This window comes from Labrus bergylta, chromosome 19, assembly GCF_963930695.1.
Source record: "Labrus bergylta chromosome 19, fLabBer1.1, whole genome shotgun sequence".
NCBI lineage: Eukaryota > Metazoa > Chordata > Actinopteri > Labriformes > Labridae > Labrus > Labrus bergylta.
Genome location: NC_089213.1, coordinates 14,876,760 through 14,948,848, shown reverse-complemented (window position 1 = coordinate 14,948,848; position 72,089 = coordinate 14,876,760). Strand labels below are relative to the sequence as shown.

At 40.9% G+C, this 72,089-nt stretch overlaps 2 protein-coding genes across 2 annotated transcripts; one reads left to right on the top strand and one right to left on the bottom strand.

Moving 5' to 3' along the window:
• Window positions 1–15,244: 15,244 nt before the first annotated feature.
• On the bottom strand, window positions 15,245–36,631 carry LOC136177093 (CUB and sushi domain-containing protein 2-like). The gene is made up of 2 exons (XM_065948157.1): window positions 35,783–36,631; window positions 15,245–15,993 (listed from the first exon to the last, which is right to left on the bottom strand). Exons 1-2 carry the CDS (start codon window positions 35,955–35,957, stop codon window positions 15,773–15,775), a joined length of 396 nt encoding a protein of 131 aa, XP_065804229.1. The 5' UTR covers window positions 35,958–36,631; the 3' UTR covers window positions 15,245–15,772.
• Window positions 36,632–40,611: 3,980 nt separating this feature from the next.
• Window positions 40,612–69,594, top strand: LOC136177126 (uncharacterized). The gene is made up of 5 exons (XM_065948353.1): window positions 40,612–40,924; window positions 41,093–42,005; window positions 43,470–43,610; window positions 54,554–54,621; window positions 69,462–69,594. The coding sequence occupies exons 1-5, from the start codon at window positions 40,670–40,672 to the stop codon at window positions 69,495–69,497; spliced, it is 1,413 nt and encodes a 470-aa protein (XP_065804425.1). The 5' UTR covers window positions 40,612–40,669; the 3' UTR covers window positions 69,498–69,594.
• Window positions 69,595–72,089: the final 2,495 nt, after the last annotated feature.

The following is a 72,089-nucleotide window of genomic DNA, read 5'->3' as shown; positions in this document are numbered from 1 at the left end:
GGATTAAAAGGATATGTTATTAAATCAAATGCAGCCATTTGCCTCTCAATACAGCACACACTGTCCCTCTTCACCAGCTGAGGCTTCTCCTTGTAAACTGTATCTGTTTCTCTTCCTCTCTGACTCTCAAAAGTATGAAGACACTGCTGCATAGATCACTTCAGTTGCCATTTTTCTTTGCTGGCTAGTAATGTAGAAGGATGATGTTAAGGATCTAAAACCTGCCTACACAGCCCTGATTGATTCTCCATAATGAAGCAGGCATCGATGTGCCCACCAACCAACCCGTTTGAATCACTTAACCAATCTGACATGAGAGAGAGAGTGAGTGGGGGAACATATGCAGCAAAGGGCCGAGGTCGGACTTGAACCAAAGGCCGCTGCGATGAGGACTAAAGCCTCTGCACATGGGGCACGTGACACAAGACTGCCAGGCGACTGGTGGCCCTTAATGCTGTAATCTGACCTGAAAACTGTGAGCCTTAGACTTTCTCTTGGATGCCCAAACTCCCATCTCCACACTCACGGACTCGCAGACCTTGAGACACATTCCCAGTAAGAGTGTTTAGTTCTGTCCTACAGTCAAATCATCCTGTGCAATGAGGCTCTGATGTGGACTCACACCAGATTGTATCTTTACTTTCCATGAGTCTGCATTTTTGGTGATGTGATTTTTGAAGCCCCCCCCCCCAACTAAAAGTAAACAAATGTCCGCATGGAAGTGTTTTATAAAGTTTGGGGGAAAAAAAGTAAACAAAGAAAGCATGGACACGATTGGCAAAGATTCAATTAGGTTAAAGATTATTTGTATGTTGTTACATGAGGTTAATCACATCAGTGTTTATGGTATTTTTGAAGAGTTGTTGATGTTTTTCAGTTAAAGACTCACAAAGGGTGAACATTGGCCTATGTGACTTTTAATAGACTGCTAAAATACAAAAACACTGTAATGGCGTCTCATCGTATTACTTAAAGGCACAACTGTTTAATCTTCACGATTGTGTGTGTCATTTTCTCAGTTGTATTTCTCAGCCCTGACAGACTCCCACACTGCATGCCTGATGCAGTTAAAGTCCATGAGGGTTCGGCGCTTTAGGGTAGAGATTGGGATTTGGCAAGAGAGAGTACAGGACACAAGGTGGTGTTAAAATGCAAGACATACACATGAAGTCAGTCTGAAACAGCAAACATAGCCAATGAGGAATTTGGGTGAAACTTGAAATAGCATAGAAGACCAGGCAGATTCTAAAACTGAAAAATGAAAAACAATAACGAAGCTGAAATCCTTTCACTCTTAATCATGAACAAAGACAATCTGGCAGAAAAAGAAGGTTCATTAGTTACCTGGTTTATACACAAAGCAGTGAATGAACCAGGTAACTAATGGCATAATCAGAGGCAGGTGTGTGTTGAGTTTAAAGTGCTTTTTATCAAGGGAGCAGGAGACCAAAATGACAAGACATTAGATTTCACATTTATGAAAAGCTGAATTCCATCGTGCTGTTCTTAGTATAGGTTTTAATTTTGCTAACAGCAGAGCGGAAAGGACTGACTTCAATAAACCCCCATTTACAAGCCCTTTCTTTTGTTTGGTACTCAAAACAAAATGATGGGGTCTGGACAGATTTGAGCCCTTAATCCAATCAATACATATTTTGAATGACCTGACACACTAGTTAAGAGCCAGGACTCCCTGCAAAACATCAGTGTCTGTCTTTCTCAATGAGCAAATCCCTTGCCTTTCGAGTTACAATATTTTATTTAAAGTCTATCCCAAGAGGTTTAGACTACCACTGCAACATATCCATGCTCATTGTTTTGGAATAACATGTTTCACAATCACATGTGGGTTGGATATCCAGGAGTCCAAACAATTGTTTGCATCTAAAGGCATTGATATATAAAATGATTGCATGGATAAGGAGCCTGTTTGTGAAAAGGAACCACAGGGCCACAGGGCTTTAGGTTTAAGCCTTGGGAGGTTTAGCCTTAATGTCATTGCATGAAGCTTTGAATCTGCATTCAAAATATCTTCTTATTCTGTGATCTCCAGTTCCTCCCTTGCTCCGCAGAGGAATGCCACTAATAAACCCCAAAACAAGGTTGGGCAGAAGATCTGATTATAGCGTGCAGGGCTAACAGGGACACATTGACCGATGGAGAGTCCAACAATGCTTTTCACTCCCCACCCGTAGCTTCTCTTTCATTCCTGTGGCAATGCTGATCAAAGAGCAACAGAAGGGGGGGGGGGGGGGGGAGAGTGGAAGAAGAGGGGATGGTGTAGCAGTGGAGTGCTTTTGTTTAGAATGCTGGTTTAGAATTAGCTACAGCCTCTCACCAACTCATGTTATTTTTCTTACTTTCTTTTTACTGTTGTGGTTTACTCTCCTTTTTCCTCTCTCGGCTGAAAATCTCATTATTAATGCCCTTTCCCTTCTTCGTATGTGTCTTTTTTATGCAAATTCGATTCATCTGTTCTATTTCAGTCCCCAAAATCACTAGGATATTTCCCCATACTGATTGCAAACCTCTATAATTACATCCGTGACAGTGTGTTCACAGCAGAATATGGAGTGTCAACCTTTGCATTTCCAAACAAACAAATAAGCAAAAGTGCAACTGGTCACATGCAACAAGTCCCTTATTACATGCCTGCAAGTTCCTTTTGACACGACACAGCGAATGTGTACGTACACGCACAATATTTGTGCTTTACCCATTATCACATTTCACAAGGTGTTTGGATAACTAATTAGGCTGCTGTGCTCTGTGTCTGCAGGGATGAACGGGAGAAAACAAAGGGAGAGGATGAAATCAAAGAAGAAAAAACGTGACTGCAGCAACACGAAGAGGGGGGGGGAAAAACCAGCAAAATCAACACAGAATGGAAAAAAATATGCCGGGGATTTGCCTAAGACAGGGAACAAATGGTGCACAAGGAGAACGTCTGTGCTTCATCGTCCCATAGGTTGCTGCTAAAGCGACGGGTGATACTTGTGTTTATAGGTGTGTGGTTAAGGGGGGAAATGCTCTGTGCTCTATGCCACCATAGTGTTTTTAATGTTTGTTTTTTTTCTGCAGTGAGAATCAGTGGCTGCTCTAAGAACAAAATGTTTCAGTAAACCGGTTGATTGAGACCAGGTGTAGAAGCTTTAAATGTTTTCACAATCACACATTCGCTGACATGAGTCGATCTTCAGCACAACATAGGACGGCAACATGGACCTGAAGCTTGTAAAAAAATTGTGGTTGAAGAGGTTAAAAAAACAAGGTCAATAGCAAGGGCTTTATTGGCATAAATACAGATGTGTATGTTTTATTTATCCTAGTAGAAATGCAGTGCGAAGCAGGATTCATGTGGGAACCAGCTGTGTTTCAGTTCTGTTAAATAATAATAAATAAATATGCAAATAATTACCATAAGGACTCATTTAATAAATAAAGCACTGTGCTAATATAAATGGTTCTTGTGGTGTTATTTAGGACACAGACTGCAAGTCATTCTTTGTGTACTGGTGTTTGTTATCAGGTCACATACAGAGTGTAGTATTTAATTCATACAGTGCACATTTGTGCAGAAACAAACAGCTCTTTAAGCGAACTGACAGCTCATACAGCTTACGCTTCACATGACGCTACGTAAGGGCAGCTCACGTCCTTAAAACATTTAATCTGCCTCGCTTCATGTCCTTGCATCTCCGTGCATCTCTGGTGGGAGGGGCTAAGTAAGACACAAGGAAAAGATGCATATTGGATGCATGGATGCAACTCCAGTAACATGGGATGGACCCGCTGTCTGCACTGATCAAATGACCCATAAAGCTCAGTGTGTTGATCGGTTTATTGCAGGAGTAGGGGAATAGCTTTAATACTCCTGCAGTTTTTGTTACTAGACTCATGGCATTTATTTTTGCTCTACTTGGACCAATTTGGTGAAGACACAAACAGGAGGTGTGCGGTTCTTCCTGCAATCATGTCTGAAAATTTCTCAGCAGGTGAACCAGTCATCGTTTTAACTTTTGTTCTGTGCTCTGCTTGAGTTTTTGCTTTTCTCCAGGAATCAATGCTTGCAGGCATAGTCATTATTGGAGACAGGCGCTATTTGAACCATTAAAATCACTAAGGTGCCCTACACAAAGTTGTGCGCTAGAACCCATGCAAAGCAACAAATAGGCTGAATGTGTTTCCATGAACACAACACCAGGTATCAGCAGGTTATTTATCAAAGAATACATGACAACGATTGAAGAAATGTCATAAATTGCAATATAAAAGATAACTGGAAATCGTGCATGTCTATATGCTGTGTAAACTGAGTACTGAATCGTTATCACTATCATCTTTCATGGTTAAGGCTGCAGAGATGTTGATGAGTTTTTTGGACGGGGCCTCAGAGCATGCATATGAGATGTGTTTATCACTACTTTTATATGCATGAGAGACAGCATTATGTATAAACAGCAGAGGCATATTGGCCCTGACTTCAGTTTAAAGCTTGCAATATCCATCCCAGAACTATAAATCACTGCAAAAAAAAAGCAGCTAACAAGTCGCCTTTTTATCAGTTAAAGTGATCTCAATGATAAACTGCAGATTATGGGGGCTTCAGCTAAGAGCAATGGTTAAACGACTTTTTGGCATCATTATCTACAGAGAGGGAAGCCACAGATCTAACAAGAATGTGACAAAGAGAGTATAGCTCTGAGGAAAGAAGTGTAATGTGTTTTTTCATGTACTGTTTTCACTAGAGATTGCTCTGACTTCCATGGCATATAAGATTTAATCTGACAATTTCTCCCTAATTGACACAATTTGACAAAACATGTTATTCTTCACCATGTAAAGTCCTGACTTTCTCTTTATTACAGCTTGATTGTTTGAAAATGACTGCAAACAAAGAGAAGTCATGCAGGGAGTGAAAAAATAACCAGCCTGCTCTTCCTCCCCACAATGTTACATCCAGACGTGCCATGCATTTTAAAATGAGCCGCACATGCACGCTGATGATGTTTCTTGAACCTTAGGTAATTGCAAAGTTTGAAGGGACGTGATTTGTAGAAGTTGTGGGGTAAACAAAGAAAATGAGATCAACTGTGTGAGAAAGCCATTACATCTGCCCCCCCACCATACCTTTATTAGTAAATGTTTAGAACTGTATATCATGAAATAATCAGCTTTGTCTTTTCCTCCTGTCATAAAGTCCATCAAATATTTTGCAAACCTGGGAATGCTCAAATTTACCACACAAATATTGCAAATGTGCTCATCAGACAAGGCAGGGCACAACACAACCATTTTAATTATAGCGCATTTCAAACACTAACCAAATGAAAGTGAAAGTGAAAAATCTGCCAACGGAGAGGGTGGGAATACGTCACTTAATATCAATGGGGAATAAAAACCACAATACAATAATCAGCAATATAAAAACAATCAATGCTGTAGATGAAATAATATGGTCCAAAAAGTGTATTAGAAAATATCTACTTAGAAAAATATGAATATTGAATTGCCCGTGGTAAAGAAAAGTGCATTGGGTAAGATAATGAGTAGTGCCAAAAATCACCCTGTTTTAAATGATATATACGAATCACCGAAAGAAAAGAAAAAAAAACAGCATTAAGTTGTCATAGTCTTTATTATAAGAGATCACTAAAACTCTCATTCAAGACATTATGTTAACACCATCCAAAAGAAGGTTTTCACATCAGCATCTTTATCTGCTGCCATAAGCAGAAATGATCAGCCTCTGCTGCTATGACACCAATCGCTAATGACTCCTTTTTTTAAATTACTGAACATCAGTCTTCATTACTCCAAACAACATTACGCTACTTCAGGTTACCCCTTTTGTGGTACGGGACGAATGTGATGAAATAAAGGCTCACATGGGCTGTACAAGGCTGAAGGTTTGACTATGTACTTTATTTCTGAGGAGTCATATTAGCTCAAATGTGAGCAGGAAGCACAACAAGGGCCTAATTAGACCTCTATTTTTAGTGATGATGTTTTCATCCCTGAAGGTTAATAGGACTCAACAGGCTGCCCCCTCCCCCCCATTAAAAGTGGTGCATTCACTCGAATTAGTCTTCGCACAGTAGAAGTTGATATGACACATCTTTTTTCAAAGAGTGCAGTGCACTCACTATTTAGTGCTTTGTTTTGGCAGGAAAACATTTCCAATGTCGCTGCTGAAGTGTCTCTTGTTAAGAACACTGATACAACCGGGGATGGGAGGATGTCAATAGCAATACTCACAATGAGTGATAAACAGAATGTCGGGTATAAATTCACAGCCATCTAGCTGATTATTTCTCTAATCTGGGGTTGCAGGGCCCAATAATTCTGCCTCACAGGTGAACAGGTGTCATAAATCTCCACATCGTTTCACTTTTTCCCCCCACACGAGATGATGAAAAACAAACTATCACTCTTCCTCCTGTTTTGAGCCGACTGTCGTTAAGGCTGGCGTTGATAAGTGGCAGTCTCTCCATTAACAGGCCAGACTCACAGGAATCATAAATCCTCCAATGTGTGTGTGTGTGTGTGTGTGTGTGTGTGTGTTGTGTGTTTGAGACAGTGTCTGCTTGCACATGTCTGAGGGAGTGTATGAGAAAAATCTGACATATCAGACGGTGGATATACGGTGTGTGCGCATGCTGTTGAACAAGATAAAGAATCACGACAAACAAATAAAAGCAATGCAGCCATGAAGCCATATTTTTCTTAGACACACATACACAGTGACACCTGAATCCTTTCATGGGTACGCACTGCTTACATACATTTCCTTATGACGTGCTACCATATCAGCACGCAGCGCTCAGGGTGAACAGACAAATAAGAAACATGTATGCAAACAGACATGGAAAACACGTGCACACAGTGGAGTCATTTCCCAAAGTGTGTGTGGTGAGAGATTGATGGCCGAGGCCTTCACTGAAGAAGAGTTATCGCCGTGGCAAGCGTTCCCCCAGGAAGTGCCATTGTACGTCACCCGCTCTCACCCCGATCGGCAGAAATCGCCTCCACAAGCTCGACTCATTGACTCACACTGCAACTGTTCACACACACAGAATGAGACATGTACACACACACTAGCACATCAAATGCTGGGAGACACAGGGGACTGAATTAACACAAACTTTATTGATTTATGCAAGCAGCCACTGCTGGTTGTGCTGTACAGGAATCTCTGTTCAGTGACCGACACTAACTAAGAGGTGTTGGATTCAGAAAACATAACAGCACTAAAGCTAAATGTAAGTGTAACAGACGACGCAATCGAGCAGCAGTATGAGAAAATCCTGGAATTTTGTTCTAAAAAAAACTGCAGCTCATCAATGAACACTGCATTAAATCGTCTGTGACAAACAAACAATTTTGGTTTACACCAGCAACTAACATAGTCATAAATTGTTGAAACGTAAATGTATTTTGTGAAAAAATAGCTTTACAGTAGTTGTATGTAACCACTGCAAACAAATGATTATTTGTAATTTATAAGGTGTCAACCACTGAATTTCCCACCCAATTACTGACGAAGCTTGTCAAAACAGCTTACAGCTTATGAATTTGATTCTGATTGTTCGGTTCAGTTAAATTACATTTCCCCTTATCCACTGGAGGCAACTTTGTCAAGCATGCTGAAACAATATCGATAGTCATTCTAATGAGAAAAAAAAAAGAAAAAGCAATACAGGGTGAATGTTTGGATCTCTTGGGGAGTAAAAAGACGTTGGTTTTATTTGAGTACAGGTTGTATTAAGACAAAGAAAATTAACTAGCTTCCTGCTCATTGCCTCTCTTGCTCTTTTTCCTAATTGGATTAATCATTACAGGTTGGCTAAGCACGGTGACTCTGCTGCTTGTAGGGAGTCTCAGGCAAGGTGAAAATGTAGTGAATACACAAACAACTTTAAAGGTGACACATTAATGTCATACCCACAGTGTCATACTCATTATTTCAAGATCATAAACATGACCTTTTTAAACTTCCGCAGATGTTTGTTTTGTTTTGAAAGTTTTAAATGTGAAGATTCCAGTAAATGAAATACATTTGGTAGGCACAAACTACGCAACACTACATATGATATTTTACTATTGTGCTAATTCCAGCCCAATTACTCTGGAGTATATGGCTGATAAGTTGATTAATGCGCACCATCCTTAGTCAATATATTCAATAAGTTAATGTAATGAAAAATGTCTGCCAGCCCCAGGTTGACACGAAAAAACAAAACGTTATTGCAGGTTTGAATCAAGTGGCGACCTCTGGTGTTGAGAAATGAAGCTGAAATTGGTCTGATTAGCTCACGTCTCAATCAGCACACAATATACGGGGGTAAAAAAATGTCATAACTCATCTGTTTTGATTTTATGAAGGATAAGTGATATTCACAATAAGGTGTGAAGCTGACCTGATCAACAGGAGGGCGTGGTGTTACGGTTTGTCAAGAGGCTTAACACTTGCCTCAGCTCCAGCTCTATGCCTGTTGTTAGGTTGACTGAAAGTTAGGTTGAGACAGCATGGCAACCGCCAGCTATGGGACTCCAAAGCCCCCTGCAGTAACAGACGGGTTACCTCCCTCAGGCTTTGTTCATTAATATTTACATTCATGCTTTCTTATCTTTCTGAAATGTTTGAACTTTAGAAAGTGAGGTGCAATATCAAAAATGCACACATCAGCCAATGAGCAGAGCAAAGGCCAAAGAAAATACATTTTTTTAACATTTAAAAAGCTGTGACCACTCATTTTCATCAATGGTTGACAATCAAGTAGCTGATGACAATTTTCACTTTACTTCAGTGTCTTGTTATATTATGTGATGAGTCTGATAATATTCCCTATATTTGGTAGTATTTATCTACAGCCTGCTTTTGTGACTTTAGATGGAAGAGTTGAAAGGCTGAAATGAAAACTTAGAACGACGAGCAGCAATCTAAAAACATGTACAAATTATGTTTTTTTTTTCCACTCCCATGCATATACTGTACAAGCACTTACGCTCTCAAGTGCTTGCCAAATAGCAGAAATGTCTGTGAAACATTATGTGTCTGCAAAATTACAGGGCTCACAGTTTTCCAGCCCACTGCCATTTACTTTGTGCTTAAAAGTGTGTGTCAGAATGTGTGTGCGTTTTGTCTGTGTGGTGTTCACTTTATCTGTATTCCAATAAACCTTGATTTTGTTGACACTGAATTAGCTTGCTATGGCAGATTGCACACTCACAGATCCCCCTTGCACAAACACACACACACACACACACACACACACACACACACACACACACACACACACACACACTGAGACATTCCAACCTCAAGGCACCGAGGGCTGACTGTAGTGGCAATGCCACTCCCAGCACCATGCACTAGTGCTCCTTATTTAGGTCCAATCCTGCCCGCCGGCTAAAAATCTGTCCCTTTCACGCCTCCTCCTCCTCCTCCTCCTCCTCCTCCTACTCCTCTCTCCCTCTTCCCCTCCCAAGCTAGACTGCCGGGGCCTTAAGTCCTCCACTACATCACTGAGAGGGAGGCATGTGGAGAGAGAGCGAGAGCGACACCTTCACAAACCCTGATAGCTTTTCCCTGTCCTGAACTGTACTCAGTGTTAGATAGATAGATTGGCAGCTACAAGTTAAAATGTGACACAAAAGCAGAAAGACATGCCTTTTACAAGTAAGAATTGTGGGCTGTTGGACAGAGTGACAGTGAATGAGTTGATAGAGGTTCATTGTTTTGCTTAAGGTTAAGCTAGCTGTTGCTTTTCGGGGTGTGAGAAACTCCCAGACTACTGTTACTACAGCTGCAATGGTGAATATACAGTTCTAACCATGGGTACTTGTATAAAGGAGGGAGTTCCATCACTATAATTTAACTGCAGATAAATGACTTGATAAGCATTCAGCTGGCCAATTTTACTGCATAATTAGAATTCAATCAACTGTTGTTCATTTGGCAACAGCAATAGGAAACTGCGAAGACATGTTGGAGTAAGTTGAGGAGTTTTGCATGTACAATTTGTAATGATATATTTAAAGATGACATAACTGTATTAATTGTTTGTTCTTAATCACTTCTAAGTTGTTCCGAATTGCTTCTGAAGCGTCCGTTCTGTGTTTTGATCCATGCTTGACGGAGCCCAGCTGCCTTTTATTACTGCTAGCTAACGTTTAGTATTGAGGCAGCCACAAAATACATGAATATACGTTTTTCCAAATCAACTCGCAGAAGTCCAGCAGTCCCTCCAGGTTTTCAAATTATTTTCTGTGATTTTTGCAGCTTGTTAAAAATGGTCCAGGGTGACTGTTTAATTTAGTAAAAAAATTAATAAAAATGGGCGTTGATTGGCCAAAATGACAAGATCACCCAGGAAGTGTGAGGACTTGTTGACTTTCCTAAAATTAATTTGTGTGAGAACATCATTGCATGCCACGGGGGGGGGGGGGGGGGGGGGGGGGGGGGTTGCTTGACAGAAGCGATGTAATACAATACAGTTTAACTATACAACATGCCCCTCTTGCCATGTGGTATTGCAGTTCAGCATGCTCTCAATCTCAACATGTCAAATGCTGAGGCTTGGTCAGTTGCCCAGTGCTTTAAGTCATGACTCATACTCAAACCCCTGTTGTGTAATTTTCACAAAGTCACATCGGAAGTCATGCTATGTAAAATGACATGCACAGAAGTCCACCTGGGTTAATGATAGGTCAGACAGGAGTATTGATAGGTAAAAGAAATACACGCTGAGAGAGCCCGTAATTAACTGCCATGTGAAAAGTCTAGTTAATCGTTGATAGTACAGTGGGCAGAGAAGGAAACTGTGAACATAGAGTGGGGAATGACATACTGTAAAGGAGCCGCAGGTCGGAATTGAACCCACGACTGTTAGGCCATCAGCGCCTTGCAAGCCTCACTTGACATTAAGGTCACTACCATGACAACAGAGCCTGCATGTGCCAAACTGGCAGAAGAATGGTACCTTGATCTTCATATTGTGAGGATTAGGACGGCAGACCTAGCTGCTATACTTAATGTGCTTGGAGAGAGAAAAGCTTTTGCAGTTGGACTACTTTGATAAGGGTCTCTTCAACTAGTGCTTTCAAGTGTCCTCTTAAATAACAGAGGAAGTTGCGGATGTCGTAAAGCAAGATATAAAAGGTTCCGTTTGTGTCTTATCACATGACAGCTATGTTACTATAAAATGAAGACAGCCAAATCTGGAAGTATCACATATCTCAACATTCACTTGTTCTAATACATAGAAACAAACTGGTCAGCAGCCCTCTTTAAGGGAACACTTTAGCAAACCATCCTTATGAATAGTAAAATGGACTTGAGCTTGTATTGCACTTTTCTAGTCTACTGACTACTCTAAGAGCTTTTACACTGCAGGTCACACACTGATGGCTGAGGTGTCTAAGTAAAGTGGCCATCAGAAGTAACTAATCCCATTCACACACATTCATATGCCACTGACGAAGCAGTGAGAGTAACTTAGGGTTAAGTGTCTTGCCCAAGGAGCTTGGGGTCGAACCCCCGACCTTCTGGTTGAGAGATGAAGGTTGGGATGTCTGTGGCTCAGTTGGTAGCCTCTCAATCGGAAGGTCGAGGGTTCGATCCCCACCTCCTGCAGCAACATGTACGATGTGTCCTTGCAAGACATTTAACTCCAAATTGCTCCCCCTGCTTCAAATGTGTGTGAATGGATAAGTTACTTCTGATGATCACTTCACATAGCAACCACTGCCATCAGTGTGTCAATGGGTAGGTGTGACCTGCTGTGTAAAAGCGCTTTGAGTAGTCAGAAGACTAGAAAAGCGCTATACAAGCTCAAGTCCATTGACCATTTAACATTTACGACTGACTCTATACCAACTTAGCCACAGCTGCTTTCACACGGACTTGATGAGACCTGGATAGGAAACTCTCATGTTTTTACATAACATAAAAAGAGCTGGAATGGGAATATGTTGTAGCCTGGCTTGGTAGAAAGACTGATAATCTTGGCTCTAAAAAAATGGAACTAAAACAAACATCAATATTTTATATTTTATTTAAGAGTAATCGCCTGTAAAACAGAAAATATTGCTTTAAGTGAGAGACATGAGGTGTAATTGGATGTTAAATTAGGAGTAAGATGTATAGACTATTTGTGTTATGATAAAAAAGTATATTTTTGAAAAAAATATACATTTTTAAATTAAGCAGAAAATGATGTTAACCTGCGAACATTGATGTGAACTACCACAGACAGATATCACCTTGAGGTTAGTTTCCTTCAGTTTAACCTCTGCCTGTGCAATGTAATTGATATCTTCCACAACGTCGAGGTTGCAAGATGGTCTTAACCACTAAATCATTACACCCCCTCTGGAAATTACAGCTCTGCTTAATTACCAGAAATCAAATATCCACAGCGGCGTCTGCCTGCAATTTACCTTATATATATATATATATATGACTGCGTATAGTTCTTTTTCCCCCCCTTTCAAACAATTAAAAGTTCCATCTTTTTTTCCATGTTTTTTTTTGCATTCCCTGACGTTAGCTGGGATCAGCAGTTTAATGAAGTGCTGCAGCAACAGACTGACTCATGAGAGTGACTCATAAAGCAACTCCTGCAGGAGCAGACACACACTCACAAACACAAACCAGGTGCTTATATACTGAGGAACACATGCACTTATATATAGCCAAACTGATCCGTACACCAGCGTCTTCCTGATGACAACAATTTCCTTGGCTTTGCTTGAAGCGAATAAATTAAGGGATAAATAAACAAATCTAACGGAAAGCGACTGCTTTGAAAAATAAATCAAAGGTTATCTTTTGAGCGCCAAGTGAGGCAAAGCATTCATTTTTGATGATGACTTAGGATCAAAGTATTCCCGGCTCCGCATCCTATAGCGTGATGTACATGAAAGATGGATCAAATGCAACGAATGTAGCATGCAGGACACAAAATGGAGAACAGGAAGAAGAGATAAAACATTTTAGAAAAATAGGTGAGGAGGAAATGAGGGGAGGTGGAGGATAAATTGGAGGAAGAGGAGCAAGAGAGATGGAAGGAAAATTACTTTTGACACTTGTGGGAGATGAGAGCAAAAGGAGGGCTGAATTATCAGACGTGCATCTTTGTGTGTGTATGGAAATGTGGCTGTGAATGTGTGTGTGTGTGTGTGTGTGTGGGGGGGGGGGGGTGTAAATATACATGTATGTGCCGGCAGTCTGGTGAGAAATCTTCCAGCCTTTTCTAGCTTTTTAAAGTCTCACTTTCACAAAACGCCTCCTTTGAAAAAGAGGAATTCTGGTCAGAGACAACACAAGAGAAATCCAAGAGAGATCTGTGAGCTCTTGAACGCTGCCACTGCTTCCCACTCTCTTTCATTTGTTCTTTATATTCTCTCTTTTCTCACCCCTCATTTCTTTCTCTTCTTTTTTTTTTTCAAATACATTTTCTTCCCCCTTGCTTATTTTCAAAGCGCTTAGACAGAGCGAGTGGAACGCTTCCCCGTCATCCCGCCGGAGCATCAATATACAACGGCGCCCAGAGGTCCAAACAGGAGAAAAGGCTGAGGCGAAAACGCGCATTGCCAATCCATAATGGATTTTCTTCTCTCTTTTATTCGCTTTCTGCGGGGAGATGCAGCAGACGCAACGCTGGCAGAGAATGAGAGACGCAGGGAGGGAAGAGGAGGGGGCCGGGGGAAAGGTGAGCAAGATTTCGACAGGGGGTAGAAACTGAGAGGCCGACAGGGACTCAAAACGGTATCAGTAACAAAAGCCCTGAAGAATATTCCTCTCATGCGTCTCAAGAGGGCGTGCATGACATATGCTTTAATCTGTTTGCAAGGCCACGCTCAAAGCAGAAGGTGACAGCATCAAAAAGCAGCTTTTTGTGTAGCTTCCACTGATCAGATGCAGCGATTGTCGCTAATTAAGTTAGCCTGTAAGTGAGGGAGTGCCAAGAGGTCTGACAGATATTAGGCGGCAAAAATACATAAATGCATCAGTGGAAAGCTGCTCTGCATCTGATAATTCGAGCTAATACAAATAGAAGTGGAGCTGTTTAGATGGCAATTTCAGCCAAACAATATTTATCTCCCAAATCCAGACTGGTTCAGTTGAACTGTGTAAACTAAATGAGCATGAAAGTCTGCAAACCATGAGAGCCAATATTTCAGTTACAATTTCAGCGATGTTAGCACAAGGCAGCACTTCTTCCAGGCTGTTAAATTGACACTTTTATGAGAGGATGAGACTGTTGATTCAGAAATTGTTTGTTTGAGTCCTCACACCCTGGTGAGTTTTATTCCTTTTTTCTTTTTTTTTCTTTTTTTTTTTCTCTGAGCTGTGAAGCACAAAACGGGCCCAGAATCCCAGTGAATAACCTTGAATGCTGTCACAGTGTCCACAGAGTCCGTCTTGTACTAGTCACCAAAGGATACACTCAAACTGCCTCTGAACGCATCACTGATTGCAGTCTTGATTATACAGAAGTGTTGACTCTTTTCCAGTTTCCAGTCCACTGACTTCATCAATACCTAATGACTCTCCAAAGGACGGTTTAAAGTCTGTTGCGACTGGGGTCTTAAATTGATTGTTTTTATTGGTAATGATTGGTTTTTGTACTTAATAAAGTAATTAATGAGATCTCAGAAAACAAGGGGGGAAAAGGAAGAGACAGGTTGTAAATAAAAGTTTTGATTAGCTGCTGTGTTCGGATAAAACCATCACTGAGTAAATTATTTTTACTTATGAACAAGTTTGGCTAAGCTGTTGGTTTGCATCAGTCTGATTGTCTTAAAGCAATTTTTCAGCCTCTTAGTCGCTAACTTGTCTTAAAGGAATAACGTGCGACTTTTTGATCCAGAAGATGTCGCTGTTTCCTGAGGGCTGCATTATTTTGTTAACAGGCTACTGTTAGCGCTCTTTAGTTAGCTCGGAGCTTCACATTGCATGTCATTTGACCCAGAATGACTGTGATCTACAAACACCTAAGTGACATCCAAATAAGCAGTGGTTAGGCCATTTTTTTTCCCCCTTTCTCTAGTCCTTGGCTTAAACAGCTACACAAGGGGATGAGTCGGCTATCTCATCCATTTAAACACAACATAAATACGGCTCAGAACAACAACACAGGCAGCGGGACTTTCAATTCTCACTCATTGTAGACAGTCATAACTCTGATAGATATTTACACAGAATATAATTGATTTCTGTTATATGTATGTGTTAAATATAGCATGTTCTTCCTTTAAGTACAACTTTCCGTGATTGTCTGTACTGAAAAGAGCTAAATAATTATGTAGACATAATTTATTTGTTTTGATTGTTGGACTCTGTATTCATTGTCAAAAAGAACACAAAGTACATTTTCTTCTAAACCTTCATAGTCATCTTGCAGTTCAACAATGTGATAAATAATTCATGTCCTTTGTTTCAAGTGTTCATTTGTCAAAATGAGTCACGTACCAATTGGGAATAGGGTTTGGATACCTATGAATATATGACCAGGATTGAAATATATAGGGATTATAATGAAAAGTTTAAGAATCGTTTAATATTACCATCCAACAAGAATCTTTTAACTGCACTAAAACCTTTCTGTCAAATTTGAAACTCTTTGCCAGCATGTCTACCCACGTTTATCAAAAATGGTTTCCATGACAACAGTTTGAAAATCTTTTGTCAGTGAAATAAAAACTCTTTGCATGATAATATCCTTCACATTTACAGAGTGCACATCGAATAAGTAGACATCATTTACCGTGTCCGCAGGTTCCCCGGGCTCGGTGGCCCATCATATACAGACAAGATGTCAAAATCCTCCTCCAGGGCGAAGCCTTGAAACACCAGCTGTATCCGGTTGTGCTCCGCCGCCACAATCACCCATGTACAGTTGGCATAGTTAGGATAGCCGTATGGGTAGCCAGGGCTCTCTATTGTCCCATTGGGACTGTGTAGTGTGTAACTGCAGTTCTGAGCTGTGGAAAGAAAAAAAAAGAAAAATCTTAGACATTTTGAAGAATTAAAAGTGTGTGAAAGAAAATAACAGACACTCCTCTTCTTCCAATTATAGAAATCAAATGCACACACACAGTCCAACAGTTTGTATGAAGTGCCGCAACATCCCATTATCACCTACAGCGTGCAGCATGTGTCATTAATATAGCAGTGCTAAATGGTATGCCCTCCCCCCAGCTTTCACCACCTCTACCACCTCCATCATCATACACTTGTTCACTCAAGGGCCCCTTCCCCACATTAGTATTACATTCTCACATTAAAACAGGACACGGCTGGAGGAGAGATACACTTGAGTACCACAGTAATTGCATTCATCTTACATTTTCTTCCACAGCCATTCCCGTTGCCTTCAATCATACGTTTTAATCGTGTGTTTTGTCATCTATCAGTACAGAGCTTGGGGTTGATGTAAGGAGTGGGAGGAACGAGTGAGTGTGTGTGTGTGTGTGTGTGTGTGTGTGTGTGAGTGTGTGTGTATGTGTTTCAAATCTCTTGGTTAAATGACTTATCCTTCACTGATCTATAAGCACAGCTGAGACTTTAATCAATGATAGGGATTTAGCTGTAATTAATCGGTAACGTGGTCTGATGTGTGATTGCGCTTATGTTTTGTGTAGCTCTGCATGTGTGTTGTCAGCAGTTAATAACACACATTTAATCCTCTACACATTAAGATGGTCATGGTTCTTGGCTCAAAGTGGAAGCATGGCTAATAAAGTTATTCATCTTTAATGAAACGTGAGCATTCAGCTATTACTGACAATAAGATGACCTGAACAAAAACCACATGTGTAGCAGCATTTGCGCTAAAACAGCAGGACTGCAACACAGTGAGCATTGATTTTTCTTTTCCAGAAGAAAGCTAACCTAAGCAAAGTTATTGTTCCACAGAAGCAACCTGCATACATAAATAACCTCATGGAGGGACTAAATTAGAATGCCATGCAACAATACATGCTATTTATACAAATGATTCGTATTTTTTTTTCTCTTTATTTGCTGCAGCCACAAACCTGAATCATAATGCAGCCTGATTAAAATGTAATTAGGAAAGCATAATTGGAGGACATCTGTTATCTGGACAACACACATTATTCAACACAAACAACACAACACTTGCAGTGATATGATTCTTGTATTGTTACATATTATTCACTGTTGTGTTTTTTGTGTGTGGGATAAATCAATCCATACTACCTAATTGCACTGAAAAAAACCAAAAAACATTTAAAACAAGCATCATGCAATAACACAATGCAGCTTCAAATTATGTAAAAAAAAAAAGAAGAAAAAAAGACTGCTGGTTTGGTAAATCCCTGCAGTGGGGAATTGGTATTCCTTGTTGAATGCGTGTGAAACACACGGATTCGGTGTTACTTTGTGTGCTGATGATAGAACAATCCCGCAGCTAGAAACCTGTCCAAATTTTCATTCTGAAACGTGCTTCATGATTGGAAAAACCAGCAGGGATTAGCAGGTAATAAGACACCAAGCATGAAGAGAAGCGACGAGAGAGAAAAGAACTGGGGCATTTTTTCCTCCTTTTTTTGAAATGAAAAAAAACAAAACAGTTTTTTAACAGGCTTGTGCAGAGAGAAGAAGAAAAAAATACCAAAAATTAAGCATGGATATGCATAATCCCTGGTTAGCCATACGATTGAACCCTGAATTTCCCTCTGCAGCACTAATCAAGCCTTGTGTTTAAGACTGAAGGTGCTATATGCCACATCACGTCTTTGTGAATTCTGAGATGTCGCATGGAAAAACACCAGATGACACACACACACACACACACACACACAAAACCAATATTAGCTTTTGGCCACAGGTAGCTCAAGCTTTTCTGCAGTGAAGGGGAAAAAAGGGGAGGTAATGTCAGGAGGTAAATATCCCGACAGTCTGGATGGCATCGGCAGCAGCGGGAGGATAATGGCATCTCTAGTCACAATATATCCATCATGCAACTGTTGGCTCCCTGGGGCCTGTCTCTTGGTAAAAAAAAAGAAAAAAAAAGCCTGGCCTTCTCTTTGCGCCTCTTCATATGTGCTTGACCTCTTCAAAAATATGCTCATGTTTTTGTAACTTAACCCTGGCTACTTGAATACACTTTAGTTAAATTTATGATGTTGTGTTGAGTGTCGAGCTCTGTTGAAATCTGCAAGTGTTGCAATGGACTCTTAGAAACGACTGTGCATTGACATCTATAAAATTGTGAACAATGAATTAAGCAGAAACTAGAACTACATACTGTATGGAGTGGAACTATCTGAGAATCACAGTGTGAGGTCCTTTTATCTCTTTGCTGTGTGTTTTTTTCAGTTTTCAATCTTAACTAGCTGCACGAGTATAGAACAAACGGGGCCATCTCCATCAGATTTTTCATTAAAGCCTTTAAATGGGTGCAGCAAGTGAGCATACACCCTTCCAATTACCATCAGGTCAATACTAATATCCAGTGAAAACCTCCAAATCCACCTCTCCAACCTGATTTTTTATACACACAGCCTGGCCAATAATCTCCTAATCAGCTCCCTCATTACCCGGCCTCAATCCGACCAAAGCCAAATCAATGTCTCAAATGGTTGTCTGATGGAAGAGCCTGATAGGGGTCAGAGTGGACGGTGAACCTATGTAGGCAATGAGTCAGGATGTGTAGACTGGGCAGAATTACAAAATAAAACCAGGAAGGTTGAAATGTTACTAATTTGTTTTAAGATTAAATGCTTCACGACATAAATGATTGTGGAGGCTCAACAGACAATTATGTAAAGTGGATTATGCCATTCTAAGGTCTGCTATTTATTTATAACACACCACTAAAGAACAGACAGTTGGTAGGGATGTAGTTCTGATCACAAAGTCTGGATGACTAACTGTTATCTTTTCGACAGCAGAAAGGGAGGACGTCAGTTAGTTTGAAAAAAAAACTTGAACAAAATAATAAAAACAGCAGAGCAACTCTCAAAGCGCTTATAGATACAAAAAGCTTTAAAAAGGCTATGACAGAGAAGTCAACAGAATGAAGGGAAACACTGAGCAGTGAACAGTGTGCAATAGGTTTACAGAATGGTGAATGAAAAAACACAAATGTCAACAGACTTTGACCATCATGAGTCAAAAGGGATGAATCATTGCGACTCATTCATGGTTTTTTCTGTTCGGTTTGTCACACTTCATCATTTGAAATGTCCAGGAACAAGTTCAGTTCTAGGGCTGATTAAAAAAAAGAACAAAAAAAAAAACATTTCATTAAAGCAGCTCTAACTGTAATGACTATGGGACTACTTCTTTAGCTTTCACATCAACATGTTTACGGTGTAATCATAACTCCTTGGCATCAAATGAAAAAGAACATCATTTTGCAAATGCATAAAAGCATTTCATACTTGAGTATATGTTTTATAAGTGGACTGAACATGCCATTTACTGATTTATTTATGACAGATGATTAAGCAGGCAGCAAACTAGGCTCAATGTTTCATGGGTTCAATAAAGCGAAGCAAAAGGAAAAAAAAACAAGACTGAGAATAAGTCCACTATGAGTGCAGCAGCTCCAGCGGAAAAAATATTATTCTGACGTTTGAGCACCTGTGCCAAGTGACCGGCTCTTAAATCGAAAATGAAGCACACAGTCGTGGATAAAAGACTCAGGTAGTGCTTTTAGAGATTTATTTTTTCTTTGGAGGGGGGGGCTGCAGAAAGAAACATTTTGTCCTTTCTGTGAAAGACATGGAAACAATTAAATTAGACAAAAGCAGATACTTCAAAGTTACTCGCTTGAGAATGCACTTTGATGAACATCAAATACAAATATATATGCATTTGTAGCAGTTTCCATTTGTGTTCTTGTTGGACCGTGAAAAACTACACACAAAATAGTTTCTCACCATAGCATGCATGTGTGGTTAGAGTATACTGAACCAGTGTCTACTCTCTGTTCTTCTCCTTTCAAAACCCAGAGCCTTTGATTAAGTAGATTCCTGCACTCCCGGGGCCGGGCTGAATTATTTAAGCCTCGCCCAGGGTGCATTATGAAATTAGCTGCTGGGAGCTGATGACCTACAGTGGAGCCCCTCAGTGTAAATCTGCAGCGGAGAGCCCATCTTGCAGTTGACCCCACTGACACACCGTAAAGACCACATAAACAGACTGCTGGCCGAGCTGTTTTAGAGCGCCTAGACCTGCGGCAAAGAAGAAGGTCATATTTTCTTAAATTGTGTAAGATCAGGTGAACCACTATGAATATGGAGGTGTCGTAAATACGCTGGTTCAGCAATTAGGAAAATTGTTAACTCGCTGTATTGGTTGGTGTATTTTATCCCTCAGTACGGGGACTATTTGTGTTGGCTTGTACTGAAATGTTAACTACCCTTGATATCCGTGGATGTTCAACAGTTATGTTGTACACTGCTTAGCACACTGGCAGCATCTGCTTGGCATAAACCATCTACAGCGTGCTAGCCGCCAAATGTTCGGACAGGGAGAGTATGACCTTGTTGGAGCTGCTGAACTCCAGTTTCTAAATATGTGTGCGTGAGTGTATGTGCTATTGTTTGCTTTGCCAGGGCAGTTGTTTTTGTGAGCGGGCGCACAGTGCTGCCGTTCTGCACTGTGACACTTTGATGAATCGACGGTCACTGGGCTGTACTCCGGCAAGACAGAGAACCCTCAATGTGGAAAGAAAGAGACCAAAGAAGGGGGCTCGTGGGGGGGGGGGGCAGACAGAAAGAAAATAGACAAACCAAAATGTATGGACGTATATAAAAAGAATATATTTGGAAGACATGACACGAGGAATAATGGAAGAAATAAGGAAATATGAGGGCAAACTAGGGACTGTAAAAAATATGAGCAGAAAGGAAGGGAGATTAAAGGTGAAAGACAGGAAGAGTATCACCCAATGGGAGCTAGTTATTTTAAAAGAGGAGGAGGGGTCTATATAGGGAAGAGACTCTTTACCTCATTTCTGTGTCTCGTTGCCTTTCTGCATTGAGGTCACAGACTGCCAGTGTGACATTCACAGCAAGACAGAGCCTAATCTGCACAGTTAACAGATCCCAGAGGTCTACATGGAGTGATGATTCACCAGTGTGTGTGTGTGTGTGTGTGTGTATATGTGTGTATTTTGTTTGTCAGCTATCAGCACATGTATGAATGTAATCCCTATATCCTAGGAGGGTATAGTGTCACATGTCTACATGTAACTTGTCTGCTCAGATGCAATTACACTGACGACATTCACTCTCAAAGGACGGAAATTTCATCCCGGTGAACATAATCCTAACATCCCATGCCACTGATACCATAAAGACACAAACAATACATGGAATAAGAGACTGAAAATCTCCTTTCTGTCTTCCATCTCTTTATCCCTCCCATCACTGTCCGGTTCGTCCATTTACATTCAAAGTTTGCCTTTTGGTCAAAACACAAAGAGACAATGGCAGTCATGAAGTCAATATTAAAAAGTGTTTATTTCTTGTGTTGTGAGAAGAATGTCCGGCAAAGCACTCCAAGTAGCAATTCAAGGATTCCCAATCAAAGGAAAAAATACTTGAGCAAATTTCTGAAAGCAGGATTCTTGTATATATGTGATGACACTCATTGTTGAATTCCAACATGTCTGCACTGAGGCAAAGTGCATCTGTTCTATGACTTTAAATGAATGCAAAACTGCAGCTTGAAAACCCTAAAGCCAATGGTGAAATGATAGCAACAGATCATGTTCCGACAGAAACTTCCCTCATATGAACCATGAAGTAACCCATTTAATTGAGATACAACCATAAACAACATATTCCAAGTCTCGCTCATCTAAAAGCGAAAATACAGATTCAGCTCTTTCGCTATTCTCAAGAGAGACCATAAAACCTTCAAACATGCGGTCTATCAAGGGGCTGTATCTATACAAAGTGAGCATCCCAGTGGCGCAAACATGGAATCATTTCCAACCAAATAAGCGCTCCACTTGGGGTTTATCGCGTGACAAAGCCGTCAACTATCACATATAACCCATCCCATGAGTAAACTTCAAACAACCAAATGTTTTGTGTGTGTGCGTTTGCCAGTAACAGCCTCCCTGGTGGGAAGATAAACCCTTCCGCCCCATAGATCCTCTCAGCATTGCTATTTGTCTCCTGACGTGTCAGCGTATATGCGCGCCTTGACCGCATCATATCCGAATTAACCTCTAGATGGCCGCCATTAAAATGGAAATGGGTGAGCTCAGCGATCCTGCTCGTCTCCATACATTAGGCTAATGTCAGGGCCAGGAAGACACCGTCTGCCATTACAGACAAGCCAAATGCAGTGGAAGGCACTTGGGATGAGGTTGCTCCTACTTAGCCCTCCCCCCACAGGTTGTTTCCACTAGGCTGAATGGTAAATGTTGTTCCCTTAAAAGGGCAGAAAAATGAAGCTTGCCTTTACATAATGGTGCACATCCGGAGGTTGGAATGGCTTTGTGCTGCAGGAATGTGTGAAGAAAAACAATGATCTCTGTAAAATCATGCAGAGAGCGGACGCTCAAGCGAACAACATACCTAAACGCGCTTGCCAATGCACACTCTCAACTGTAAATCAGGAGCCACATGCATCCATTCTACGTTTCAACCGTTGTGACACTCTCATCACAGGCTATGGCAGTTATTTCAATGATGTGTTGACGCCTTTGGCGACGCAAAGTTATTAAACACACGTGCAAAGACACAATAACACATTGTCAAAGCAATGCAGCTGGAGGGCGAAATGTGCTCTGCAAGAAAATAAACAACACCCACATGCAAAAAAAAAAAAATGGAGCCAAAGATTAAAGCCAAAGAAAGCGGCTGCATGCTGAGAAAAAGAAGATGCATTAATGCAGATATACGCTACTGCATGAGTGCAGGATTGCATCGGTGGGGGCTGTTGCAGGCAGTTTTGGGCAACTTTGTCTAAATGAAGCAGGCTGTGGGCTACGTCAGAGAAATCGACAAAATTGAAGAAGGCACTAGAAGTATACGGAACAGGGTATGGAACACAACTCTGTTTAAAGACTGGGGAATAGAAAAGAAAATGTCTTCACTGCATCTCTGCTTGCAAAAGAGGCACAATGGAACAAGTGTTCTCTCAGACAGAGAGGAAGAGAAGAAGAAGGGGGGGTAAGGCAGTTCCTTCCAGCTGGGTCATATTTAACTACCACTATTAGGGCCAACCAAAAGAACCTGCAACCAACCCAACAACAACAAAAAAAGCTGCACACACACTTCCGCAAATGCCTGATACTTTGCCATATTTCACCCATAACAAACACAGAATCTATGCATCAACATGTTATTCACCTAAATGCTTCTTCTTCTTATCAATACATCTGAAAAGCCCTTCTGGTAGGTTTGTGTTTCTGAGCTCAACACAGCTCCTCAGTAACCCTCACACCAAGGGTTTCAAGCTAATCAATAGAAAAATAACCCATTCAGAATCAAAGACATGTTATGGTTGATGTTCTTCCCTTTCACAAAGACCCCCGGTCTTTGTGGGGGAGTTTATTCAGCACTGATACAAACGGGCCTCCCACACAACACAGCAAGCCGAGATGCCGGGAGAAAAGAACATGTGTGTTTGTCTGTGTGGTTTCATGTGTGCACATGTTTGTGATAGATCACTTCTCTTTGTATCTGTTTCCTCTATACATAAAAAGAAACTCAGGTAAGGCTAAAGGGAGAAAAGCAACAAAACCGTGGTGTTTGGAGTTGTTTTTTGGCTTCAGATTTTGTTCTTGTGTATCAATGTATTTATTTTCTGCAACAGTCAAGAATACAAAGTGACTAGTTTATCAAATATATCTGGTTGATCCAAGCAGCAACCTCTAGGGTTCAGAAAAAACGCAGTTCCTTGAGTGGCCACTTGAGGGTGACTCCAAAAGTGAGTCAATCCCCATGAAGCTCCATGGTAAATGCTCAACTTTACACAATCATTAAAACATAATCACAGCTTGCTACGGAGACAGTGTTTAGGTTCCTATAGCCAATTTTCTGTTTATTCAATTATACTGGGGTAAATTTGAATATACGACACCTTGTGCATAATGAGGGGTTGGGCCCCTTTGAGTGACAGATGGGTTCTTCTAGGTGTCATCTCAGCTACTTCAGTCAATGAACTCAACTTGTTGGTTCTTCTGTTTTCTATGCCTTTCAAATATCAGACGAATGTGTGTGATTTACTGAAGGTCCACAAGAAGTCTAAAATCCAGTCAATACTTTTCAAATGTTAGCACTAATTAGCTTGTATCAGTCTTTAGCTCCGTCCACCAGTTAGTTTAGAACTGAAGAAGCCTTTCGGAGGAGAGGTGAAACGTCTTCAAGATCTTCAACAAAGTCCAGTTGCCTTTGGATCAAGCTTCCATTTACCATGACCCTGAAGACTGAGAGCGTCGACAGATATCAGTCTCTGCCCTCACTGTGCCTGACTTGTTAGCTAGTTCAGTGTTTGTTAAAAGTTGAATTATTTGTGTTTTTCACCTAATTGGTACCCCACTGACATGTGGGCATGTGAGAAGCTAATTTGCTATATTCCAGAATCTCACTTAGCTTTATTCTGATAAAAAGGAAACTCTTGGGAGACACGATGGTTCACTGGCTAATTCACCCAGTATTTCTTTAACCGCAGGCATGGATTGAGCAGCTTTGATTACATAACATATATCGACCCCTCGCTTCACCCAAGCACCATTCTCTTGTACAATATATGGTCACTTACAGCAAAAATAAATCAACAAAACGAAATAAAAAACCAAGGCAAGACCAAAAATACAATACTCAAACTTAAAAAAGGAGTGAACAAAACCAGTGGATGACATCAGGTTTGCTGTGTCCATTTTTAATCAGACAATTGGTAAATCTAAACGAGTGCCTTCTGAATAAGTGTAGCCTTCCCTTTGGCCGTTCATTGTGTGGGAGCTTTGGAGGTTAATTGTGCACAATTTGAGAAGTGTTTCACAGCCTCTTGTCTGCTGGAAAAATGCCATTCTGCCATCTGTGTCCTAGAAACTTTTAGCTCTTTTGGATGAGAGTTTAAAAGGAGATAGTGTCAGGTCTTTGCTGTACCCTGTGTGAAGTTTATCTGATCAGTAAAGCTTATAAAGCTTTTTTTTTTAAAAGAAATGTGCCAATAAATGTGCCAATTTTAGACTCTAATCAACATCTGTCTTGATGCACAGGTTGAGCTGGGTTCCATCAACTCGTTTCTCACCTCCAACACAAGAGAAAGAAAGAACATGAGAACTTGAAGGAGAGAAGTGCGGTCCACACAGCGTAATTCACGGCTTCTGCCAGGAAAAGTGTATAATATTCCCATGAAAACAAGAAAAGTGTATAATGTTCCCATGAAAACAAGAAAATAGGAGAACACATGAAGACAAATCCCTTTCCTCAATTATTTATTGTTGTTTGAGTCCGCCTCAACACTTAATCTCACCCACACCACCACTACCACACAGGCATACACATACAGTACATCTAAACACGCACACACTTAATCACACATACATGCATAACTAGACAAATGCCAGTTTTCTCTCCAAGCCTCTTCTGCACTTATTGTATGGGGAAGGGGAAAAAAAGCACAATTATGTATGACACTAATGTGTTAAACAGCGAAGCTCAATTATCACCCAATTTTCATTCTGCTCACATCTGACAGCTGGGCTATTTGAGTTATGTTAGACTGAAACTATGGTGAAGAGACAATCGTAGTGACACCCTGCTGCGTTTGTGCACATAAATTACACTAGAAATCTGAAAAGAAAAAAAAAACGGCACTTTCTGGACTCTCACCAATCAATAGCATCAACAGGAGGGGGGCTAAAGCAATAATGGATGTGTTAAATCTATGAGATGATCATCCTGGATAAGCACGTTGATCTATGTGTGTGTTAGTAAGTGGTCATCCATGAACATTTGATCCTGTTTGAGCGGTGCGTATTCAAACAGAGAGGAAGCACCGATGCAAAGGTCGGGTCATGGCCGTCCCAGCTGGACTATTCCAGCCATCACTGAGAGATGGACGAGCAGCAGACAATCAATCAGCCTCACTTCAACTCACTGTAGCACACTTTCACCTTTCAACTCGGATCCTAACTGCACCCCCAGGAAGGCTTAAGTGTCAGTTAAGGACCGCCTGGATAATTGATAGACCACAGGCTTTCCTCCCAAATGGATGAGAAAATCGCTTATATGAAAAATTATATTTTGTCTACAAGCTGAAATCCCACTCTGCTGAAACTATGATAATGGAACAGAAAATTCTCAAAATTGGTAGTTTTGAATTGATCAAGTAATGGACGATACCTGCAAGATTACATCATGGATGACATACACTAAAGATCTTTTTTTTTTCATATTGTATGTGTTTCTTTCAACTGCTCTGTTTTATGACGTATGCGGTAAGGTTTATAGGTCTGAAATGTAAAATAGGAGCCTATACCCAACCTTGTATTCTTTTGGGGCGTGTTTGCCTTTATTGGATAGGACAGCTGAAGAGAGACAGGAAATGCCAGGAGTAGAGAATGTGAGTTGATACGCTGCTCCGAGGACCACCGCCTCCGCACGTCATAACCGCTACACCATCAGCGCCCCCTAACGTTGCATTCTTGCATTATCAAATAGGACTACAAAGCAATGTTGCAATTATCCCTAAAAAATCCTTTCATGCCTACCGTTCATGTAAATATTTGTCTCATACCATACATTTTTGCAGACAGGTCCTACAGTGTCAGAACTGGGGATAACTGAAAAAGACATAATCTTGTTTATTTGTATCTCTAATTTGCTGCAGCTGTGAAAAGCAGGTGCTGCTATTTCCTACACGTGCTATCTTTGTGAAATATGTGTATTAATCTGGTATTCAATCGGGAAACATTACAGCAATCATTTACAGACAATATAATTCAAAGCCAAGGTGTGGCTAATCCATAAACGTATATGTATGTACCTTGGGATCATTCCTGATAACAGGTCCCTTTTGTCAAGTCATTTTATTCATACAGATTATGCATAATGTAATGTATCCTATATTATAGGAAATCGCAAATTTGACACAAGGGGATTTGCAATCTACATTACATACGTTATGAGGCCTTCTATCCTTAGCAGCCTGATTTTTAACCCCCCCACATGTTTTCTCCAGTTACAGGTTTTATTATGAAAATCTAAATTGGTAGTGGATGCCTACTGTATATATTCAAGCCAATGTAGTTATTGTTTTTTTATTATAAAGATATTAAAACATTTTTTTTTTCTGGCAGATTGGCAACCACTTCTCAGAGCATAGTTGATCAAAACATTAAATCAGTGTCTTATTTATTTCAGGAACAAGGTTGCATCAAATCTGCATGGAAAAAATAAACTGGAAAAAAAAAAAGCTGTGAAATAAGTATTTTCCTCTGTGTTCCATCTTGAATATCAATTAAAGAGAAACAGCCTTTATATATGTAGCACACATACACTGTAAGAGAGTGCTCAAATATTGAATTTAAGTATCCCTTGACTGCCAGCCGGGTAATATTGTGTGGTCCATTTCTGTGGTAAAGACATCAGGAGAGGCTTTAAGCTCAATTCCTCTTTTCTCTTTAGTAATTGATCTTCTTTGTAGAAACAAAACACGTAACATGAGTCAGCAGGCAATGGATGTAAGGTCAGATTAAACTGGTTTGGGTATTGGACACTTTAAGAGTGATTAACTCAGGAAGATGCACTTTAGACCAACTTTAGATAAAAGCTTACTACCTCTGCTGATTGCATTGCAAATATCCTGGAGTACAAAGTTCTCATAAAGAGAAGTTGTATTTGACAAACACTCTCCTGAGAAGGCTTTAGATGGTTAATTGTCTTATTAGCTTTAGGATGTTACTGCTCCTACAAAGGAAAGCACTAGGTTTATTTGTTTTCATTTTTTATTATTATGCTTTTTTGTGCATTTATTGTAGGGATAGGACAGTGGCTAGTGTCGGAAATCTGGGAGAGAGAATGAGGGGGAAGGAGCCACAAGTCGGATTCCAACCCAGGTCACCCGCTTGGAGGACTACAGCCTACATTTGGTGCGAGCACTAACCTCTACCCTACCAGGGCACCAGAAAGAGCAAGATTTAACCAAGTAACACAACTTTTTATAAAAAAACGTATTCTTTAGTAGTATGTTTAGAAGTGTTGCAGGTGGATTTTCTGCTTCTGAAGAAGTCAGGCTATCAGCTTCACTCTGTTTCCTGTGTTTTTTCCAAAGCTAAACTAACTGGCAGCTAGCTGTATCCTTAAATTCACACTGAGATTTAAAAGTGGCAACAATCTTTAAAAAAAAAAAAAAAAAAAACACAACAACCACTACGCACTACAATTAAAAAGTACAACATTACAAATGTGTTACTGTCTGGACCAACATGTTTCATTATATTTTAAGTACTCATGATTTAAATCTGAGGTATACAAGATGTACATGAAAGTTTATTTGCTTAGGATGCAAAAAATGGATTGATCCTTGAGAAGACTAGGAATTCAATACAAACATGAGCACACACACACACACACACGCACACACACACACACACACACACACACACTTACTGACTATCTCCACATGATGACTTAGCTGCTTTCCCAGAAAAAGCCCACTGACAGATTGCCTATACATTGAATAGAGAGACAGGTCGTACAGGAAAGGAGAAAAAAAAAAGAGGCAAGGACAAGATAGCCCCCTGCCTGGGATCTTATCATCAATCTGTGGGATCACTGATATCTGATAAGAACATTGTAAATCAGGAGGCTAAAGAAACACCTGCCTGAGCTCTGTGTCTGTACAAGACAGACAGGGCATCTACATCTATCGCCCACATTGTGGGGATTTACAGTAGCCGGGGCAAATTCTTATGTCTGATAATAACAGGAAAATGGGAAACTGAAAGGAGATTGAGACCTGTCTATTATAGCTTTGCTGCTGTATACATGGCTCAGGGATAAATAAGCTTTGGATATCTCTTATTTGTATTCACCTATAGTAATCCAGTGAAGATTGACTGAAAATATATGTTCCTGCTTTCCTCACATGTCATTCCTCACAACACTTGTAGTGCTCTTGCACATAATTGCATTTAAAAAAGATATGCAGCCAAGCTCTTAAACCATCTTCAACTGGAAAAAATGTAGATCAAAGGATATAAGAAAACCCTTTTTAGCAACATTCACTACAGCAACAGCAAGGCACTTTACCACGGCCCATCTATCAAACATCCAAGGTCTTGTTTGTGGCTGAGCAGCTTAAACGCTAACAGCAGAAGCCTACAGAGTGACAGTAAAAGCGAAAGGAAGTGTGCTGTGAATGTGACTCATATGAATATGCCTGCCAGATAAGAGCAAAAGTGCCAGATTTATGTTCCCTTTGCATGCAAAGCAGCCAAAACGTACGTTTATTGATTTACCACCATGCTCAGGAACATGCTGAGAGTCATTTAAAGGAAACAAGTAGCCTTTTATTTCCCAACTCTACAACCAGAGCCTCTCGACCTGTAAATGTCTTGATTTGAATGTGTTTGTCATATTTCATTAAAGTAACCCTTTTTTTTTACTTTTACTTTTACATTGACATTGCAAAGAGAAATAATCAAACAAATTAAAAAAGCCTTTAAAATTGAATTTTCTCTTCAAGGGCAAGGCAAAGCTAGCCGCCAATTGATGGCAATGCTAACAGCTAAAGCTTTAATGATTCTTATCTGTCAGAAAAAAAAACTGCTCGGAGACCGAACATTAATTTCAACATTATTTTGTACCGTTTATAACATATGTCTGTTTCACACTCGCAGAAAACTCCTGAAAAACTCCTGACATCTGCAGGAGGAGCTGTATGTGTGATCACAAACGGCGTTGTTCTTCAATCGGACTTTACCCAGAGTCTCCTGCCAGACCCCTAGTATATTTTGTCGCAGCAAGTCCGAGTGAGCTGATGTGAGAACGCAGCAGGATATTATCCGGAGAATTCACCCCAATCCATTGAGAGGGAGGCGTGACGCTTATATCCTTTGACTGGTGCACGGTACGTAGACGCACGAGACCCTTACAATCTCCTTTCCCCTTCATTAAACTGTTGCATTACGTTTTCTGTTCGTCACTATGTTCTTCTCTGCTCTTTTCTTGAGTCTGTTGAAATACACGTGGCATTGATATATATGCAAATATTCTCATTATGGCATCGTAAAGCACACTCTGTTGCTTGGTCCGCTACTTCCATTTCAGTTTTTTTATCTTTAAATCTGTTGTAAAACCGAATGCTAAATGAAAAAAAAAAATAGGTTTACTAGGTCGTGAGGGATGGCCATGAGATCTTGTTATAACATTGTATCAAACAGATGCTTGAGTCACTCAGAGCAGTGAACTGAAAGAAGACACTTTTCAGAGCAGCTAACCATGAGCTCATTCATTTATTTTACTCAGATACAGGAGAGAATCCCGCTTCCTGTTACAAGTTACGTCACAAGTAATCATTACCCACAAGGCCACCTTTCTTACAGGGGAAGGCTTGATTAGTTACACTACTGTGTAAACTTGGTCAACTCATACTTTTTGGTATGACAATTAGGGGGCAACCCTACTTTACAATAACCTTTTTTAAGCTCCCGATATGTTGTATCCTACTATGAACACATAGGATGTTCCTGGACATCACAGTGAGTGACGCTTTAATCAAGATATCATGGAAAAGGGTTTCTGGATTAAAGTGCATTGATGTCTAATGGTCAAGTTTGTGTCTGTACACTTGTGAATCGTTGCATGAATGCAAATATGGACATTTCTCCAAGGCCTGGAGGAGTCTGTGAGCGTGCATGAATTAGTGAATGAGTGTGTGTGAGTCACTGTGTGGCTGTGATCAGTGTGATGAAGCACAGTGACAGAGCTCCGGCCATCTGGAGACAGATGACAGTGTGAATCACCAGAGAGGAGGACGGAGGGAGAAAGAGGTGGGTGGCAGGAGGGGTGGATGTACGGAAAGACGGATGAAGGGAGGGAGGAAGGAGAAGAAGAAGAAGGAGAAGGTGCAAGGGGAAGACGAGGGAGGAGGAGGAGGAGGGTGACACCTTCATCAGCTGGTGGGCGGGGGCAGGAGGGTGCTCACAAGGACGAAGAGTTTTTTGCATGATCTTAAAGCCTTTCTCAAACACCCACCACACACACACACACACACACACACACACACACACACACACACACACACACACACACACACACACACACACACACACGCAGAGACCTTTTGGCGCTAGCTAATGACCTGCTTGTCAACATTTTAGTCTAATCATCCTAGAGTGAATGGGGGCGGCACCTCACACGCTCATCCAAACAAGCACACATGCCCATAAGCTTACTTACACACTGTTAGCTGCTGAAATAGAAGTCTGCTTGATGCCTGATAAGAAAATGAGCCTCCAAATAGATCATTTACTAAAGAGAGGAAAATCACCCAGCACTCAAAAGTGCACAGAAACATAGGGCCTAGATAATCTCTCGGCTGGTTTAAGCTTATCGCCCCTCTGCTCCAACAGTCGTCTCCCCTCTCTGCCTCTTATTTCCCCTTCACAGTAGATTGTGTCCTGCTGTTTTCCCATTTCTCTTACTGGTGTGCCCCCTCTTCACAATCTCTATCGGTCTCTCTCCCTCTCTCTATCTCTCCCACTCCGCAGCTCTTTCCTCTCAAATAGACAACACAGATTGAAGCATCTTCTTTGCATTCCAGACATTTCTCTGTTTTGGGTAAATAGATAATGTCTGTTTTTCAGCTCCCGTTCCGTCCTTTGTTGCTCAAGAGTGAGTGTGGAGAGCAGATGGGAGATAGGGGGAGCAGCAGAGCGTGCAGGTAGAGCAGGATTTGAGATTGAGAGTAGCAGGCAGACAGGTGGGAGGAATAAGAGTATAGATGTGCGCATATTCATCATGGAAATACATATGGGAAACATAAGGCACATGGCAATGTGTGTTTGATTGGTGGATTGGCTTACAGGAACTCAACAGCGTTTTTTTTTTTTCCTAATCTGATCGAGTACTCTCACTCAACCAACTGTCACGCAGCATCCACAGACTTGTACCTTCGCTTACATTGATCCAATAGAAAACACAGCAGCTCCATGACGGAGGTTTAAAACAACAGGTTGTGAATTTACTGTGCGTGGATTTCAAGCAGACCTCAGAAAAATGAGGAAAGTTGTGGTAGTAGAGTACTTACTCACTTGAAGACTGATGCTTACTTTTATTGCAAATCAGTCTGTTAATGATTTTCTCGTCACGTGCTGGATAATATGTCAAAAACTTGGTTAGAATTCTTAAAACGATGTTCTTAATCACTGGTGGTCCAAAGGTCATTTTTAATTCATCATCCCAAACAGCTGAAAATCTCCATAAGTGAGATAGTGTAATGTTGTATTTTTCTAAAAAAACAACAACAACAACTAATAACCATCAAAACTGAAAGAGAATTCTGTCCAGACAGTCAGTGACTGTTAGCTTTACACGCTATTCAAGTGAGAACATGTAGGAGTATAGCGGTTGTACGTGTATATTTTGCTCTCACTGTGCCTTGAAATAGTAACAAATTCATAATAAACCCAACAGCAGAGAGCTTATGTTGTGATCCCGTCAAGCCAGGGTTTGAAGTCTGTGTCTAATTGAGGGTTCAAAGCCATGAAAACATTGGAGAAGTCCCAAATCATTGTAGCCAGCGAGCCCTCCACAGAGGAGCAGCTGCTGCTGAGGCTGCAGGCTGGGGGTGCTGTCCGTGGTGTTGAAGAGAAGTTCAGCTGCGCTCTGCTCTGTCCATGGTGCTGAAATGTCAACGTACAGTGGGATCGTGGGATCCTTTCGGGAAGACGGAAGGCTTCTGATTTATGATAAATGACAAATAATTGAGTTTATTTAACAAAATGCAGCGGTCATTCCTGCACTAATGTATGAGATTCGAACGAGTCATCAACAGTGATGTTTTCAAAAAACAGGTGTTCACAATTAAAATGGAGTCAGTTAAAGGCCCACGTCCTTTTGTGTACCCGGAGGTCTTCCGCATTAAATTGCTCAAGTTTAAATTTGTCATATTTTGATTTCTAGAACTTCAAAAGCGAATCCCCACCAGGAAGATTTCTCCCTGCGTTTTTTTTTTTATAAGGACACGCACTTCTACGCGCGTGCACACACACACACACACACACACACACACACACACACACACACACACACACACACACACACACTTTCGACCTTGCTCTTTCTTCGGGAGCCTCATGACGGTGCGAATACAAGCAAATGTCATCAAGCAGAAAAGATAAAAAGGAAAAGGGGGCATCAAGCCCTCTAGTCCTCAGAACATTACTGTGAGTTGCATCATGAGAGCAACACGAAGCCTTTATAGAAAGGAGCGCGTGGATGAGAGGAGAGGACGGCGGAGCGTGATCTTGCGTGTAAATGGACATGCTGAGCGACTGTCTCATGCGCCGCTGACGAGTGATTTAATATCGGCCGAGCTGGAGTGAGGAGCCGAAACACGTCATCCTCAATCTGCCTCCTCTACCCTCCTCTCCTCTCGTCTCCTCGCGGCCTCTGCATCATCTTCCTCTGCGTTTAGATGAATATAGAGGTTGATTACCGTGTATTGAGCTTTTGAGTCCACTGGGACAGCTGGTTTTGATCCCATGGAGAGGGCGCACTGCTCTCTTCAATAGCTCTTTGTCAGACGCCTCACACACATCTCTATCTTTGTCTGCGTGGCCCTTTGGGGGCGTCTGTGGCTACAAGGGAGGCGACAGTGAGACTGGTTATCAAATAAGGAGACTTAAAGCACTAGTATGCGCATGAGACATGAATGTGGTGTTTCAAACATGGCCCGCAAACAAGCATCTTCACGTCGCCCATGCGAAACATCACACATGTTGCATGCAGCTTTAGCCTCAGTTTGGATTAACAAATTCTTGTTCCTGTTTTGGGGGTTTGCAAAAGTATATGGAGAAAGAAAATCCACAAACTCCGGGTTTCCTCTCCCTCCTCGCACCGCCTCTCAGCATAGTGTGAGGCTCTGGTGCCGCTCAATGGGAGAATGGGGCAATTGCTGGTGGCTGCAGCACCAAGGGACGCGCCAGACCACCTCAGTGTGTGATATTCAACCATATTTATGGACAACGATTAAAGTAAACGTTGTTACAGGGGGCAGTATAGATAGTCTAGCCTCTGCAGCTGCTCTTCGTAAATATGTGCAATAAGTTAGAGTCGCTTCACTGGCTCCAAAAGTAGACTCAATCGGCAAGAGAGAGGCCAATAAAAACAGCTCCCTGGACGCAAATAAAACCCAGAGCGTCAAATATAGCCGCAATGAGATTTACTCGGCAGGAAAGCGGAGGGAGATTTGTCTGGCTCTCTGGGACTGAGTTGAAAGCGTGATAAACCTACATCCCACCTTAACCGTTCGGGTGGCTGATGACACAAGCTTGATCAAAAAGTGGGCGACAAGTGGGAGTTATTGGGTGGGAGACGCGTTTCAATTCTCAAGCTGAACACCACACTTAAACAGAATGAGACCACGCGGCCTAAATGTGCTGAGAATGTGCCAAGTTTCCACTCACTCGTGGATTATGCGCTGTCCAACCAAAAAGGTATGAGTGGGCGAACACAGAGCCATGACTCACTGTCAAATTCATATTGTGGCCGTGGCAGTATTCTTGGCTTTTGCTAAAAATAGTGACCATTCTGTGGTGCCGAGCCAAGACAGTGATAAAACGGTTGCCTTGCTTTGCCAAAGGACCCGCTCTGGATGGCAAAAAAAAAAAAAAAAATCATTGCAGCTCTTCCCCCCCCCCGAAAAGCTTGGCCTCTTAAATAACGCCACGAGATTTTGTGATGAATGTCCACGGATACGAAAGGCAGAGAAAAAAAATATTTAAAAAAAATCACGCACCAGTTACTGAGTCTCACCTTTCAGAAACACTTAAGTGAAAGTAAATGAATAGTAATGATAATCTGTTGAATGCCCAGCTCCCGTTACAAGATTTCCATTTGCAATTAATCAAGGACAGAAAACCCAGAGTCAGTTAATTAGGCCTGCACCCCCGAACCCTTACAGACACACACACACACGCACACACACGCACACGCACACACACAAAAGGACAGAAACTTCACACAAAACGTTGTTCATTAATGTTAACTTTGGAAGTAAAGAATGTTATTAGCTAGGAATAAGAGAGGAAGAGTTAGAAAGAAGTACATCCCTGTGCGCGCACACACACACACACACACACGCACGCACACACTCCCTTTATCCTTCATGGACTCAGCACATAATAATCAGCCGTCTGTTTGACCACCTCAAGATGTTTGTTTAAACACCCCAACACCTCCTTTAATCCACCCATCTCCTCTAAAAAAAAAAAAAACATCTCATGCAGTCCTTAAATGAAACGCATCAACAGAGTCAAGGATAGACACGAGCTCGGTAGCAATTCCAGAGGATCCGCCGGCACCAAAATAGCCACCCAGCCAGCCACCTCTCCTCTAATAATAACTTTAGGTGCTGGAACAGCAAGGTTGAGCCTAAAAATGCGCCTTTAGAATGAGTGCATGTGTGTGTTGCTGATGCTTATTTGCATTCAGTAAGGGATCGAGGAGGGTGGGCGGTGGAGTGGGGGGTAAGCCTGCTGCATTTTGCACGTCTTCAGCTGTACAGGAGGAGGGGGGGTGGGGGGGTGGGGGAACTTACCCTTTACTGAGGCGACCAGTAGCCCCATATATAAGAACAGCACCCGGCTCCAATGGTGCGCGTGCACTCCTGCCTTCATTAGAGCAAAAATTCGTATTCCGTCCCCTTTCCTGTATGCGCATTCCGGTCTCCTCGCGAGTCCCGTAGCTCCGTCAACGTTTGAAGCGGCGGTCATGGCAGGGGCTTTTTTTCTCTCTCTGGTCTGGCAGGCACGATAGTTCTCAGATAGTCAAAAAAGGGAGATTCACACGGTGTCGGCGCTGAGAAAAATCCCAATGCATGGAGGAGGCTCGGATCTCGCAGCTGGACTGAACCATGTCATGCGGGCACCGGGGGTTCGGAGTCTAAGTCTAAGAAGATATATTTCACACCTAAAGGGGGGAGAAAAGGGAAGGACGGTAAAGCCAAGGGGTAGACGTGATTTAGTGGTCACTGATATACCCCGCACGCGTAAAAATCACGAAAATCCCTCGTCCACTCCACATATGCAACGATATCACCAGATATACGTCAAAAGCCAGGAGATCCCTCCTTCAGTTTGTCCAGCATCACTTATTTGTCCTTCTTATAAATGTATCTCCCTTTAATAACAACATTGGCGGTATCGATAATCCACGTTTTCAACTCGTCCTTAGATTCGAAGGGATGGAAAAAGAATGATGGAGAGCCACAGAGGTTATCCAGATCCAAGGAATATCGCCTCGTTTTGAGAAGTTCTCGACCAATGTTGTAGTGTACTCACCGATCTGAGCGTTTAGAGATAAATGTGCAGTATGGATGTATTCCCAGTATCGAGCGCTGAGCCACAGCGTCGTCTCGGGTCTGTGCGACGCCAAGATTCAGACTGCAGACCTGCTCCTTCTCTGCGCGTCTCTCTCTCTCTCTTCCTCTCACTCATTCGCTCTCTCGCCCCCCCCCCCCCCCTCTCTCTCTCTCTCTCTCTCTCGCCCTCCCTCTCTCCTCCACTCTCAGCACCTTCTTTAGTCATATCATATGCCTACAGATATCTCCATTCACCTGTGACTAAGATAAACTGATTAGATGTGATAAAAGGTCAATAATTGACATATTTTGCGCGATGATTGATTCTGTCTATCCAACAATTTTCTCATTTCATTGAAAATGCAATACTTGATGATACTAATGATAACAGATAAGAATATTATGATAAGAAGATGATATTAATATGAAACATTAAATCCACCTTGTTCCAATTTGTTATGGTAAGATTTAGGGCCTCACAACGAGGCCATTGTCTCCATCCATTAAGACCAATCATCGGTTTGGCCCAGCGGTTTAACATAGATGTCCACTTCCTGCTCACTAAACGTGAAATTGATGCTTAACAGGCTGGAACCCCTCGCCAGTAAATTTGAATGTCATTTCCACTTTTGCATATGACCGGTGTAATTAGTTTTTCCGCAATGCGCCGCGCGTGGCAACAGTCTGGGTAATGAAATGCGCGTTGGCCTTCAACCCGACATGTATGATGGCGATCATAAAAACTCTTCCCGCAACATTAAATTAAACTTCAGCGACACCTGAGAGCTCCTGTCTTCCTGATCCGGCTGTTCTTGGACACACAGCTACATTGTTTGTGTGGAGATGATGTCTTACAGGCTAACTACTGTGCGTTAGGCTATGTCATGATTAAAAAATGATAGGAAATAACTAAAAGTTGTAAATGTATATGTGGACAGACAAGCAGGGTCATTCATGCATTAACTAGAGACAACTAAACAGCACTATATTGAATTCAAGTTATGAAAACTAACATGTTGTGTAAAGTCTTCTGGTCTGAAAGCCTAATGAAATCAATTTCATTAAAATCTGTCATTCTCGAATATGAACCGGTTGCCATGGCAGCCTCCGAAGATAACACCAGATATTGTTTCATTTCAAATTGCTGGTTCAAAGTGAACCTGATCAGCCGACATGGCAAGCACATTTATGTGTGAAAAGAGAGAAACAATGATGCACTCACAAGATCCTCGGCTGCAGCTTACTCCAAAACAGTTTCCGGGCGCAGTCCCACCCTTTCCGCGCTCGTCCTGGATCAATCCGCACGTGCCCACTGACAACTTTGATCGCGTTTGCGAAATCATCTGGAGGAGAACCAAAGAGGCTGAGATTCTTTGCAGAGGTTCACATGAGAAACAGCAGAACAAGGACAAAAAGGCTCAAGATTGTAAACAATGTAAAAGGTAAGGCTTGAGCTGCATGGGCACACAACAACGCATCAATCATACGGGAAAAAAATGTCATAGGCCTATGCGATTGCACCTTTATTAAGGCTATATTTAGTAGGATAATACATTTTCAGATAGTCAGTCAGAATGTGTCTGTCATAATAACCATATAGATTTGCAAAAAAAAACCCAAAACAATAATGTGTTTTTAACACATACAGTGGTACTCTTACATTAGGCCTTTGTAAGATCATAAGCCTGGACGAACTGCATCGTTGGTGTGAAAACAGGAATTTTCCTTTCCGGAATGGCTTAATCTCCTTCAGTAGGTCTGATTATGGAAATGTAAAAAAAAAAACTTAAGGGAAATGAAAATAGAACTTTAAATTTTGCTTTGTAGTTCAGGAGTAAAGGGCATTTCTTAGTAGATTAGATGGTTTAATAAGCTGTTGGCCTATAGTAACCAAACCAATAATGTATGCTTTGATAGATCAGTTAAAGCAATTAAAAGGACAGTTTTGGGTTGACACTTCAACCATGTGTTTTTCATCAATTTGTGAATGTTGGGTGTCTATAAAAGATGTTACGGATAAATAAAAATGTTTCTTGAGCTGAAAACTAAAGAAAACTAAAGGTAGGCCTACAACTAAACTGATGAAACAGATCAATGCTGGTGCTAAATTTATGAAAAAAAAATATCTAATAGGTTAAATTAAAATGGCACAAGACATAAACACATCTTCTGTTTTAAACCAGCCTTGACACTTGCAAGACTATCGGTTACAGAGTCAAGCGTTTGGGACAAATCATATAAAACACTGTCAACAACCTTTAATCATTGTCTTTGAGCAATTTACAGTATATTGCCTTCTGCAGTTAAAAGTGATCGTAGCTGAGGGCTGTCCAATTTAGTCTGGTTCTAGTTGAGGTTTCTGTCTGTTGAAGGGCTGATTATTCTTGCCACTGTTGTCAAGTGCTTGCTCAGTTTTAAAGGTCACATATTATAATCATTTTCAACAAGTTTAAATGAGTCTCATAGGTCCCCAAAACATGTATTTGAAGTTTCTTGATAAAAATTAACTCTTAAGCATGCGTATAAACCCCTCTATTTCAGCCCTACTCAGAACAGGCTGTTTCTGTGTCTGTAGCTTTAAATCTAAGTGAGCTGTGACTGACCACGCCCCTCTAAAAGGGTTTGGTGGCTTGGGCTTTCTTTAATTTAATTTATTTTACAGGGAAATTCTGGTTTTACACTCTGTTATTTAGAGACACACCCGAATCAAACACATGCACAAACAGCACCTGTGGACAGTGCAGAGATGTCAGAGTGAGGCTGCTCCACACTGCTATGCAGGGGGCGCACCAGAGCAGTCAGGATCCAGTGCTTTGCTCAAGGGCACCTCTGGGCAGTATGAGGGCACCTCTCCAGCTTCTAGACCAACTTTCATGTTATGATCCGCATTGGGACTTGGAACCAGCAACCCTCCGGTCCCTACGGACTGAGCTACTGTCGCCCCCTTGCAACATGCCCTATTGTTTCCAATGAGAAGACAGTCTCAGAGGGACAGAACAAACACCTAGCTGGGGTATTGTCACCCAGCTGGGGGAGGGGTTACAATCTTTATGATGTCATGAAGGGAAAATCTCCAAACGGCCTGTTTGAGTGCACATTTTCTGAAAAGTGGAGCAGGCAAAAGACAAAGAGGATGGACTTTTCTCATAATGGGGGGGGGGGGTTGTAGACAGGTTAAGGACACTTATCAGTGTTCAAAAAAACAAACAACAAGTGTGTTTGGCATTATATGTTACTGTAAAAGAAGTAAATGGCTAATGGATTGAGGAGGTTGGGTTGATGGAACGATGTATAAGGACGATGTATAAGGAGTTGAAGCCTCTAACCCTGATCTTAACATTTCAGTGTAGATCAGGTGGGCTGCTGTGCGGTCACAGACCCACTGTATAATGTTAATGTACACCATCTGTTCACCGGCCGCCCGGAGCTTCCGTGACGTCCCCGTTATCATAAGCCTCCCTGGTCTCACTGGACCGTCTGTTCCGCATGGCGGCTCGACAGGCGACAGGCTGGTGACTAAAGAGTAGCCTCATTAAAAAGTCATGGTTTGAAGAAGGCGCTGCACCACAAATACAAGAAGGAGCTGTGGTTCCCACCATTCGTCATATTTAAGGCTTCATGGGCTAAATTAAGAGTACAATTAAATGAGGCTTTACAATTGCAAGATTGTGCATCAACTGGTTAACCTATGGGCCTTTGATGTTAAAAGAGCAATCAGTTAGTTAGGTCAAGATATTTAGCTCAACCGATATTAATATTACCAGAAGGTTTGAAGCTTTTGATTCGACATGAACAAGCAGAAAACTGTTCCAGTGCCTCCAATTAAACCTAATTTGTGCCTGTTCGAGATACAAGTGACCTTTTTAAAAAATTAATAATCAAAATAACGATTACGTTCTAAAAGAAATGTCACATGCTTCTAACATCCAACAAAGAACGCTTACATTTTCTAAGAGACGAAAATAATCAGCCACTGATTTCAGGTTTTTACTTTCTTTGCAAAAGAAAAAAAAACCCGATTTGCATACAAGACAGCAGGAGCAAGCTAACCTTGTCATGACAGAAATTGTTGTTTGATGGACTGTCACATGTAAAAGCTGTGTTAACCAGGCAACACTCCCCCACATGTCTGTGTCCCTGTCTAGGACTGAGGGGCGGCAGAAAAAGACAGATGATTCGGGTCCGTACACACAGTATGGGGAGGACAAGCGGCAGAACACCGGCTTCATCTGCCCTCATCCTTTCCTGCCTGGCTTCATCCTTCCCTGCCCTTATCTCCCAGGCCGCAGACATTTCGCAAAGCCTTCACGGATACCGAACCTTGTGATGGAGGGACAGATGAAGCGATATGAGGAAGAGGCAAAGGGGCAAAGAAACTCGGTGAGGATCATGACTTTAGAGACTAAAGTTCTTTTCTGTGTCAGTTAACACAACCTTTTTTTTTAAAAAGCAAAAACATTTAAGTGATATGAATATTTGTGGTTGTTCTGTTCATGTCCATGTCAGGAGAATTTAGAAGACAAACTAAAGAGTTTTGAAATTTCCCAGGAGACAATTTTGGTCCCCCAATGGAGCAGCAGAAGAGACGCACAGAGCGCTGCACCTGAACCTGAACATCTGGGAGGAAATGTGGACTTCTCTGCCTCTGAAGGCAACAACTCATACCTGCAGAAAAAAGAGAATAAGAAACAGCCTCAGCGTACTCCTAAACTAGGGAGCTTGAGTGATGATGACGATTTAGTAACTCTACCTGGGGCACGAACATGCGCCTCTGATAGCAGTGGTGATGACTCAGCGCATGACAACAATGACTGCGAGGAGGAACGCTCGTCTGATAAATTAAGCTCTGACAGTAGACAGGGTTCCCCGTCTTCTAGCACCGAGCAGGACTTTCCTCTTCTATCCACCATCAAGGCTGGCATTCAACCATGTCCCACGGAGCCTCCAGCCTCCGGGAAGATGCATGGCCAGTGGGAGATTCCCCTTTCATTCCATCCAAATGACATCCCCACTGCCACTCTGGCAAACGTCACGCCTGCCCATGTGCAGGCTTGTGTCCAAGGCAAAGCAATAGCACCTCAGGCAAACTCGGAAACCAACGCGTCACCACCAGCAGAAGCAGCAGCAGCACAGATGCAGCAGGAGACCTATGACCTGCTGGCTGATTTCCCAGCTCTGGTGCCTCCGACGAAGCCTTTGGTGATAGGTGAAGTTCATGGCTATCCCAAGACCAAAAATGCAAAGGGGAAAAAAGGGTTTACTTGCCTACTAAATCCATGCCAAGAGAGCCGGGCTTCCCATCAGAGGAGGGAGGGAAATGTGCCCTACGAGGTCTCCTCCATCTGTGCAGGAGATCAGAAATCTGTGCCGGACCTCCAACCGTTTGGCTTGACCAGCCATCGCAACTCTGCCACCGTCAGCTGCGATGAAAAGAAGGGCCAAAACCATGAGACTCCTACAGGTAACAAATCTGTCGTGTCCCTCTGCATAGGTGTAACTCTTTATAAGCCTCTCCCCCTTCTATCAGTTTCTATGAACAATCTGGTCAACGTTAACACAATCTTTTAACCGCTTTGAAAAACCCTCTGGAATTGCAAATGCTCAAACTCACACAAACATACCTGTCCGAGAGTGTGTTATTGATATTAATGACACCGCCAGACTGGGCTAATTAAAGGCGTGAGAGAGGCAGCAGCACCTGGCTCTCTGAAGTTGCTGAGTGCAAACCTTTGCAAAAGTCAGACTCACAGAGTTTTTCCCCCTTTCTTTCAGCCATGCAACACCCTTTGAATTAACATGTTTTTGTGTCTTATAGACAGCTGATGGCTGAGCTACACTCCTTTTTTTTTATATGAACTTGAGATGTCCCTTTTTTTAGATTTATATTTTATGCTGTTATGCCTTTACTAGAGAGACAGGACAGTGGATAGAGACAGGAGAGAGAGAGTGAGGAATGACATATCGGAAAGGAGCGACAGGCAACAGCCCCTTTACATGGTTTCGCGCAAACTAACCACGAGCCCACTGGTGCCCCAAACCTGAGAGATTATGTTGATATAGCAAACCAGCCAAATTATAAGAAACTTCTCAATCAGAGGGCAGTGCTCTGTTTCACATGTGATCCATGACAAGTCCACCTCACATGCAAATGCAAATTCCAACATTGTGTCCCTCAGCAATGTTTTGAATTAAAGCCTTCATTTTTACTGTCTAAAAACAGTAGACTTAGCATCGGTTCTGCAGAGAAGTACTCCGTCAGTTGCTTGACTTCATAATGAGGGGATTATTATTCAGAAGCAAACTGAATAACACGGATAGCCTTACATACTGGCTGCTGGTGCAGAACGGAAACAGTGGACGGCGATAGGAAATGAGTCAACAACAACCTAAGTACACTGTGATCATTGGAAGGCCTGATATGGCTCGTACAGTACGTACAGTTTAAATCTCCTTTCAGCTTTTCCACCGTTTCTCTGCTATTCAATGCATTATGTGATTATAACATAGTGTGTGACTTGTGGGCTAACCTTTATGGGAAAGTAATTGAATAGAAAAAAAAATGTTACAGCTATATGTGGCTCTGTTTGAATTCTGTATGTGCCCTGCTGTAGCTAAGGGCAGCTCTGCATTGCTCAATAAAAGTGCATATGTGCCACATAGTGATGGCACTCCTCCAGTAGTTTGAAGTCAGTGCTGATATGATAGAATTTACTCACTGATAGCACAGCCCCTGTTGATTCAAAAGCACTCTTGTTGATTCCCCGAGGTAAGGGACTGCAGACATTTCCCTCGCAGCATAACAGAACACGGCCCTATTAAGCATTACCCTCTGCTTCCCACTTAACATGACACGGGCCAGACAAGACGGCGTGCATGTGGAATGGGTTTAGTGCTAATCCTTGCCCTCTTGCTGTGCATATTGCAGTTGCAGGTACAGATGGCGTGGGTGGTAATGCCAGGTCCTGGGCTAGTGCTGCCAAGGCGGGCATGAAGCAAGCAGCTGCCCCTCAGGAGAAAGCCAGACCTTGTACCTTTCAGCAGATAGCTACCATTAACAGAGCCAAAGGTAAGTTAAAACCTTGGCATCTTAATCCGGCATAAGTGTAAGTGTGTGTGTATTGGGAGTTGTGTGTGCCGAGGGGAGGTTGGGTATTATGTTTCACGGTGGGCCACATGAAGAATTCATCATGATCATCACCAGTTGAGGGCATTTATTTTGCAACACTCTGCTAATGGTTACAGTGTCTCCTGTTACACTTTGTGCACGGGGCTTTAAACAGTTTTTGTGTGAGCCGTTTTTAAAACGTCAACATATCATTGTCACATAAATTATGCTATTCTGAATTATTTAAGATATGAACATGAGGCTACGGATGAGATTATTTGCTTGACTTTATCAACACACCAAGGGTATTGTTCCTGTTTGTGACATTAATAAGTTAATTTGTGCCTTTGATCCAGCGTTACACTGAGCAGTAAGGGAACTCTGACACATTGATACTGACACTATGAATTATAAAAAGTTATATTGCAACAACGCGGACACATAGTAGTGTTTGTTCCAAAGCATGGATCCACAGCAAAAAAAATCCTAAAAAGACTCTGGATTTCTCTCTCTCCCTATACATACTAACGTCTAATGTCTTGTTGATTTTAACTTCCTAACAAAATCAAATCGAGCTTGTCAAAAGCTACTTGGGTTTTTGTGTTGACTGTGAGCTGTCTTTCAAAGCACATATTTCCAAATTGGCCTCTAAACTCAAAGTGAAATTAGGATTCTATTTTAGAAATAAATCCTGCTTTTCCCTCTGAGCAAGTACACTTCTTCTGTCATCCACCTTTATTCCTTAGTTGGATTATGGAGATGGGCTGTACTGTATATGGGTGCCTCGGCCAAATGTTTATCATGTGTATCACCGTGCGTTGAGATTTGTTACTGGTTGTAGACGCCTGACTCATAACTGTGACCTGTATTCAAAATCTGATCGTCCGTCCTAAAGGTACGCAGGTACAGTAAACACACTGGCTGAATCTTCTTCTTGGTTTAGTTCCTTCTTATGTATGGTCACTCCTTCAAAGAGGCAGAAGCCACTATGCCTTGCGTTCATCATAGCAGAAGAAGTCGCTCTTTATGTAAGCAGGTAAAAGCTACACAAGTTAGAGTGTGATAAAATACACGTTTCATACTTCTATAAACCGCTCGGGGGTATTCTGTGTTAATGAGGGAAATGTGTAACACCAATGATGTGTTTCAAGCTGAATATAAACACACTGAAAATAACAAAGAGATACACAAAGAGCTTTAGAAAGGGTTAGATAACTACTTTATTTGATGGTGCCAGAGCTCTGTTTGTTTTTATACAATAATATCACATCCATTATCAATAAATCTCTGTGCTCTTTGCTCCCAAATAACATCTAGTTGTGGCTTTTAAAAAAAAATGTCTGCACTGCACTTAGCATTTCTCTCTTCCACTTATTTGTCACTGGGAATCTTTCCTTTCAATCATCAAAATTATCCTGACATCACAGATACTGCAAATTAGTTTAGACGTGTATCTGCGCAGTCAGCCTGTCAAATTATGTTTTTAAGTTTCGCAGTATCAGATTTGCTAATCTGAGAAAGCCACGTCCTAAATGTAATGATCCAGTCAGCTTCCTCTCTGGAGAAGCTGCCTCTCTCATGCAGAATGTTTCAAGTAATAGTCTAAATTGAAAGGGGATGATGCAATATTATTGTCCTGCAAAAAAAACTAGTTAAAAAAGTGTTAAGAAGATGCTGTGAAGACACTTTGAAAGTTGGTGCATTTAGAAAATAGGCACATCTGAATGCATCTAATAATACCCGTAAATCCCAATCAGTGTTCAAGTAGCAGCCACTGTAAAGTAGAAATATTCTTATAGGTTCATCTTTTTTCTTTCTACTTTTTAAAAAACTCTTTTGTCCTTTCACAGCCAGGTATACTGTCACGCAGAACATGCCTCCTTCCCATCAGGCAGTGCGTCCGTCAATGACAGGTGCGTGCCACGGCCCTCAACCCCGACACCCAAACCGGTTTGTTAGACCTGGTTACCCTCAGGGGCATTACCCCCATATTTAACTGAGGTCCAAACTGCAAAATATCAGAAATTTGGGTTGCGATTTTTCATGCAGGAGTTGGTGGTGGGTCCTGAGGCTAGACGAGTTTAGAATCGCTGCTCTAAGATGTCTGTGTAGGTTCTGGGTCATCCAGTTCATGGTCAGTTTAAAGCTTGATCCAAAGGCAGATGGACTGAGTTGCCTTTGGATCAAGCTTTGAATTGCCCTCTAACTTACTTTGGGGTCCATTTAAAGGCTTTTATTTTAACAAAGTGTACAATGTAATAACAATACATTCTCCATCGATGGTTACATACTTCTATGCTAATGGTTTAAAATGACACCTATTGAAAACAGTACTCGAAAGCTAGATTCCTAAACAGGAATGAAGGGGGAGATTTTCTTTGAAGTGGATGTAACTTCCCAGTGATCCACACCCTCACAGCTTTACTCATCCACTGTTAAACCCAGATCTCAATCCAGCAAAGCTGATGCGACTACACAGCTCCTCTTTACTTTTGAACTCTCCGTGAACCACAGAAAACACCAGAAGAAAATACTTATGACACGTTGTAGTTTTAAAGTATATGTAAGTAAGAAAAAAAAGAACGCTTATTATGGTCTGGGACTTATATATTCAGAGGGCATTTGAATCATCTCAGTGCTTCTTTCAATGCATTCTGAAGTAATTTCAACCTTTAACCTTTAAAAAAAAATCAGTTTGGTTGAGATCTGACTGGCTGCCTGTTTAAGGATCCTCATTATGAAATATTGAATTAAAATAAGCCTGGCATTTGAAAGCAAACAGACTTAATAAAATGAGAACATTTTACTCCTCTAGCATGTATTAAATCACGCCAGAGGAACTTTTAGGGTGTTTTTTTTTACATGAGGGACCCGGGCCTGGACCTGAGTATATTGACCCTAAAGTCCAGCTTGTTTGATCAGTGTGAACACAAACATGTCGTGCTTGGGTACCACTCCCGAGTCTGCTTGAACAGGTGGACTCTGACGAGATTTATGTGTACTCGAGCAAGATTCAAATGACATAAACGCAAAAAACTCAAACAAGGAAGTGGACCGCTACATGACTTAATTCTAAATGGCTCATGCGGCTTCACATAGTCTGAGCTGCACACTGTGTAGAAGTAGAGAGAGTTAAGATTTAAAGTTTGTAATTGCTAAAATATTTAATTGTTAATTATTACTTTTCATTATTTTTGTATTATTTGTTATTATATGCTTTGGTAATATATCTACACATTCATGCTAATAAAGCCATTTGAATTGAATTGAATTGAATTGAGAGGTTTGCTGTATCGTATTGTGGTCATAACCAAGTGTTGGGCACTGAATGATGTTTCTTATATGAACGTAGACCAGCAGGGATGAGGGGAGAGGAGGGGAGGGTAGGGGGGAGCCATCGTGCTCGGGCATGGTATGAAACAATCGTGCCAAATGTGAAAACGCCCAAAGCATGGCTGAGAGCTGTCTAAGTAATGCAAATATGTGATAATGTATGGCATTTCAATTAGAAGTTTTCTGTTTTGTGTCATTAAACAAAGGGCGGATTGACCAAAGCAGAAGCTAGATCCAGCTTTCTGCTGATGGATGTAAAATATCTCTGGCTGACTCATTTAAACTATCTATCACATCTTCTTAGACCATTTAGAAAGGACCAGGCAGCCAGATAATAATGTTTATTACTACTGGAGTAAATTGTGTTTATAGGTGTCATGATCACTGCAGGAACTGTAATTCCTATTATCTTCAAGCTGAGGTGTTTGTAGCTCAACTCTTGTAAAGTTGGGCTTGGATTTTCTCTCTAAAAACTGAACATAAATCAAAAGGCCAGGCCAGTCTATCCTGTGAATAGACTCACTTCTAACAACGTGTCTGCGTGTGAATAATGGCTGCCACTTGTCCCCTCTATCGGTTTTGAGCATAGTCTTTGCACGTCATAAACAATCGACGCTATGCAGTCGCAAGATGCAGTATGCGTGTGACAGGGTCAACACAGCAGCAAGGATTACAATGGCTGAAATTTATGAAAACAAGCTGATAAGCAATGTTTGCAATTACCCACATCTGTATGATGTAATATGCATATCAAGCTAGCATGGCGATGGATATGTTCCATTTTGAAAGTTGGTATGGAAACCTGCACAGTTAAATAAAAGCAAGACTTGAATCGTTATGCTCTCTCACATACCGTCTACGTTTGCAACACTTTCACCTTTTCTGCTTTGAATGAACATAAACTAACAGCAGAATTAACACAATAGTATCCTTCTCAAGTGTCTTCATGTCTGTCTTAGGCCTGGCTCACACTGAAGGATATCTGGGCCGATTTGAGGTCTGATTCCTCCTTCCCGACAGTCGCAGGTGTCGCTCCCGACTCAAGGCTGCTTGGAACGGATTGTCTGCCCGGATTATCTTGTAGTGTGAGTGGCATAAAGTTCGTCCCAGATCTGCTCGGAACTAAAATCTTGACGATTACGTCATGAACGCATCTGGTGGAAGTCGCGCAAGACTACAATATAATCATAACATATCTAACAGTTATCGTCTCCTCAGCCTCCTGCAAGTCCAATACGCCGGCGTTTCTTTTTTTTGGAGGTTTCGGTACACAGGACAGCACAGATCATCAGTGCAGCACTTTTCTGAGACATTGTATCCATCTGTGATTGTAGCCTATCAACTTTCCTATCTAGGCTACTTCAACTTCCACTTCCTTCTCTTTCACAAACAGCCGTCCGTTAAAGCACGTTGGAGTTTTCAAAATAAACTATATTAACAATTGTCAACAGTACAGTGTGAGCTCTCAGGTCGTACCCACCAAAAGCCACCCCGACTTTTATACAATTGGGGGAAATAAATCGTACAGTGCGAGCCATCCCACATGGCCGTTTTCATATGGCCTTAACGCTCCCTCTACAGGAATCCTCCAGTCACAAGCGTAGTGCATAGTCAAGTATGTGAACAGTTCTGTTCATTACTCAGGCAGTTGTGTAGGTGAAAGGCAAGGTTAAAAAGCAAGTATATCTTCGACCTTGCAGCATGTACTAACAGCTTGAAATGCTGACAGAGATTTAGAATCTTCTCTATATAGGCCCTGTGTCCACCTAGCGTTTTTTGGGGGGGTTTTTTCCGGGCAGAAAAGCACTGGCTGTTCGCTCGGGAACTCTCGTATGAAACGTTTGTGCACTGAGAATCAAACACACAAAAAAGGCGGAACGCTCGGAAAAAAGACGCTGGGCGCTGCGCTTTTTCTCCAGGCAACCGCTTTCTTCTGCGAATACTCTCTGCTCATTGACAACAATTGAAAAAAAGACGCTGGTGATCCGGAAAAAAAACACTAGGTGGACACAGGGCCTTATTCTACTGTTCTCAGTAAAATAGACTGTGAAAATAATATGTCAGTGGCCATATTGATATCACTCTAGCAGCAACCACTCTTCAGTACAGTTTATCTAAAATGATGTGGGAAATCACCTGGCTCTGTTTTAAAATTCTGTCCAAAAAAAAAAAAAGAATAAACTAATAAATGACATTTTCAGTGACAAAAAATACCTTGTAAATGTGTGCACATTATTAAAGGAAAACTCAGTGTTAAAAGACAAATCTGGAAGAGGCAGCTCTGCACCACAAACTTTTATTTTTATTTTTTTTCTGTTGATACCACGCTCGTGCTAGTTGCAGCAGTTAAGGGAGTTAGCATCACGCACAGGTAGAGGTAGAGAGTGTGGCCCTGGTGATACATCTGTGAACACAAAGCTAACACATTTATTATAGAGAGCTTTGGAAGTTTACCTACCCCTGACAGTGTTTTCTGTAAAAAAAGAAGCAAAAACTGTTTTTTCAGTGTTCTTTCTTTGCCGTTCTTTTAGATTCTGTGTCTGTGTGTGTGTGTGTGTGTGTGTGTGTGTGTGTGTGTGTGTGTGTGTGTGTGTTTTTGGTGTTGATTCAGGTGGGAGTTTGCAGTGTAGAAAAATGTGGAAAACAGAGCTCCATATTTTTAACATCTCCATCTCTTCTCCATTTTTCCACCGCCTCTCCTCGCTCTGCCCTTTGCGTCTTTGACCTATTTAAATTTGGGTTTGCACTTCTTATAGCATATGCGATGGTGACACTGACGGCAAGGCTTAGTGCACTTTGAGGTTTTGCCCCTTTGGCCCCGGCACTTCCCAGCCAGAAGGATAATTACTGAAGCTGCAATGCACATTCCCCCTGGGTGGAGGTGGCAATACGGGGGTCTCCCGGTGTCAGCTGAGAAATGAGATGCAAGGAGGCAGCCGCAAGAGAGAGAGAGAGAGAGAGAGAGAGAGAGAGAGAGAGTGAAAGAGAGGGCGACAGAGACTGTAAAAGGCGTGATGGTGATGGAGAGCGACATTATAAAAGTTTTATTTTTGGCAGCAAAACAGCTGATGCAGAGATGAAAGTAAATGTTTATAGAGAGTGTGAAAAAGTTATGAGAACTATTCAGGCACTGACACATTTTAAAATCTTTTTCTCTGTATTTGTTACCTCCCCTCTCTCGCTCACACACACACACACACACACACACACACACACACACACACACACACACACACACAGACTACCTTCTCTTGTTCTGACGTTGCCTATAACCTGAATTTTCTGCTATAAAAGTTTTCCAAAGAGAGAGAGAAAGTGTGAAAAAAATCTGATAAGAAGAATCTAAATCACTTTTTTATCAAGGTTTTGAGGGTGGATGCGGATGTGCAGTGAATGGTTTGACAGTAATGTTTTGAATTTACTTTAAAAAAACACCAAGGCCACTCAGGTGGAACCAAAGAACTGTAGATGCGCACGCTCTGAATTCTGAGGGGATTCTATACTCCGGGCCTGTCACTCAGCCACAAAAAAAAACTATTGTTTAGCATCGATTTAAGCCTCACTAATCAAATCCAAGACATTAGATACTGCCACTAAGAGAGAGAGAGCAATTAAGTGAAGCTGCTTTTATTATGTTGGGGAGTTGGCATACCTAGCCCTGCAGTTGGGTTCAACTGCATCCAAACTTTGAAAAAACAGTGCAACAAATTGACAATTAAAAATGTTCCTCTCTTGGCAGTCGGAGAAAAAAAGAAGAAAGCCCGCGATCCAAATGGTTTTGGTGTAGCAGCCTAATCGATGGTCTGTTGCAAATGAAGGGTCTTTAGAAACGAGGCATGTTTGAGGGGTATGTGAGAGAGGAGGGCGGCTGGCGGTCATGGGGCTTGTGCATATGAGCCTGTGTGCCCTTCAGCTCATGTGAACGCGTGAGAGGCAGAGAAGGAGGCCAAAGTTTTCCCTCCTGCATTCTTCTCTCTTCTACCAGCTAATAAGCCTGTCTGCGAGCTGTTGCTAGGCTACACTAGTCTGTTGTTATTCTTTGGCAGGTGGTCTTTTCCTCCTTTTTGTCTGTGTGTGTGTGTGTGTGTGTGTGTGTGTGTGTGTGTGTGTATGTAGTGTGTGAGCAAAACAGATAATTGGAAAGAGGTAGAAGTGATATACAAACACGGTAAGTATGATAAGTGATTGACCATAGAGATCCGTAAATTGAAACAATGCTGATCTGTGCTGTCCTGCAATTCTACTCAATTCTTCACAATATTATCGCGCATTTTTGACCAGTTTTGTTCTGTGTGTGTGTGTGTGTGTGTGTGTGTGTATGTGTGTGTGTGTGTGTGTGTGTGAGAGAGTGTTTTACACAATCCACCTGTTCATGAAAAACAAAAGTGTTTGTGCACAAGATATCTTAACTGTTCCTTTAGCAGCATGCCCATCTGATGCAAGCTGCTCACATGAACTCGTTGAGCTTAGGCGATCTTTAAAGTATGGAAGTGGGGGGGGGGTAAAAAATGTTGTAACCAGGCAACACAACAAGGTCTTATGTATTGGGATAAGAGTTTTAAAGGGAAATACTTCAAAGCCCCTAAAGAGTACGAGACAACTGTCCCCATGTGGCTGTTTATATGGGGGTGGAAAGAGAGCTATAGCACAAGAGAAGCGTTATCTTCTCTAAGAGAGATCCATAGATCGTTTTTTAGGTGGGAGCAAGAGACTTGGTTATATGTCTAATCAATGTGTTTGTTTATAATCCGGATATCTGCTCTGCCGCCTCCCTCTTTTCCAGCCTCACTATTAACCCTTCTGTTCCTTGGAGATGATAGCCAAGACCTCTCTGCTGAGCCTCACATGAAATATTTATAAGTTATCATATAGAGACACAATGGTATAGACAACAAAACCAGAAGCCGGGGGAACAGTTAAATATTAAAGAAGTCGTATTTTCTCTGCACCAAGGCACAAAATGGCCCTAATAAACCTTAAGAGGATTTTAAAAGATTTACTAATATTTCACAGATAACTTGCCAAGTGTTGAGGTTTTTGGCTTTCAGAGCTCATTCTCCAGTCCGCACTCTGTTTTGGATCAGCCCCCCCCCCCCCCCCCCCCCCCGCCCACGCTCTGGCATTTTCAGATGCTCAAAGATGGAGGATGGTGCTATGAGTGAGCGCCTGGCATCACAAGACGTTTTGCTCTCCAGCACTGAATGCAAATGACAAAGCAGCCCTTTTTTTATTATTATCATTACTGCACTGCTTTGCATGGTGATAAATTACCTCTTCGCTGCAATTATCAATTGGATCTCGGCTCTAATGAGCTCATTTACCTCATTTCTGCATTGTAAGTGTGACTTTATGATAATATAATTTACAGCACATCAAAACATAAAAATAACACTGATTGAAAACAGTTATTATGCAATAAAAATCACCTAACATCTTAACATTTCGTATTATAATGATATGTTAATACGAGTCCTTTAAAAGCAGGAAGTCATTCATTACTATGGTTAAGGTTGATGAAACTTTTGTCAACATGGCATAAAACACTTTTGGCAAATCGCAGACAAGCTGCATGACGTACGGTAATAAGCTTAAGGACATTATGTTTACAGACACTCGGAACAGTTTGCTTCTATATTTGACAATCAGCTCAGACATTTACTAAATAAAGAATATGGATACGTCTAAAAACATTTGAGGAACGAAACAGAACAAATGTTACATTAAAGCCTCTGGAAACTCAAACACCCAGTAGCCTTATTTCAATCATATTAAGTCTTTATGTATATTCAGTCCAGTACAGTTAAAAGTAGTTTAGTTCAGTCCTCTTCAGTTCAGTACAGTTCAGTATGTAAAGTAGTAAGTATCTAAAATTGTTAAAAATAAGTTTCAATCCAACATCTTAATATTGTTATTTAAAGCCCTGTGTCCACCTAGCGTATTTGATGTTAATGCAGTTGTTTTGTCTTTTTGCAGAGCGTTTCAGCCGTCGCATTTGTTGCTTTTGAATGTGCACATTTCTGAATATGCCGTGTGTTTTTTGTAAATGTTCGTCAATTCAGCAGTTGCCGAGCGTGTGGCCCCTACCGGCCACCGTAGGTTTCTCCTGGTTAAATACATTTTAAATAAAAATAATAAAAGAAAAAAATCTATTTTTGAGAATATCTCTACTCATTTTAGCAGTAGAACATCTGCAGACTTTAAGCAAATGGGTCCAGATATGACAATGGAGATAGGGTTAGGGTTAGGGTTACACATACACATTGACAGCAAGTCACCATTTGTTTTTAAGAACACGATGCAGTACAAGTATGGTTTAACTGGAAAAAACAACAACAAAAAGTTCTGGATGCATATTTCTGGGCTTCTCTCATTTGGTTTGAACTGACAGTAGTGCAAGTTAACAGTTTGTTCCATCTTGTATTATTTAGAACTACCTGTGATTGTCGGTACAGCCTGTAGTGCATTAAACATTAAACAAAAAACTAAATGAAGAAAAAAAAAAGAACACATAAAAGAATAACATCTCGTCATTTGAAATAAATAAATAAATACAATGTAAAATATAAGACAAAATACAATACATGCTTTTAGGAGCAGTGTGTCATATTTATGATTTATGAAGTGCGTGGTCACAGCTTTTAGTGTCACAGGAGGCCCATACATTTGTGCCGTTATAGTTAACACCTCTTTCTCTTTTGCCTAGCTCTGTTGAGTGATGGTGTCAAATAGTCATAAACATGTTCGATGTGTTTCCAATGACATACTGCACTGTGGACACAAAGTTTCCCCACACAACTGATCTTAAGAAGCAGGCAGATCTTCGAGCTCTGCCATGTCATCATGCTGTTATTGATTACTCTTCCAACAAACCAAAGAACTTCAACACTAACTATTTTAGTGCCTTTCCACACAGGAATTGAACCAATCCACTGACATTTTCCGTTGGAACCAAATAACATTAAAAAAACTATTTACTAATTCAGGTCATTTCATTTTAAGTAAACTAAGTCCACATTTGGGATATCCATATTGACAGCTCAGATTTTTATTCTCTGTTAAATTCTAATATGGTTCTATCCAAGAATTGGCAGCTAAAAACTCCCTACTGTCTCGACAAGACAGTTTTATTGGACTTTTCAGCACCACTGGCGTTTTTGTGATATTGCACTGGAGCTGGGCTTTTACCTTTGTCCATGGAACCTTTCCAAAGCAATTTGTCTAAAGAGCTCACATGAACATATTGCTGCATTTTTACTCCGGTTCTATTGTATTTCTGAAATATTATACACAGACAGTTCACTGATCTCATCTCTTTACTTATTCATTCAGTTTGCCAAGGCAAAGCTGCCCAACCTTGTGAGATTGTTTATCTGTGCAGAAATACCTCAGACCAGCTCCTCATTGACACTTTCTTGGCTTGGCAGCATCATTGAACATGATTCTTTCTTTCCCATTCTTCAGGCAGATTCTGTTTTTTTATCTTCTCCACCTTTCTCTCTCTCTTTCTCCATCCTTCAACCACTTCTTTATTTTCTTCTAATCACATGTCTAATCTCCTCTCTACCTTGCAGCATTTGGAGCCCAGGTGCACCGAGCCAACTGTCCTTCAGGATTCAGGTGGCGGTTCCCTTTCCAACAGGTGAGGCCGCTTACAATCTCATTCCTTCCTGTCCCTGACGTTTGGTGCCAGCTCTAATCTGTGTTCCTGAATTTCACGTCCCACTGTAATTTAAGTGGGAGTCTTTGCGTGCCCGCTGCAGCTGCGACTCCGTTCCCTGTTGATTCTTATTTTATTTCATGAAAGTGTCAGCTTGTATTACATGTAAAGACGCTGCCATCGCGCAATAAATCTTCCTCAGTAGAGATTAAACAATCTTTGTGAGAGTGATGCTGAATACAAGTCACATTAGATTGGACAACGCGGCACACATGGGAATAAGAAAACAATGGTTTGTGTGTGTTTCAATATGAATGAGTGCGTATGGGCATGGAGGCTTGTGTTTTTTTTTGTGGTGTGTCTGTGAGTGCATTTGAGTGTAAAAACTTGACTCGCGCTATGTAATTGAATATAGGGAAAAGGGGCTTTTATTTGTGCTGGTGTCACTTCTGATGGATGCCCCTCATAAGACAAGCACAATCAGGGATCATTTCTCATCTTTCCTCCCACTCCTTACCCTTCCTCTCCATCATATTTTATTCCCATAGACCAACACCAACTCCTTTTTTTCCCCCTCTTTCTTTGTTGGCTTTGGTAGCTGGTGGTGTCACAGTGGATTTCATGCTGCCACATGTTGTGTCTGTTCTGTCCTAGTTGAGAATGATTCCGGCTGTCTTTGATAATAAGTCCTATGACCATCACAAGGCCATGCAAACTGGCAGAGCTTTAGAACAGACGGAATTCCATTTGCTATATATACGTAGATCATTTCTTTACTTTTAAGACTACAAATTCTGCATTGGGGACAACCACTGAAGAGGTTCTTTGAGGCCACATTATTCTTCTATTATTTATCAGTGGGTTTTAGTAACAGCTGGTGCACATTTCCTCCATCCTTTGAGTGTCTCGTTTTGGATGTAAGCCATTTTTGGGAGCTGCCATGAGTTCTCAAGAGTGGAACATGTCTCATGTTGTGTGCACGTCTTCACACACTACAACACTTGCTGAGAATAGACGTTAAGTGTAGCATGCTAGGTTCTTGATTCGGCTTGCAATCGGATCGTGAACATGCTGGAATTTTCCAGACTTTGAGTTAAACACTGACCACCTCACCAAATAACTGCAAACACAAGTTAAGCCTCCTCGTTTACAGTAAACACACTTTTGCCCTAATGAAAGGATCAGTGTTCAGTGAAGGCACCCCTTGCTCCGGTTCTGTCCCTATATCCTACTGATTAGTTAGATAACCTACCCTATGACCATAAGCTGCCACCACAACCAAAACCTTGAAGAGACCCAGGCTCTGTACATACAAGCTCCAGGTTGTGACAATGCTGATAATACCTACCCTACCACATGGCCCCTGATGGCTCCCATAACGCAAAGCGTGTAGACCGATGGGCAGCAAGATCCAGGACATCACCGGGGTTGTCTGGTGTTTCACTCAATTAGTCCCCCGACACCTTGGGAAGGCCGTACAGTAACTCCAGCGTCCCAGCACAGTCACCCCCCTCCATGCTAGCTCTCACAACGAGGTAGCTCATAAACTAAACTTTTTTGATTTGACCAGTATTTTGCAAATCATGAGAACAGCATTATACAAAGCAAGCACTGCACTGTCCTTGTCGATTAAAGAGCACTGCAGGACTGCAAACTCCTCCAACCGATGCCATGCTTATTTGGTTATATGCCACCCATGTTTCACTGCTTTGATTAATTTGTTTTATTTAAATCAAGAATGTCTTTTAAAATGTAAACAGAAGTAATTAACATTTAACATGATGGTAAATGACACGAAACATCCAAAAACACTGAAATAATACTTAAACAGGACTTAACATTCTGAGTTCTTATATCAGACATGTGTCAGTGACTTTTGATATGGATGCCATGCAAAAAGTAAAGGTAAACCAACAAAGGGAACACTTTGACTTATTTTATTTACTAGGTCATCCATTATTTTGTTCCTCCCTGCTTTGACATAACCACTTTTGAGGTTGAGGGTTAACTTAATTTGGTTATTAAAGCTCATGTGATTTGATCTGATTAAGAAAGAACACTGAATTTAATACTGGTGGCCATCAGCGACAAGCATGCTCATTTCTATACAGTTATTTTTTAAACTGTAACTATTGAGGCAGGATAGATATCTGCCAAGACAGCCTTTTTTTGCCTTGGCAGAGATTCACAAAGATGTATTCTTTTGGTTGTTAAAAGGGAACAGGATGAGATTTTTCATCCGTAAACACTGCTTACAAGTGTACATGGGAGGATCAGCAAAGAGATAAACTGCTTTGACAACAGGGGTGTTTCCCAAATACAGCCAAAGAAAATACAAACCACAAAGAATATCCATGTTGCAACGCATCATTATGTCTCCGGCTTTGTAAAGCAGCTGCTGTAATGACAACTACGTGCTTATCAACAATCTTTACCACACTGTGTCTATAGATTCAACACTTCTCCTTCTCTTGTAAGCTGCCAGAGGAGATGAGAAAAGCATTCTTTGAAATCACATCCGGACTTTGTTGTATTCTTCAATTGTCCAAAATGACAAAAGTGAAAGTTATTTTGTCTTTTTTTTGATGCTGTCCTTCTAAATAAAAACCTACAGTTATAACAGTGAAAACCTCAAATTCTATTGATTTCAATGTGTCAATAATTAGGACATAAGTTTGAATTATCTTATTATCTGCAAAACTCAGCGGTAATGTAAGCGTGTTTGCATACAGCATTCACCTTCAAACAGTCTCAGATAAAGTATTCAGAGTTAGATAGAGCCTGTGTATACCATGTCACTCTGCATAATGTGTCAGCGGAAACCTCAGGTGTTGAAAAATGAAAGCCAATGAGGAAGTGCAAAATCCTTCAGCTTGTTAAGTGATGCTTGACGCTGGATGCAGAAGCACCGGAAGTCACATCCACAATCCCCATTCAAAAAAAGCCTGTTCAGAAATTAGCATGTTTACAGCCTGGTTCAAAAAATAAAAAATAGGTCTGATCAGCACATGTCACGATGGGCACACACTGCACGGGGGGTGTTTTTTTTTTTTGATAACTCATCCGCTTTGATACCATGAAGGACAAGCGTTATTCATAATTAGGCGCATAGCTGATCTGATTGACAGATGGGTGCGATGTAACGGTTTATCAAGAGGCTTGAAACCTGCCTCAGTTAGGTTGACTGAAAGTTAGGCTGAGACAGCATTTTCAGCATGTCAACCTATCACTGACGGGACTGCAAAGCCCCCCTGCAGAAACAGAAGGGATCACTCTGGCTTCGTCCATTAATATTTACAGTCTATGATGGATATGGCAAGACATTTATTGTTCTTTGCATTCATTCATAATGACCAAAATTATACACCAACTACATATTAGATTCCAATGCAGATTTAACCAGCATCCACATGAAGTTAGTCATATTAGACAGCTGTCTCTGTTATCTTAAACAGAGACCCCTGTCTGCAGTGCAGTTCTTACACAGAACAAATACGTTGAATTACATAAGGCTATATGATTACATACAGTTCTTTTTTTTATTACTTTATTCCACTTCTGTCTATATTTATACGCTGCCTGTCGCTCATCCATATAACTCTCTTACTTTATTACTCTCTCTGGGAACTCGGTCAGATTCAACATGATTCATACAAAAGAGTAAAAAGCTTAATTTCGAAACATTTTGAGAATCCTAGAGTTACTGCTTCAGACTTAATTTCACTATTCACAAGCTATAATGAAATCACAAATGCTATTGTACAGGGTCTCTGCAGAGCAGCAGCCGGCATAATTGTCACGTTATTATTGTATTCTTTCTTATGCTCCGACTGGCAGAATGATCAAGGTCCTTACGTTCTGATTCACTTTAAAAATTATTTGGGCGCATTAAAAACTAAACCATTTGGTCCTTTTAAAACAAACTCTAGTGCGATTTGTCGGATAGTTCGTTTGGATTGGAGTGGTGTGAATGCTCAAATGAACTCTGGTGCAGACCAAAGAACCAAACTCTGGTCCGCTTAAATACAGGGGTCTTGGTGCATCAGAGTTTGTTTTATCACAGGTTGGAATTCATTCCGTACCAAATAAGGGAAGCAAACCAATGCATTGTGGGTCAAATTTGACCGTCTCTAAACATAGTCAAATAGGTTTGATGAGTGTGGCTAACGTAAGGATTGCTAACAACACCAGCCTTCAGTCCTCCTGGCAGATTAACGTCCACATGCCTGTGCTAAATGTGGTTACACATTGTTTGGTCGATTGCTGGTTTAACCTGACACTGCCAGCAAAATGACTTTATCTCCATTTATAGATCATTATACTGCCAGACTGTGCAGCCTTACGAGATGCCATTCTTCCTCTGTCCCAGCAGTTCCCAAAGTGGGGGTCACAAGACCCTGTTAAGGGGGTTGTGAGATTCCTTCCAAAAACATTTTAGAATGGAAAATGTTTTAAAATTGCATATTTCACCCATTCAGTTTGAAATATATCTAAAAAAAATAATATTAGGTATTTGAGCTACTGTGTGGTGTTCTAATGCTGGTGTTTGGAGAGGCCTGAAAGTGTGCGTGGCTGTGCGCAATGTCAAATGTTTTAAGCATCTCCAGGGACAATGGGGGTCCCCAGTCTCTAGCACCGTTATATTGGGGGCTGAAAAGTCTGGGAACCCCTGCTTTACAGCACCAACTTGTGGCGAGTGGCTACGGTACACAAGATTTGAAAGGCTTTGGTGCGCTTGACAAAAGTGCAGTGTGAAAGCAAACTGAACCAAATGAAAAATGAAACAATGTCATGATCTCACCCCTGAATTCAAGTCCACCGGACTTCAGATGTGAAAGCCACCTCAATCCTCAAAAATAACAACACATTGTCTTGTGATTAATAGAAAAACTCCAACCGGTTGTGAGTAAAAATATTGTACTTGAAGTCGCCTTATTATTATTGATATTGGTAGCTGTCCTATATAAACTTGTCACATATACTGGTTTTCAAACACTTCACCAGAAGTGACCATACTTGGACCAACGGTGGATACACAGTTTAATGTCTTTGTCTTTGTTGACAGGCCGCCATCATAGTGATTTGCTAGTCGAAGTTGGTCATGCCCTCAAGCATTTTTCGCTTAGTCGTTTATTTAACTCTAACTATATATAATGTAATAAACAAGATGAACATCACGCTGTATCGAAAAAAAAAAATCTATGTTACATTCATAATCAAGTGGTTGTGGCTATGATTTCAAACAATCAAGCTTCTTTTTAACCAGTATAGTCTCCCTCTGCTGGCCATTTGAGGGTATACAGACATGAGGCACTCTCCTATTGGCTAAGCTTTAAAAGAGAGATGCTGGGTAAGCACTCCTACATCATGTATCAACACCTTCAAGGCCAGTGCATACAAAATGTTCCTTTAAATAAGTCCAATACAGGTCCAAGATACATTTCCCTACAGGGACAAAGAGCGAGGTATTTTATCTTTTATTTTTATCTCATCTCATCACATCATGCCTTATCATTGGTACGGTGATTATTTATTTTCATGATTTTTATGAACTCAGGCTGAGCTCTCACTTGATTTTGTTGAAATAGCTAATGAACCAAAGGTGTGGTTGTTTTGAAATGAAGCGTGGTCAGGTGCAAAGCTGGCACGTTCCTATCTTGAGGAGTCAGAAAATTGACTGCCCCTTAGACCACCGGAAACCTAAAGTCTAAAGTCTATGGAGCAGTATGTTCCTGCAAAGACTTACGGACATACATCAGTGAGTTCACAAAGCACTGAGCTTGTTCCACACACGATGCACGACAGCTCACCTACTCCACAATTAAATATCCGTGAATTTTCTGATACATTCAAATGTCATTTTTAATGGAATAGAAGGCTGGGAGGTGACTTGCTTTTGTTTCGGTTTCTGTTCTGAAACACATGTCGAAGCACACACACTCAAATGCTCTCATGCAACAGAGAGTTTGGATTTACAATTAATCTTATACATAACGATTAGTGCCACCGTTAAAATAGCCCACAGCTATTAATATGGCTTGTCCACAGTCCATTATTAGAGAATATGGATCATGGATTCCGGCAGAGAAAATAACTAAATACATGTTTACAGCCTACATTATTTCATGTGAAACACAGAACATCAGTTAACATCAATCCTGACTGATCTTACAGGCGTGTCTTGGGATTTTAATTATTGATAAACTTACACTTTTGTGCCTCACTTGGAAATGTTCACCATGTGTTTTTGATTGTTTCTGATGTTGCGGGAATAATTAAACGAAATATAACCAAAGTCCACCATCAACATATTTCAAACATTGTCCCTTGTGTGTTTCTGTGTATTTAGAGGCACAATGACAGGAGATAAGTTAAGTGACCTGGCCGGAGTTGTGCCATGTGCCTCGATTGTGCGCCATCCAAAAATGTAGTCGGACAAGCCCCAAATCACACGCTTTAGACGACCCGCTTCACGCCGTCAAAATCAGCCACTGTGTCTTTAATCCTACAGTTGTGTCTGCCTGTGGAGTGTCATACATCTAATAGGTGTGAATAAGGAGCTTAAACGGCGGCCTTTTTCACCTTGTGTGACGAACAGCAGTTTGCCAGAGGGGCTGATTTCTCAGTTGGCTTCAAACAGATCGTTTAATAGCGGCTCAAAGGACAGAAGCACTTCACGCTGTCATCTTTATTCCTCTCCTTTTTTTTTTTGTGAGACAGGATTACTCCTTGTTGTGGTGAAATACGTACATATTAATAATGGGTTTCATCAACTTGGCCAAAATACTAAACATAGCTCTTTAAAGTTACATGGCACTATTGCCTAGTTCAACTAAAAAAAGAATGTGTGGAGGGGTGGGGTGGGCAACAGAGAAGAAATGAATGGGAAAAGGTAAAAAGGGCTTTAATTGTCAGGCTTACGGACAGTCGGAGTCGTGAAACTCAGGAGAAGATTCTTCGGTTTTAGGCTTTAGAGATACTCATCTTGACTGTACTCATTAATTTTCCAAAAATAAGCCATTGTGAGGGATAGCAACACTCACAGTCCCTTGATGTCTACACTTAGTCGAAGAGAGCGTGACAGTATTCCTCCCCGTGTCTCAACAAGCCAAATGAGTAAACATGCACCCCGTGGTGCGTGTAGGAGAGTATAGCTCACAGTCATGTGGAACACCTCCACCCACCTCCTCACACAGACGACAGGGGGGAGGAGATGAAGGCGCAGGAAGAGAATGGTGAGGTATGAGACAGAGAAAGTGAGGGAGAGGAGGAGGGGGAGGGAGCTTCTTGGATTGTTCTAAAAATCTTATCTGTGTTAATCTGATACTCTGAAGTAGTTATAGCTGAAGGGTGCTACTATCAGCATGGTAAAGTTTGTGATCCAATACCTGCACGATGCATATTATCAAGCTTTTTTCCATTTATCTTGTATTCATTACTAATTACATGAGACTAAATGGCCAAGCAGAGTACAGTCTATAATAACAGACAACCATGTTAGAGGCTTTTTATTGAATATGTATTTTTATTTTATATTTTGACCCTTGTCTAAAATGTTAACATTGAGGAGGCGGGCTTCATGACCTACACTGCAGCTGGTCATAAGGGGGGATTTTTGAGATTTTCTTTCCTTTACTTTTGGGGAGCTGTCATGTCATTGAAGTTTTTAAACAATCTAAGGTTACATCCTACAGTTTAAATAATGACTTAAAGTTCCTAAAACTTGTGAAACCTTTTTTTTTATGTATTTGGTGAAATTTCGAAGGTAAAAAAATAATACATTGTCCCTACACCTGTCAGATATAGGGGCAGTTACAAAGGAGATTTTTTTTTTTTTCTTACATTTAACTCTGGGGAACTTATTTGGCTAAAGACTAAAAGACCAGAGCAAAGGTTTCAAATTAGACCCATTATTTTACTCAAGTGGAAGTCAAGATACTTGTGTAAAAAAACAGAGATACTGAAAAAGGTATCTCTGACAGTACATGTAGGTTAAAAGGGCGTATCTAAGGGCTGTTTATGTACCAAGCCGCCTGAACCTCAAGTCCTATTCAGAAGAATATTCTTCAATCATTTTACTACGAACTAAAAACAGGTTGAAAATGATGAAGGTAAACTTTGCTTCAATCAGTTAGATGGCTCAGACCTTTGTTGTCTGGTCTGATTCATTTTCAGACACATCTTTGCAAGTTCTCCTTGTATGTTGTATTACCTGGCTCAGGGATTCAGTAGTAAAGAAAACAGCACTTTCTTTGTGTTAGCTGATTATTTATATACAAAAATAAAAGGCTTTGTGTACTTTAATAAACCTCGACAGTCACTTCAGGAACACAAGAGTAATCAGAGAAAAAGAAGCAAAAGTGTTTCTTTTAACATGAGATGGATTAGCCTACAACTCAAAGATGAAAGGGAATGAACTGGGCCGAAAGGCAAAATGTCCAATTGATTGTGTTTTTTTTAAAAAGGGTTAGTTTTGTTGCAGCATTTGCTCCAGTAGAATATTTCATGAAAAAGGAACGTAAGAAATCAATTCTGTTTTCTATCATCTAGAGTGCTGCTTTTCAGCGGCATCAAAGGCACAGAACAAAAAAAATAGCTTTGAAATGAAATAGTTCAACCTTTTTCAATCCCTCTTAAATTCCACAATGCTTTTCATCAACACTCTCTTTGTGCCACTCTATTTTCTCCAGATTTATAATGCCATTTTTTTCTTCCTCTGCCCCCCTTTGTGCTTCCACTGAGCATGTGGGATTGAGGCAGAAGGCAAGGGGAGGAGTTGATTACCGGAACCTCGACAAAAAAATGGTGAGGGTGACATCGGTGTCAAACTGTCGCTACTTGATCTGTGTCAGACACGAGGCAGGGTGAGGGGTGAGCACTGCAGCATTTTACGGTTCAGCACTGCTATTTTTGGAACTCCAGGAAAAGAAAGTGAAAAGAAAGAAACGTTTTTTTTTCCAAGCCATTACACCCTTTATTGCAGCCTCACCTTCTTGGTACTCTCTTCTTTTGCTCCACCTTTTCTTCTTGTCTGGGGTAATCTCCCTTCAAATCTCTCTCACTTCATCCCTGCACCTTCCTCCACCTCCACTCAATTTAGTCTCTGAATGCGTTCAAGTCTTTGTAGATTCTTCTTCTTAACCTCATATTATCTCAGAATACGTCATGAAAAGACAATTAATATGTCACGTTTTAATCCAACATATTAATGTTTGCTGATATCAATGTGCAGTAGGCCGGCTTTAAACCAATGTTTTCTCTTCTTTGACTTATGTATCAATGGATAATTTTGCTTTTTACGCCTTTATTTTAGAGATAGGATAGAGGCAGAAATCGGGGGGAGAGAGAGAGAGAGAGAGTGGGGAATGAGCCACAGGTCGGATTTGAACCGGGGCCATCTGCTCGTAGGACTACTACCGCCATACTTGGGTTGTAACACGTCAAACTAACCAATAGGCAGAAGAAAAAAAAAAAGAATCATATTTGTTTGAAAGTTTTCTGTCTAGAATATTGTCTATTTTGTTTAGTTTTTAAGGAAATCATTTATTTGTTTAAACAAAATGGATTTACACGGTGAGATTTCCCTTTCAGAAGTACAGTATATCCTGTTTGGGAATAACTGCTTTGAGATTAACAAAGGATACCGAAATAGAAAGTTGATATGAGATTGTGTTTCTGACGCCTGCACTGGTTGGACAGAGATGCGATTTGGCAAGGAAGCTTGTGAAAAACAGTGAGGGATTTTTGTCTGTGAGGAAGCAAGAACAAGAAAACGAAGGATTTTTTGTTGACCATCAAAGTGATGGCATAAAAGGCATATCACTAGCAGCCCAATATTTTCCTGTCATCCAAACAGCATCCAACTGTTATCCTCGCCTTGATATTTTTTTTTTGTTGTTGTATTTCATCCTTTGGACGTGAGCAAAGGCACAAAGATGCACAAGGCAGTGTGCAGGGATTGGCGTGGATGCACACACACACACACACACACACACACACACACACACACACGTTCAGATATACATATTTATGGAATATATCTGTCTCTTACTTCCAGACAAAAATGCACATGCCAAAACACACACACCAGCTATTTGTTGTTTTTTTTTACCAAGAAAGCACCCATACCTCATCACTCCTTAAGACACGTGTTCACAAGTGCAGCACCCTCTGTTCACGACAGTGCAGTGTGGGGTAAGTGAGCACAATCAATCAGTAATCCAGCTTCCTGCGACTGCTCCCAGATTTCTTCCCTTTTGCCCTCGAGTGTCTTGAATATTTAGACTGTTTGACATCAAATGCATACATGAATGCTAATGAAGCAGATCTCAGTCCTCTAATCGCACACACCAATATACACACGCGCGCAAAAAAGAGACTGGGCATGAAGAAGCAGCGGGATGTAGTCAGGAGAAACTCATCACAGAAACCAATGCCGGATGCAGGTGTCTGTGTAGTTTATGGCTCGATGATTGTTCAGCCTTACCTCATTTTTGACCGTTTTTGTTTTTCAAGGTTTATGTAGGATATTGTTTGTGGACACAGTGCAGACTGGGAGTGATCTTTTTGTTTGTTGCTTCAAGATAATAGTCCCTGTCATGTTTGATGCACAGAGGAGGGAAAAAGCCAGTTTGAAACATCCTTTTTTTTTTGTGGTGGTGGTGGTTTCTTATTCTGCTTGAAAGTGAAACCAGTAATAAGGCATGCTGAATGCAGCCGCCCCCTGAAGTGCCTGTCTATCAAGGATCCCATCTGAGATCAATCCACACAGTCAGTCAGTTCCTTCACACATCTACAACCATGTATCACCCTCGCAGTCATGTCCTGAGGCTCAAAAACAAATGATGACCTTCATCTTCATCTGCTGTATTCCTGAAGTGTATTCCTTGTAGCATTATGCTAACGCCTAGATTTAAAAATGAGTACAAAATCCACAAAGTCTGACCCCAGTCCCTCCAGAGAAAAGACTTCCAGACCTTGGACACACAATCATATTTCCAGCGAAACAGCCATGATAAATGAACAAACACAAACACGGCTAAACTTGGGAAATAAGAAATGTAAATGCAGGCACTCCGGAGGGGCCCGAGATCAGGCTCGGAAGAATCTGCCTCTGAATGATATTCAGGGAGTCGGCTGAGCGCCAGACGTCGTTTTGTTGTGTTTAAGTTTCTGGTGGAAAATCAATTTGCTGTTCGCCGAGGCATTTATTCACAGCACTTTCTATGTTTCCATGGAGCTGTTGTTGCTATTGAATGTGGCTTTTATTTGTAGCGGAATCTCAAATAATCTAGTCGGAATATACACATAATACAAATCATAAATACACTGACGCCCCCCTCAAGAGGCTGTGTGAACGCTCTTGGGAAGTACTGCTTTCATAAGAAATAAGAAATCACATATTCTATCTGGAGTGTGTTTGTATTGTACCTTTTTACTGTGCATTCACAGACTGACACAGCATGCAATCAAACCTGCAGAAAATAGCTGCAAAAGCAATGATTTTATGAAGTCAAACGGAAAATACCACCTTGCCAGCCCTCCAGGTTTTCACTACGGGTTCTCCAGATATTCCAGGAACTGCAAGACACTCAGCTCTTTTATTTGGCTCTGTGGCCGAGAGGAGTGTGTAGTGCACTTTAGGAATCCCGTCCATTTAAAAGAAATGCCGAGGACAGACACGCAGCATCAAATTACCCATCTCTATGCACACTGCCATGATAAAACTGTTTGTTTGAGCCTCGGGCATTTCATTGTTCATGCTACTCAGAGTCTACATCAGACACTGGAGCCAGTGCAGGGCAGAGCCAGCCTCCTGCTTTCAGGCAATTATTATTATTGTTATCGACATGTTGGATGTCACATCTTTAGCAAGTATCTGTGTCAAAATGTACGAGAAGCTTGTGCAAGTATGTCAAGCTATATTTAGAATACTTTCATTATATCTGCTCAGTCTATTTTTTTGGTGATTTCTCATTTTAAAACCAGAAGAAATATTGAAAGATTGAAAAAAAAAAAAGAATACAACGATCGAATCACAAAAATACTAAAATCAAGTTTTGTACAGAATAAAACGAACAAATGAGACACTAAAATCTGTCTAAGAAATGGTATGCAATGCCCTTTGTCCAAAAGTTTCATGTATAAAAAAAAAACTTAATTTAGATATAGCATTCACTAACCCTACACTTGTATGTAGAAGTACAAGCTTATGGAACTGTTCTCTATAGCAGAGAAAATGTTTAGTGAGTGTAGTAGCTGAATGGAACACCATCAAGGTCTCCTCTCAAGAAAGACCTTACTGGGCTGTCATTGACCAATCAAAATCAAGTTTCAAAACAGCTGTGCAATTATACTTATTAACCAATCACTACTGACTACAGACTAGGGACTTATCTGACTGGTTTGAAATAAACAAAGTAAGGACCCTTGAAAAATCACAGGTTATAATTGAAATTAAATAGGATTAATTAGTTTTACAGATTAATTGTTTGCAATGCACTTAATGTTGGGTCTTTGTAGATAATATAACAAAGAGTAAAGTCTTTAAACTTTCTGTTTCGCAATGTGTCTTGAGATAACATTTGAAATGAATTGGCGCTACACAAATAAAGATTGAGTGATTGTAACAAAAATACAAATCTCAGATTATTGTTGAAAACAAACTGTACCAACTGTTGACTGTGATTTGTTTGTGACTTTGATCCAGTGAGTTGTAACACTTTTATGCTTGCATGTTTTTTTTGTCTTCCGTGTTTTATTGTGGTGTGGTGTGTCAGCTCAGGAGTCTGCTGGCACTGAGTCCAGCTTTTACAGAGTGTCAGTTTGTAGAGCAACAGGGACTCATAAACAAGAGCACGATTTCTCTCACTCACACTTTTAAATGCTCTTTTAAGGTGTTACTTTCTATTGTAACAACATCATTAAAGAGGAAACATACCAATGTTAGGAGAAGATGATCATGTTAAATCTGATCACGGGGCATTTAAGTGATACGATGTGCAGGTAAGAGGATATCCCAATAACGATTGTTTTACAAGTGATGCAAATTTTCTCCATTTTTTTTATTTTAGTTCTCATAACTAAGTTGACAAATCTGAGAAAGTGAAAGTACATGCTGCAAAGAGTTTCTTAACGCCGGCTTTCTGTTGGGCTGCAGGGGATTCCGAGTGCACTTAAAAGTTTATGTGGTGTGTATACTGTCAATGTGATACTCATACATAAACAGCCAGACTATAGGAGGATGAAAACCAAGTATACAGAAAACAGTCAGAACTTTCAGTTTTTATGACTTCAGTTCATATGACATCTACAGCATAGAAGTAAAAGACATAGAGCAAACATACCATAGAAAATACATTAGGTCACAATACTAGCCATTATCTAGTTGCTTATAAGCATGCTAATTAGAAGCATACCAACTGCTTATTATTAAGCACTTATTAGTATCTTATTCTACATGAACAAATTCGATAGCTAATAGACCATTAGCTAAGAGTTTACCCTCAATAGCCTCCTAATGACTGCTTATTGATAGTAAGATAGGAAGTTGTTTTTCATGAATTGTGATCTTAATGCTTTGCTAAGTATGGCCCCTTATAAGGTAGAAGTAAGAAAAAGCATATTAAGACAGCTTCCTAACTTACTATGAATAGGTGGTAATTAGAAGTCTATTGAGGGCAAACTCTTAGTTATTGGCCTTTTAGCTTTAGACTATACAGTCATGTAGAATAAGATACTAAGCACAAAATAATGACAAATAAAAGCAGACAGTACGCTACTAATTAACATGCTAATAAGCAACTAGTCAAGGCTTAATACTGTGACCTTTATTTAAAGTGGTACAAAAATATGTAAATAGGAAACAAAGCATAAGTGGCATTTCAGCCAGAAAAGATGATTTTCTTTGGAAAGGGTTGGTGGAGGAGAACAGATGGACACTGAGTCACAGGTTGTGTTAAAAGTAAATGTATAAGTGAACAAACATTGAAACATGGTAGTTTGGTTTCTACTGCAAGTTTTCAGATTTTTTTTTAATTTTGCATGCTTTTGGGACGCACTTCCTAATCTTTGATCAATTTATGAAAAGTCCTATTAGCAACTTTCCAGTTTCCTCAAACATTTCCAAATGTATCAATTTATTGCAAAATTTACTTTTATTCAAAAATATTTGCCTGATCAGTTAAGCCAAGGTTAATTTATGAAGCACATTTAAAACAGTTGTTATGTGACTACATATCTCAGTACTTAACCTCCATGTCAACTTCTTAAAGCTACAGTATATATCAGGATCATTTCAGCTGCTGAAGCAGCTCCTCCCTGACTCTACTCGTTTTCGATGTTTTAAATGGGAAGAGAGCGTATGCAGCAGCAGCAGCAGGCAGCTGCCCAGACCAAAAGCGCAAACCTTTTTCCGAGCGCTCCACATTTCTTGAAAAACCTTAAACTTTTCAGAAAGCCACTGTTGATGTCACCAGCGCTTATTTCAAAATTTAAGATATCGCTCAAATTTATGCATCCCACAGCTCGTGGCTTGTACCCAATGAAAAACAATTATCTCAAATATAAAATATGCATTAATAAGCAACGGGCAGTAATACAGCAGTCATTGTCAAAAGACTGTTGCACATTCATTCTCAGCAAAGGGCTCCCGAGCGCACAGGCAGCGTCTTTTTTGCCCGGAAAGAACACTAGGTGGACAAGGGGCCTAATTCAACAAGACCAAAGAGATACTTTTTACTACTGTTTATCTTTCTGAAGAGATAACATGAAAGTCCATGCACACTTACAGTAAATCTCTGTTGTCTTTTCTCTGTTTTCAGGTGAGAGGAAACCTGGCCAAACACAGCCAATTTTGATGCCAGCCAGAGTGACCCGAAGTCATTGTGTTCCTGCAAAAGACACTGAATTACCCTATCTGTAGCCTAATAAATAGATTTGCTTCATGAGACCATAGTTAACTTTTATGGGTGATTACTTCTTTTTTGAGACTAATCTGCAGTGAGACTGATCAAATGAAGCAGACTCATCCTACTCCGAGCTTCAGTTCATTAGTGAGCATCTGTATGCCGTGCACAAGTTAGTCTTTAATACAAAATGCAAACTGTATGCATTTCCCAAATAAATTGAGTGATGCGTATTAATAGCAGAATCTCATTGTGTTGTGGTGATAGTGAAATAGCGATTATTCAACAGTGCAGTCATTTTTGCCAGCGGACCTTCTCATACATAATGCATCCAAATCATTGCATTTTTCCTCCATTCTGGGCTACAATGCATATTTCATCAAGCCAGTGAAATATTAAGCACTCTTATGATTTGATATTCTCTTCCAAAGGGGATTTCAGTTCATATAGTTCCCCCACATCACTTGCATCTCCTCCAGGACCAAACTTCGGGGGGATGTCTCTATTTGGCCTGTTTGTTTACTGCTGAGATGTTTGATTGGTTAATACCGGAGTAATGATCAATGAGGCAACCAATCAATTTGAGAGATTATCAAGCCTTAGAGGCCATTGATCCATAAGAGGGCGCAGTGCTGATAGGCAGACTGGGCTCATTCCAACTCATTCGACTGAAATTAGAGAAGCTCAAACTCGGCAGCTCCTCATCCTCCTCCTGCCCTCAAATTTTTGAAAGCCAACTGTATTTTCAGATGGAGAGATTGATGTGAAATTAGATGAAACGAAGACGGAGAGGTGTGATGGAGACATAAAATATAGACACAAATGTCCACTTCCTACCTCTCAATCTTATGTTCGAATGAATAGACATGACACTTAATACTTCTGAAGCCTTATATAATTTCTTTGCGCTGTCACATCGTGGCTGTACTGTAGATTTTAAGTGCTGTCTTGTCAGAAAATAATCCTCAGATAATGAAAAATGATCACTCTTCACCCACATGTCAAAAGTTGTTCTTTGCTCACCATGAAAAGGTTGCTGGGTGTAAAAGTTTCAGAAGATGTGATCCAAGCCTGACATTTGTCTTAAAGCTTTCTGTCATTTCAAAAGAAATCCTCCTGTGGCAGATGAGCAACTGATGCTACTTTTAGCACCTTTCAGACATGCTGCTGAGAAAACTACAGTTCCTACTCTCTGTTTGCAATATGTTGTCATCACAGTTTAAAGGAATACTATCTGTTATCTCCAATTCTAAATATAATGTTTGAAATTTTGAGAAACGCTAGCTTTCATGCCAGTGGTTGGGGTGATGATTGACACTAAACCCTCACATCTGTGAGCTAAACATGAAGCTTTAACAAGATGTTCACATACACACTGTAAGGACTAGATGCAGGGAACAACATCTAGCATCTCTAAAGCTAACTAGTTAACTTGTTATAACTTTCATGGCCTCTGCTTCCAGAGGCCATGAAAGCCTAAGTGTACTTTTTCCTTCCAGGGTCCGAGACAGACTCTTTGGACCAAATAGGGAACTGACTTATATATTAAGTATGAGTGCACACAAATGAAATGTAATTGAATACCACCCTTTCAGTTTATATTAAAGGTAAATGGACTTGAGCTTTTATAGTGCTTTTCTAGTCTTCTGACTACCCAAACCCATTCACACAATTATGGCAGATTGCCCAAGGACACATTGGAAATTAGGCTGCATGAGTCGATCAAACCCTTTGACTGTGCGGTCGAGAGACAAACGACTCTACCAACTGAGCCACAGCCGCACCATTATTAAGCTCCTGTGAGGAACTTTGGGTCTGCATCAACTTTGGCATCCCTTGTGGACAGGTGGTAATGTCTCTTTGCTGATCTTTTCCAAAATGTTTTTTTTTTTATGGTGGAAGATCTCCTCCTACTGTCTTTAAACAGACACATTTTTAACTCACTGTTAATCTTTGCTGTGAAATATGTAAACAAAGTCTTTATTGGCAGAGTGATGTTCATCTGACACCTACCCTGTTATGGTGGTTAGAATCATTAAAAATTGCTACGTAGAAATAATCAATCTTTCCCATGATGGTCTGGTGTGGTTTTGTCGATTGCATAGACACATCAGTGTGAATTTCAGTCAGTTTGTTTATCATTTGAAAACTTCTCAAAGCAACTTTAAATACTTTTACTCCATTAAAATGACTAAGGAGATCTTAACACCACTGTGTATAAATCTGTTATATTTACTTTAGAAAGCATCACAATAGAGTAGCAATATATCCTTTTAACTTCAGAATTGTACAAAGTCACAATTTTAATACTAGTCACAGGAGATGTGCCATATTGAAATGCAAAGAAAGCTACTAGCAGGCCTCTGAAAATGTGAACGATGGGACCTGACTCCCATACGACTTTTACTTACAAACTTTTGGTTCTTACATAATTTATGACAGATTAAAGGGATGATCTTTTCTCCATCCAGCTGGGCCACAGGAACCCTAAGTGCCCATTGATATTACATTACAATTTTATACCAAACATCTTGTAAAATAGTG

Bases quoted from the DNA above. Each gene is read 5' to 3' on its own strand.
- LOC136177093 (XM_065948157.1), bottom strand. From the start codon at position 35,957: ATGACCGCCGCTTCAAACGTTGACGGAGCTACGGGACTCGCGAGGAGA. The intron at 15,994-35,782 runs GTAAGTTCCCCC...TTCTTTCCACAG, and splicing joins ACTGGTCGCCTCAGTAAAGG to CTCAGAACTGCAGTTACACA.
- LOC136177126 (XM_065948353.1), top strand. From the start codon at position 40,670: ATGTCTGTGTCCCTGTCTAGGACTGAGGGGCGGCAGAAAAAGACAGAT. The intron at 43,611-54,553 runs GTAAGTTAAAAC...TCTACCTTGCAG, and splicing joins TACCATTAACAGAGCCAAAG to CATTTGGAGCCCAGGTGCAC. The intron at 54,622-69,461 runs GTGAGGCCGCTT...CTCTGTTTTCAG, and splicing joins GGCGGTTCCCTTTCCAACAG to GTGAGAGGAAACCTGGCCAA.